The 72,089-nt window shown below is 38.1% G+C and overlaps 1 protein-coding gene across 5 annotated transcripts; it reads left to right on the top strand.

Moving 5' to 3' along the window:
- Window positions 1-15,358: 15,358 nt before the first annotated feature.
- Window positions 15,359-71,855, top strand: LOC143859580 (ABC transporter B family member 26, chloroplastic-like). Of its 5 annotated transcripts, none has more exons than XM_077370232.1 (18): window positions 15,359-16,129; window positions 17,049-17,176; window positions 18,492-18,534; window positions 18,651-18,695; window positions 18,819-18,941; window positions 19,025-19,128; window positions 22,985-23,039; window positions 23,142-23,212; window positions 29,874-29,976; window positions 41,045-41,255; window positions 47,034-47,107; window positions 62,477-62,533; window positions 62,608-62,682; window positions 69,815-69,889; window positions 69,977-70,258; window positions 70,372-70,436; window positions 70,512-70,576; window positions 71,478-71,855. In XM_077370232.1, exons 1-18 carry the CDS (start codon window positions 15,557-15,559, stop codon window positions 71,483-71,485), a joined length of 2,157 nt encoding a protein of 718 aa, XP_077226347.1. In that variant the 5' UTR covers window positions 15,359-15,556; the 3' UTR covers window positions 71,486-71,855. The 5 variants fall into 5 exon arrangements, with proteins under 5 accessions (XP_077226347.1, XP_077226348.1, XP_077226350.1 ...); XM_077370233.1 differs by having other exon boundaries at window positions 29,870-29,976; window positions 41,148-41,255; window positions 70,512-70,572; XM_077370231.1 differs by having other exon boundaries at window positions 15,360-16,129; window positions 70,512-70,572.
- Window positions 71,856-72,089: the final 234 nt, after the last annotated feature.

The raw sequence follows: 72,089 nt of genomic DNA, 5'->3' as shown, positions 1-72,089 counted from the left end.
CTATTCTTTCTTTCTACAACACCATTTTGTTGAGGGGTTCTAGGGGTTGCGAAGTTATGATATATTCCTAACTCAACACAATAATTCTCAAATTGATTATTCTCAAATTCTGTTCCAAGATCACTTCTAATTTGCTTGATATGACATCATCTATCTCTTTGTAACTTGTTACACAACTTATAAAATTCTTTGAAAGTTTCATCCTAAGAAGCAAGGAATAGAACCCAAGTGAACCTAGAGAAGTCATCAACCACTACAAAGACATATCTTTTTCCACCAAAGCTACATGTCTTCACGGGACCAAATAGATCCATGTGAAGTAGTTTCAATGGTCTAGAAGTAGTGATAATGTTCTTAGGTTTAAATGAGTCTTTTACTTGTTTTCCAAGTTGACATGCTCTACATAAATGATCTTTAAGATAATTTAGTTTAGACAAACCATCCACAATATTTTTCCTAGAAATTCTAGCAATAATTTCCATATTAGAATGCCCTAGTCTTCTGTGCCATGTCTATGTATTGTTTTCAAAAGATGCAAGACAAGTAACATTTTGAAATATAAGTTCTTCAAGCATAAGAGTGTATACATTTCTATCTCTAGTAGCAATAAATTCAGTTTTATTTTTATTTGAAGTCCTAACAATGCATTTATCATTTTTGAAAAGCACTTCATAGTTGACTTATGCTAAGCAGGTTATGTCTAAGTCCATCAACAAGCAATATATTTTTAATGGAAATACTTTTAAATTTGATTGTATCTTCACCAATGATTTTTTCTTTAGCGTTGTCTCCAAATGCTACCGTTCCTTGATCTTCCATGTTGAGAGTAGAGAATTTGGAGGGATCAAATGTCATATGCCTTGAGCATCCACTGTCGAGGTACCATTTATCCAAAGTGGAGTTGCTACTCAAGCATACCTCCTTAGGTGAGTCATCCTCTTAAATTCCCATGAGACAAATGTGAGAAACTTCATCATCGCTTTCTTCTCTTTCGGATGAGCAATTAAGCCCGTCATATGTTGCACTGAAGCTCTTCTTCTTGTCGAGCTTCTTAAGGGGAGAATCGGATCTTACATGTCTAAGCTTGTGGTACCAGAAACATCTTAATTCATCCTTGTCATCTTTCTCTTCTTCTTTTTCTTTTCTTGAACTCTCCTCTTTTTGGAAGTCTCTCTTGTTTGTTCTTGTAAACTTCTTGAACTTTCTTGTGATGAGGGAGATATCCTCTCTCATAGCCTTCAGACTCTCCTTCTTATTCTGACTTCCACTCCCTTCTTCTTGAATCTTGAAGGCAATACTCTTCTTCTTTGTATCTTCTTTTGGGGCCTCTTGCTCTTCCGTCTCCTTTTTCTTCATCTTCAACTCAAATGTAATGAGGGAGCCGATAAGTTCATCCAACTTCATGGTTTTCACTTTATTGGGTTCTTCAATGGTGGTTCTCTTGGGATCCCATGTCTTCGGGAGTGATCGACGAATCTTGTTGATCATTTCTTCGTTTGAGAAGACTTTACCTAGACTTTCAAACTCATTCATAATGTTAGTGAATCTAGTATACATTTCGGTGACAGACTCACTGGGTTTCATTTTAAAGGCCTCTAGATCACTTAAGAGTAGATTAATTTTGGTCTTTTTCACTTGCGCAGTTCCCTCATGGGTTACCTCAAGCATACCCCAAATCTCTTTTGTGGTCTTAAGGGTGGAAACCCTATTAAACTCATTCGTAGATAGAGCACAAATGAGGGAATTCATGGCCTTGTAATTCAAAGTGAATTCGGCTTTTTCAGTGTCTTTCCAAGTCTCACTATCGGTGATAGGTTCGGTATACCCCTTTTCAATAATCCCCTAAATGCCAAATTCTTGGCCGTTGAGATACATCTTCATCCGGGCCTTCCAACAACTATAGTTGGCACCTTTGAAGTATGGTGGCCTAGATGAGGATTGACTCTCATTATATTGGGTGGAGGATGAGGTTGCCACGGATCTTTTCTCTTTTAAATTTCAATAAAAATAAAAAATAAAATCTCTAGTAAGAGCCTTTAGCTCTGATACCAATTGAAATCCCAAAGGGCAACCCAAGAGGGGGTGAATTGGGTTATTTAAAACTTTCTTCTAAATAACTACAAAGAGTGTGAGATTTAAACCTAGAGTATGCTAACCCTTATTCAAGATAAAATTTTAAGTTAAGGAAAGAAATTACCAAATACTAAGGAGAGGAGGATAAAGAGAAAAGAAACCACACGGCAATTTTATAGTGGTTCGGTCATAAACGGACCTACTCCACTACCCAAGTACTTGGCCTTTTCCTTGGGATTTTTCTTCACTACAATAAGATTCCACTCGCCAAATCTTCGGGCTTTTACAAATAACTCTGTCTCCAAGGGAACAAACTGCCTCCAAAGAATCTACCATCTACGCGCACCGCCTCAAAGGGTACAACTCTTCTTTGCAAATACAAGAAAGGAAAAGAAGATTGAAATGCAAGTGTGACAACCCAAGAGTGGGGGTGAATTGGCTAATTAAAAATTCTTGGCTTAATTAGTTGGATTATTAAAATTAATTTACTAATTAAACATCATTGAGTCTAGCCCTTGTTCAAATAATCAGAATGATGAATTAGGGTTTAAACATTCCAATCATGTGCATTTACTAACCCTTGTTCAAATTATAACATAAATATAATTTAGGATTAGAGTTTACCAATCACCATAGAGAAGGAGAGAAGAGGAAACACATCACAATGAACACGCCAAGATTTATAGTGGTTCGGTCTATCAACAAGACCTACTCCACTCTTCCAAGTTTGGCACCTTGGGTACTCCACTAATGATGAACGAACGCCTTCTCCACCTCCGAGGGGACAAACCCTCTTCGCCCCGGATTCTCCTTTCTTAACGGGACGAATCTAAGACCCTCTACAATAAAGCTTCTCCTTAAGGCCGAAGCGAAAATCCTCTTCTAGATTCACCTTTCTTACCGGGCCGAATCGAAGACCCTCAATACAACTCCAAGATTCGCCTTTCTTAACGGACCGAATCGGAGACCCTCAATACATACAAGGACAGGACAATAAATGAAAAACTCTCAAAGCCAATAGGCAGATTACAACTTTGTAGCTCATAAAAACTCTCCAAAAGATAAGCAAATGAAAGCCCCATGAAAATCCTCTTGTTGAATGTAATCACAAATCAAGGCAAGAAGAGAAGAAAACTAAGAACCTTTAGATTTAAAAGTATTGGCTCAATAGATTTCAAAATGAAGCTCCAAAAGGTTGCTTAGTTGGTCTAGGATAGGGTATAAATAGCCCAACAAAAAATATGATCGTTTGGGAGCAAAACCGTAAAAAAACGGAGTTGAAGAAGTCAAACTGCGCAAGCCCCAACGGCTACTTTTCGATACGGTCGCGGTCGACCGAGGTGTCGCAGTCGCCCGCCCTATCGAGCGCTCTCTTTTTATTTTCAAATTTCAAATCGGTGCGGTCGACCAGGTCATGGCGGTCGCCCGGCGAGAGCAACCTGGACTTTTATATTTTTGTTCAGTTCTCTATCCGCGGTAGCCCGGCCCGACCATGATGGAGTGTTTCTGGATTTTCAGGAACACCTCTGGGTAGCCCGTGATGCCCCGGTCGACCGGCCCACTATGTTTTGACAGGTGCTGGATTTCCAGCCACCTTGTCGCAGTCGCCGAGGGAACCTCGGTCGACCGGCCCTGTTTGAAAATCCATTTTAACTTATAAAAATCAAGGGCTTTGGGCCATGGTCTTTGGGCTTTTGTCCAAGGTTTTCAAACATATTTTAGGGAGTGTGAATGGTTTCTAAAATATATCAAATTTGTTTTATGAAACCATTTTGAAAACCTTTGAAAGTGTAAATATACATTTAAAACAAGAGGACTCCAAATACAATCTAAAATGATAAAATCTTGAGTCTTCTTGGATTGCTTCGATCCTCCACACTTTCTTGGACATCTCCGACTTGCGAGTGAACTCTTCGACTTGCTTTGGCTCTTGTGACTTCCTCCATTCTTTGAATCATGTTGAATGGTACATGAGGATGCCACCAATGCTAGTTCATCTCCAATCTTCACTGGCACTTTGCTAGGCAACTTGTGGGATCTTTGACTCGAGCTCTTTTACTTGAACATCTTCCAAGGATGATGTCTCCAATGTAGGTGTAAGGTCTTTGGTTCCTTTGTATCTTAATCCTCAAGCCATGTGTTGTGTTGAGTTGTGTAATGGCGATATGACATGTCAAGTTCCTGTCTGAGACACAACACTCAAACACAACATATTAGTCCATAAAGACTAATCAATTTTGATTTGCTAGCATCAAAACAAGAAGGTAATGGTGAATGATTGAACCCATGGGAACCCTTGGGCTTACATTCTCCCCATTTTTTATGACGGCAAACAAAACTGATTAGGGAGGTAGGAGATATTAAAAGAATATACATAGAAGCATTTAATGATATAACAGTAGAGCATAGCTCCCCCTCACTATATGCCCAAGTATAATATAACAATATAAAGATAATATGCTTATAGCCTATGGACTGCCTAATCAATTTCCAAAATTCTCCCCTTTTTGGCAGCAGCAAAAAGGAAAGGTTTTAACAATTAAAGTGCAAGATATAGTGCCATGACTACTCCCCCAATCTACATATCATGGATATTAGATGATAAAAGTTAAATATGCATGATAAGAACACTAAAAATAGAGATGCAATGTGACAGTATGTGTAGACACCTCCATTTCGCTACACTTTAAAAAATGAATAATTTGGTTGGTCTGGATCAAATTCCAAGTCAGTATTCTGCATTAGGGTAGGCATCCTTGCAATTTGGGGTAAATTTCATTTCATTTTAGGTGTTCTGAAGTTGATTCGTGATCTTGAAGGTCTCTAGGGAATCCATTGGTCTCTGGAAGATGAGAATTCAAGTTTCCAATCAAGTAAGAAAACCTGCTATTTTTGGAATTTCTCAGGGTTTTTCCTATTTTCATCAATTTTTGCACATCGGGGGTAATTTGGTCATTTCCAATGTGTTTCATTTAATCTCTAGAGTGTCTCTAAGGAGTCATGAATTATTTCGTGAATTTTTGAAAAGCCTGCTAAATTTAGAATTTCTTAGGGGTTTCACTCGATATGAAAATTTTGTGTTGAGGGCATTTTGGGCATTTTCAGGGGATTCCAAATGATCCTATCAGATATCACCCATAAAAGAAGCAAACTTAAAAACTTTCTATTTTTTAAGTTTGACCATGAAGACTTTCTATTTTTAACTTCTCCCTATGAGGGCAATCCGATTTGAGGTCATTTTCGTCGTTTTTTGGTGTTTTGATCGAATAAGGGTATTTTGGTCTGAAAATTTATTTTTTCAAAAGAAGATGGCTCGATCATGTGCTTAGGGGTGGACCATAAAGGTTATATGGGCTAGGTTCATTTTATAAAAGATTGGATTTAATAAGGTTTTATAGAAATTTTAATGAAAAAACCCGAAAACATGCATAAAAAGCCCAACTGGATGAAGGCCCATGTGGATTCACCCATGTGGGTCCATATGGTTGGGCGCCCCACATGGGGAGGCCACATGCAAAAACGTCTAACATGGGATGAGTTGGTTGGTGGCATCATATTTGTTTTGAAAAAAATAATAAAGAGAAAAAAAGGAAGAAGTTATAATTAGAAAGGGCTAATATGATCAGATTACTAAAATTGCCATAACTTTTTAGGTATTTCTTTAAAGAATTTATAATTATACTTATATCGAACGGCTCAAAAAGATCTACAACTTTCTAGTTTAAGACTTTTCTTAATTCTACTCCTAAATAGTTCAAAAATGAGCTCTAACGTTGGGCAGTCTTTTTTGGATGGGAATCTTTCATATATATGTTATTTCTATTGTGTGAGAGCTTCTAGAAGAGTCTTAAAAGATCTACCTTATGCAAAATAGTATGCCTTGGCTAGCAAGGAATCACATTTAGAATCCAAATTAATTTGGAAACTAAGAAAAAATGAAGCTTAGTGTGTAAATAAGGAAACTAACTAAAAAATGACTCTACACAATGGAAACAACATATCCTTTGCAAACCTTAATCCTTTTCTATATAAACAACATCACCCAAACCCAAAATCCCTCTTGAAATTCGTGCAACACTCCTCTCTTTTCAAAAAAATTCGTCCCAAACTATTTGGGCTATAATTCATCGCTTTCAAGTGGGCTCTATTGAAGCATACTTGGATATCTTCTTCTCATCTTCAACATATTTCAATTTGGGGTTATAATTCTTCGATCTTCGGGTTTTCTAAGGCGTATTAAGGGCTGGTCACAGCGTATATCTTGGATTACCAGCCTAAAGACAAGAAAAAGCGATCAACGGTTAGTATTCGTCTCCCGTGAAAACCAGGAACTATAAAAAGTATGCTGGGTTAGGTTTTTAGATTTTCTTTCATAAATTATGCATATGGATGTATTTTTGGATAAAATTTTGGCATGGTCTAATATGAATCATATTATTTTTAAATCCAGATTTTTGCTAGAAAATTAATTTTCTATGATTTAAAAATAAATTTTCTTTCAAAGCACTTTCTATGTGAGTTTAAATCCGATATTCAAAGCAAGTGGTGTGAATCAATAGTTTTCTTCAAATCTGATTCTTTCTGAATTAAAACATAATTAGAAATTTCTGAAAACCTGAATTTTCAGCCAAGATTGGCTCGTTTTGATGCCGATATCGCTCTTCGAGCAATTGCCCCAAAAAGAGTGATTTTTCCATAAAAAATCAAATCTATAGAAACGCAAGTCAGAATTGACTAAACTTTTGGCTCCAGTAGTTTTTTACTATGTTCAGATCACTCAAAAAGTTTCATGATTTTTAGAATTTATTTAATATGATTTTTAATTGATTTAAGGTTTTCTTTAATTCGAATAAATATTAAATAAATTTGAAAAATCACGAAAATTTTCAGAATAATATATTATAAATATTTAAGAGTTTTTGTGAAAGAAAATTTTGAAAAATCAATTTACTATATTGTTTTAAAATCACAACTTCGTTTTGCGCATAAAGTTGCTATTTTTCCAATGAAATTTGATTTTTCGATTACATTCTGATATTCTAAAGCTAAAATTTAGAGAAAAAAAAATATGATTCATATTTGATCTTTTGTGAAGTTTTCATGATTTTAGGATTAGAATGGATATGTGTTTTTGGTTTATCTTTCAAAATTGCCAAATTTTTTCTGATTTTTAATTGGCAGTAAATCATAATAAAAATCGATGAAATTTTTATAATAGTCATATGATATTAATATGCTGTTACTGTAAAATGTTAGATTGAATTGGAATAGGATTTATATATGTTGCTTTGTAAATTTACTACCTGGTCGGATTTAGAAAAAACCTTATAAAAGATTTATATTAATTCCAAATATCATAAAAATTTCTAGAATGTCATATTTTATCATTATTGAATTTATATGAAAGTTTTAGTCAAATTGGAATAGAATTGGTCTGTGTTGCTTTGAAAAATCACAATCTGGTCTGAAATTGATACGTCCGTTAAAAATCCAATTTAAATCCAAAAGTCACAAAATTTTCAGAACATCTTAATTTCAAAATGTCATCTAATCCTTAAGGCACTTAAACAGAAACCTTAAAAGTCTACAACTTTCTTTGAAAATTTGCTTTTCTAGGTCTTTTAGGTGCATGGGTTGCACTCATAATCGTTTACCAATTGCGATCTATCTTGTACGGTTTAAGTATCTAAGTTATAATATGTTGTTGACTCTGAGGTCGTTGTCCACGGAAATCCTGAGAACATGCCAGGCAAACCAAGAGGGGGTGAATTGGCTAATTAAAATTTTTTGGCTTAATTAGTCGGATTATTAAAATTAATTTACTAATTAAACACCAATGAGTCTAGCCCTTGTTCAAATAAGCATAATTATGAAATTAGGGTTTAGACATTCCAATCATGTGCGTTTACTAACCCTTGTTCAAATTAAAACATAAAAATAAGTTAGGATTAGAGTTTTCCAATCACCATAGAGAATGAGAGAAGAGGAAACACATCACAATGAGAACACCAAGATCTATAGTGGTTCGATCTATCAACAAGACCTACTCCACTCTTCCAAGTTTGGCTCCTTGGGTACTCCACTAATGATGAACGCTTTACAAACTCCTTCTCCACCTCCGAGGGGACAAACCCTCTTTACTTCGGATTCTCCTTTCTTAAAGGCCCGAATCGAAGACCCATAATACAACTCCATGATTCGCCTTTCTTGACGGGCCGAATCGGAGACCCTCAATACATAGAAGAACAATAAATGAAAAACTCTCAAAGCCTCTTAATAAGCGGATTACAACGTTGTAGCTCACAAAAACTCTCCAAAAGATAAGCAAATGAAAGCCCTATGGAGGTCCTCTTGTTGAATGTAAATCACAAATCAAGGCACGAAGAGGAGAAAACTAAGAACCTTTAGATTTAAAAGTTTTGGCTCAATAGATTTGAAAATGAAGCTCCAAAAGGTTGCTTAGTTGGTCTAGGATAGGGTATAAATAGCCCAACAAGAAATATGACCGTTTGGGGGCAAAACCGTAAAAAACAGAGTTGAAAAGTCAAACTGCGCAAGCCCCAACAGCTACTTTTCGATACCGTCGCGGTGAACCGAGGTTTCGCAGTCGCCCGCCCTATCGAGCGCTCTCTTTTTATTTTCAAATTTCAAATCGGTGCAGTCGACCGGATCATGGCGATCGACCGGCGAGAGCAACCTGGACTTTTATATTTTTGTCCAGTTCACTATCCGCGATCACCCAGCCCTATGGCAGTCGACCGGCCCGACCATGATGGAGTGTTTACCTCAGCGGTCGCCCGGGATGCCCCGGTCGACCGATCCGCTATGTTTCAGCAGGTGATGGATTTCCAGCCACCTTGTCGCGGTCGCCCGGCCCTGTTTGAAAATCCATTTTAACTTACAAAAATCAAGGGCTTTAGGCCATGATCTTTGGGCTTTTGTCCAGGTTTTCAAACATATTTTGGGGAGTGTGAATGGTTTCTAAAATATATCAAATTTATTTTATGAAACCATTTTGAAAACCTTTGAAAGTGCAAATATACATTTAAAACAAGAGGACTCCAAGTACAATATAAAAAGATAAAACCATGAGTCTTCTTGGATTGCTTGGCTCATCCACAGTTTCTTGGACATCTCTGACTTGCGAGTGAACTCTTCAACTTGCTTTGCCTCTTATGACTTCCTCCATTCTTTGAATCATGTTGAATGGTACATGAGGATGCCACCAATGCTAGTTCATCTCCAAGCTTCACTGACACTTTGCTAGGCAACTTATGGGATCTTTGACTCAAGCTCTTTTACTTGAACATCTTCCAAGGATGATGTCTCCAATGTAGGTGCAAGGTTTTTGGTTCCTTTGAATCTTGATCCTTAAGCCATGTGTTGTGTTTGTGTAATGGCGATATGAAATGTCTAGTTCATGTCTGAGACACAACACTCAAAGACAACACATTAGTCCATAAAGACTAATCAATTTAGATTTGCTAGCATCAAAATAAGAAGGCTTTGTGAATGATTGAACCCATGGGAACCCTTGGGCTTACAAAGATGAAAGCTCACAAGCCTCTAGATAGGCAAGTACAAAATACTCAATGCTCTCAATCACTCCTAATGATTGCAAATCAATGCCCTATGGAGTGCCTCTTGACAAGAAGTAAATGCAAGAATGAATGCTTCAAGAGGAAGAATAAAAATCCTTTTGATTTCAAGAGAGAAAGCTCTTAGGTTTGCAAAATGATTGTTCAAAAGGTTTGGAAGGTCTTGAATGAGGTATAAATAGCCTAAGTATTTTTATGACCGTTTGGGGGCAATATGGTAAATATTTGGCCAAGAAAAAGTTAGTCACGTAAGCCCCAACGGCTAGTTTTCTAGACCGGAGAGGTCGACCGAGGTACGACGGTCTCCCGTCCTTATCGGGCGCTCTTTTTTATTTTCAAATTTAAAACTGTCGCAGTCGACCGGGGTTGTCACGGTCGCCCGCCGAGGGCTTCCTGTTTATTTTAAATCTTCATTCAAAACCTATCCGCGGTCGACCGAGCCAGTTACGGTTGACCGCCAAGACCTTCCTGGATTGCTCCCAAAAATTCAAGAGCATATCCGCGGTCGACCGGGGTTGCCTCGGTCAACCGGCCCGCTTTTGAAAAGTGATTGCTGGGATTCCAGCAATCCTTCCGCGGTCGCCCGAGGGACCCCGGTCGACCGGCACTGTCTTAAAAACTTACTTTTGCAATTAAAAGCTTAGGGTCTTGGGCCAAGGTCTTTGGTCTTTTGTCCTATATTTTCAAACATGTTTATAAGATTGTCAAAAAGTATTTTGAAGAGTTTTGAAAATATAAATCCATGCAAATGACTTCATGTCAAGAGGACTCTATTACACACTACATGAACCTTGAGTCTTCTTGTGTCTTCTAGGCACATGCATGAGATGTTCACTTGGAAGAGTCTTCTATCTTGCTTTTGTGCATGTGATTTTCTTGAGTCATCAATGCTTGTAGGATGACCACTAAGGCTTGACTTGCTCCAAGTTGAGCTCTTCTTCTCTTTGCTTCTAGTGATAACTTCAATGATTCATGTCTTGATCATAACACTAGAGCAACCATTAGTAATTTACCATCAATTGGGGTTTGTTGATTATCAAAATATGAATGGGTTGCACCCTTGGGCTTACACAGTGGCTAGTGGAGCAGAGGCGGAGGTGACTCACATTGGTACTGCGAACTTAGTCATTTCTTCAATTAAAATATTAACTCTGAAAAATGTTAGAGTAGTTCTTGCTATTCAAAAGAACTTAATTTCCATTAGTCTTTTAGACAATGCTGGCATGTGTTCATCTTTTTGGGTGGTAAAGTAAATTTAAGCATTAATTCTTATTGTTTTGGCTATGCATTCTTGATCAATGGTATGTATAGATTGAGTTTAGCAAATGATACAATTAGTCAAGTTAGTTAAACTGTACTTGATCCTAAGTTGTTACACAATGGATCGGGACATGTGAACTATAGAAAACTAGTCCAACTTGCTAAAACTTATAATATACCTTTAGATACATCGATTAAATTTGACAGATGTTGAGTGCCTGCACAAACCAAGATATCTAGAAAACATTTTCATTCGGTTTCTAGAAGCACAACTTCTTGAGCTAATACATTCTGACCTCTGTGATTTTAAAAGTTTTACTACTAGAGGTGGTTGGAAGTATTTAATCACTTTTATAGACGATTTTTCTAGATATTGTCATATTTATCTCATAAAATCAAAAGATGATGCTTTTGATAAATTTAAAATTTTTAAGAATCGTGTTGAAAATCAATTGAACTTGAAAATTAAGAGATTTAGCAGTGATAGAGGAGGAGAACACATTCTGACAGAGCTCAAGGAATTATGTGCCTCTCAGGGCATAATACCTGAAACTACTGCTCAATACTCTTCTCAATCTAATGGCATAGCTGAACATAAGAACGGGATGTTAACTGAAATGTTAAACTCTATGTTATTGACAGCTGGCATGCCTGCTAGCTATTGGGGAGAAGAAGTTTTAATTGCAGATCACATCCTGAATAGAGTACCAAACTCTAAGTTGACCTCTACTCCTTACGAGTTATGGCATAAACATCATTGTAGATATAGCACTCTTAAGACTTGAGGTTGTATTGCTTATGTGAGAATACAAGACCCTCGGAGACCTAAGGTAGGACCTAGAACCGACACTTGTGTTTATCTAGGTGGTGCAGAAGATAGTGTTACTGATTGGTTTTTGGATCTATCTACCAATATGGTTATAGAATCTAGAGATGCAGTATTCTTTGAGAATAAATTTCTCAGAAATCATGGTTTGACCATATCAGGCGATACTTAGATGGTTATAGAATCGCATGTAGAGTATGAACAGAATATTTTTGACACCCATCCTACTATGATTTCTAAATCAGAACCTTTAAGAGTTTCTACAATAGATAGAGTACTCAAGAATTTTGGTGAGAACTTTGTGACCTACCATTTAGAAAATGATCCATCATCCTATAAGGAAGCGATGAGATCTAGGGACTCTTTGTTATGGGCGGAAGCCATTGATGATGAAATGAGCTATCTGTTACAAAATCAAACTTGGTAGCTAGTCGATTTGCCAAATAGGGCTAAGACTGTGGGCTGTAAATGGATTTTAAAGAAGAAACTTAATCCAGACGGATCCATAGCTCGGGATAAAGCACGTTTAGTAGCTAAGAGCTATACACAAGTAAGTATGATAGACTACTTTGATGTTTACTCACTGGTCTATCATTTGTCTACGATAAGAATTCTTCTTACTATGGCATCTATTGAGCAGTATGTTGTGCATCAAATGGACGTAAAGACGGCTTTCCTTAATGGAGACCTCACAGAGGAAATCTACATGAACCAACCTGAAGGGTTTGTCATGGAAACAAATCTAGGTATGGTCTTAAACAAGCTCCTAAAATGTGGTATCAGAAATTCATCAAGGTAGTAAAGAGCTTGGATTTTCAGACCAGTTACTCAGATAAATGCCTTTACTTTCGTTCTGTGTCAAATAAGGTTGCGATTATTTGCTTGTATGCAGACGACATGTTGATTCTTGGTTCCGAACTCTCTGTAGTGAGTGACGTGAAATCAATGATGGTTAAAGAATTCGACATGAAAGATCTTGGTGTGGTAAACACCATTCTTGGTATGAAAGTAAGTTTCGATAGGCAAGGGATCACTCTTAGCCAAGCTCATTATATTGAGAAACTACTTTCTACATGGAGATACAGTGAGTGTAAACCGATTGAGACACCATTTGATTATACCTAAAAGCTGAGACCTAATGAAGGAGTTAGCATGAATCAGTTGGATTATTCTAAACTGATTGGTAGTCTCATGTATGCGATGAGTTGTACTAGACCAGACATAGCCTTTACAGTTGGCATGCTGCGTCGTTTGATTAGTAATCCTGGCCATGAGCATTGGGATGCCCTTATGAGGCTGATGAGATACCTTAAGGGTACTCAAGGTTATGCCTTATGTTATAATGGCCATCCTCCTATCCTGAAAGGATATTCTGATGCATCATGGGGCTCACAATTAGGAGATAGTAAATCTACAGTGGTTATGTATTTACACTGGGTGGAGCCGTTGTTGTATGGAAGTTAAAGAGACAGACTTATATTGCTCTGTCATCTATGGAATCAGAACTTTATGCTCTAGCTTCTGCAAGCTATGAAGCAGAGTAGATAAGGAATTTGATCATGGACATTCCATTGACCCGTTTAAAGATTAACTCTTTAAGTTTGTTATGTGATAATCAAGCTACAATTACGATTGTGAAAAACTCACTCTTTAATGATAAGAGGAGACATGTCGGGCTGAAACATGCCACGCTAAATTATCTTATAGAACAAGGTATTATCACTTTGGTTGATGTGAGATCGAAGGATAATATGGCCGATGCTTTTACAAAGGGACAAAACAAAGATCGAATACTCAAAACTGTGGGGGAGATGGGGTTAAAGACTGTAAACATGTGTTAACCTACATCTATGTTATTTTGAATTTTTTGAATCTCCCTTTCTTGGCCAAGATAAGCACTTGATATGTTTCAATGATGTTTACAGTTGTCTTTATGTCATTCCACATTTGATGACATGTCCTTCTTGGGAAGGTTGTTTCATTCCAAACTTGATGATACAACTTAACTCAATTTGGATATGATGGCTATAACATTCCAAATGGAAACATGAAATGGTTCTTTGTAAAAGAAACTATTTAGGTCTTGTTCTTGTATTGAAACTTGACAATGATGCTTATTGATATTTGTTTGCCATTATGAAATTATACTAAGTTCTTTTGGAAGAACTAGATACTTTAGTACACAAATGATTGGATTCATTTTTATGAAATTATAGAGCTTGTCTCGATTTGGTTTTTGATGAAGATGAGTTACTTGATGAGTGAATTCTTATAGAGCAGTGGGGACTATTATATTCTTTTCAGTTGAATAAATAGTTCACTTACATATAAAACTGCATTTGTTTGAGTTTAGATTATTTCTAAAACTCTTGTTTATTATTAAAAGTATTCTTGTTTTCAGTTGAATTACAGATATTTTTTGATATGGTGATATGGATGATTCAATATTTTGTTTGGACATCACATTATCTATCTATTGGATTGTGCTATATGTATGACAGAGGAGGAGACTGTTGGGTATATAATATAACACATATATGTTCTAATATAAGCCCAATAAGATAATGGACCGGTATAGTGGGCCTACATGCGCTAGAGTCCATTAACCAGTCATTAACCCTAGTATATTTCTATATATAGGGGCTGGAGGCAACAAACTTGGTATTCCAAACTAGATACCTTGGGTGTAATGCTTCAATCAACCTCTTGCTTGATCTAACATTTCTTACCCTAATTCAATGGGGGTTTTGATACCTTTTTACCCTAATTTAATGGGGTTTTTTTTTATGCTTGTGTTTCATGATCCAGTAATTTTAATGCCCTTTTTTTAGTTTGCAGATCCAAAAAACAACTTCAAAATTTTTTTAGCGGGCTTTACCAAATCCAATAAACCATTTTAATAGGGTTTTTCAATGCTTGTGTTTAATGATCATATCTGAATTGCAATCTAGAACTCTCCACTGCCACCGGTGAGGAGCAAAACCAAAAAAGGCATAGAGGTTCACTTTGGCCTGAAATTCTTCCAGAGCAAACAGTATTAAACAAATTCCTATGATGGGTGTGCACCAAATCATAAAAAAGAAAAATCCAGGAAACTAAATTCTTGAAAAAAGTTTATGAGAAAATTATACTTTCCGTAATTTTGTTTTCCAAATATCCAAACATGCCCTAAACCTAACTCCCTTTTTGTAGAAATGAAGAAATATGAAAGGACGAAATAAATGAGAGGAAACACATGATTCTTTAGCTTTGCAATGCTTCAAACTCTACATTTTTTATCCATGACGTGACTCCGTTTGATAATCATCTTACAAGGAAGAAATAAGCTTGGAAGGAAAATAGCATAAGCCTAATCTCCTGCAAAAGTCTTAAGACCAGTAAAGTGGGTATTTCTGTCCTCAAAATATTAACCCAAGTTAGTTTGAGTTATCATGTCATGTTAAAGTGATGGACCGTCATCAGATGGGGTCTACCTTGTACACATTGAAAAGTCAAGGGGTGTAGCTGATGTCTTTGGAGCTATAGGGTCATAGTTAAATGTGCCAGGAAGTTCGACGGGGCGGGGAGGGGGGAGGGTGTGGGTGTGGGTGTGGGTGTGGGTGTGTGTGTGTAACTGTATTTTTCCCTAATTCAGCTGTTCCATGTCCACCGAATCATCAACAACCAATTACGGAAGTTTGATAATGAGAGGAGTGGCAATGTCAAATGCCAATGTCAAAACAAGAAGTGCTCGGATGTCATCTTCCTTTCCCCAAACCACGAGTTCTAAAATTGTGGAGTAGCTTTGACATGGAAAGGTATGGGTGAGAAGAACAAGATAAATTTAGGTAAGGTCGAATTATTCTATACTTTGTCTGATAGCAGCACTCTCCCCTTTAATCCTCATCCATTGGGTTTTCCATCAAACCCAAATGATATGATTATGGCTTTCTTGAATCAGCAAGCTTGCCTCACCACTTTTTCCTTCCTCTCATCCCATCCACACCCTCATCCCCTCCACCATCCCAACAACCCGCCTTCAATCCGTTTCATTCGCTCGCCTTATCTCTTTCCACGCCTCACCAGATCCAACCGCTTTTCTCCTCCGAAATCAGCATCCCTTGTTGGATCCTCCGTATCCAGTGAGGGAAATGGCAGTACAAATGTTAGCACTGGTTTACTACAGAGATTACGAAATGGCTTTGTTCTCCTCGGCTCCCTTTTGCCTGGTGGAAGCTGGTGGAGACTTCCCCATCATTTTGTCAAAGAAGAAGAAGAAGGGAATACAAGGAAGGCCGTGACTGTTCCGTTTGCCCTAAGACGAATGTGGGAGCTTGTTGCTAATGATAGATGGGTTATTTTCGCCGCATTCGCTTCCCTGACTCTTGCAGCGGTATATATCTTCTTTAACCCTTGTGTCTGGTTCTTTCTCGATTGTTCTTTCTTTCCTATCTTATTCGTTACAGTTTGCAATTTTTTAGAAACTGGCATTATACAAGTTTGACATTAATCTTGATGTCGATTGAGAATTGGAGACAGATTTTGGTTCGAAGACTGTGATAGACTGTTGTAACTGTGATTGAGTTCCTGAGAGGGCATTAATTCTAATTGAAATTTTAGTGTAAATGTGTTATATGTGGTATCATTTCATCTTGGGAATAATTCAACCAAGAACCACCAAACATAGAAGAAAAAATTCACAGGCCAGCTAGTAATGCCTTGCCTTCTTCCTCATTGGAGTCCAACCTTCCAATGGGGCTCAAAAACTCCCATAAGCTCCCATAAGGATATTCTGTGTTAGACCACACCTGTGATTGTCAACAGCAAACCCAAACCCCACTTGATGTTCATTATTACCACAACTATCCAAGAGTGATGAAAATTCCAGATCTGGAGTTTTAGGGTTCTGAACTTCTGATCTATATTTGGGTCACAATCTACCCCATAAAGGGATTGTTAACCAGTTGAAAGATTCAAGACAAGTTCCTTTTATCATTGAAAAAAAAGATTCAAGATGAGGAAGATGTGAAAGAGAAGCAGACGAAATAAACTTGTACAATGATGGTCCCACTAATCCTCTTACACATCTTATGTCTACTATTTGTATGTCCTGGGATATTGCTTTGAATTGCAAGTCTTTTCATTGGAAACAATTTTGAAGATGGCTACAGACATATCTTGCATTTTATAATTTGGAAATGTGAAAATGAGAATATACATATTAAGTTTTTGCGTAGTTTGACCTTTGACTAACATTCTCAATGAGTATTTCCTTTTTCTTTGGCCTTCTAAATTGTATTCAGTTTTTGCAGCTATCGGAGATCTCTATACCACATTTTTTGGCAGCCTCTATTTTCTCTGCACAGAGTGGTGAAACCATAGTGTTTCATAGAAATACGAGGATCTTGGTTTTGCTGTGTTTTGCTTCTGGGATATGCAGGTGAAAATCTTATATGGTCAAAGTTCCTCTCTTTAGTAAGCTACAAGTGTTTCAAATACACTTTCTTCATCTCATATTTTGTAGCAATCCAAAATCAAGATATAAGTCATCATTTTCTCTACTTGTATAGAATCCGTTCCAGGTTGTATATCTCAAAAGGGCACTGGAGTCATTTTCTTTTGATCCGACATATCTTCCTACATAATAGCCTCTCATAGAATCACATACAGTTGCTATTATTGAAAATTATCCAATCTTCCACGCTTCAACATTTTCACCAAAACATCTAAGTTTCAGTCCAAGACAAAATTTTCTTTAATCTTTCCCTGGTATGTGGTAAAAGAAACCAAAATTATTTTTACTTCTGTCAGAAATTTTATAGTATTCTGTTCTTCAATATTTTTCCATTGAACTTTGTAAGAACCTGTGTCATACTGAAATTGCTATCAAATTACTGCAGGATATGTCGAAGATCTTCCAGCTTATGTTGACAATCAAATGCCATTTTTTTTCCTTCACCAAAATAATTTGCCCTTTCACTGTGAACTGAAAAAAACTAAATGGATAAATAATATTCCATTTGAAGAATCACAGAATTCTCCTCACTCATCACTCAATTCATTGGCATATGAGCTGTAAATCAAATTGCAATAAAATCTCTATCTTTTAATGGTTAAAGTGGGAAAAGATAATACGTTAACCAATTTTATACCCGCAAAATACCACATCAGTGGAGAGTAAGACAGTAAAATAAAGTAAAACAAGCCAGATATATAATAATACTCCCCCTCAAACTTGGCCGAGGGGTATACTGAATATCTAACTTCTCCCATAATGTTGCATGACAAGCCTCAGGAAGACTAGAGATATCAGCAAGCTGTCCAAATGAAAATGCTGTTTCTGAAATGATTTTAAAAAATCTCTTTAATTGAAGCCATGAACTGTAGAACCTATTGATTGACCACTGATCATTTTTGTTGAATAAGTGATTCTTGACAGTGTTCAAAAAGAAGACAATTTATTTCGCACTTTTGTTCCGATGGTCTATGAGTTTGATGGATGAGTCTTAGATCTTATCTCTTTGATATTTCTGTACATGTCCAATGGGAAAATCTTGAACTAAGTTTAAATAATAAGAATCCATTTGCTCCCATTATATTCCCTTCTTGTGCATATATCCTGTGTACTTATTAAATATAACTGCCTGCAGGATTTAGACTATCAATGTTATGTTTATTTGTTAAGCAACATCTGTTGGTACTTGAGATATCATGACAGTGGTTCTGACTGCATACCCTGTTTGTGTGCCGTTCAGTGGTTTACGGGGTTGCTGCTTTGGCATTGCAAATATGATCCTGGTGTGGCCCTCCACCCTTTTGATTTTTTTTTCCGTTACCTTTTTAATCATTCTTTGCAAGTTGTCAGCATAGAATAGACTGTGTTGCGTAATTGATATTTCTTTCAACCTTTTCAGGTTAAACGTATGAGGGAAATGTTATATTCAGCTCTTCTCTTTCAGGTTTATCCATGTATAAAAAAAAGTTATCTTTTAACTTATTTTTTAACCATTAAACTTTCGTGCAATCTATTTCTATCTTGATTTATTGTTGTGAATATATATCTTTGGTATCATCTTATGCAGGATATATCCTTCTTCGACACAGAAACTGTTGGTGACTTGACGAGTAGGCTTGGTTCAGATTGTCAGCAAGTATCTCGTGTTATTGGAAATGATCTTAACTTGATTGCACGAAATATCCTTCAGGTGGCATTTCTCTCCAAATTATTTTGTTTTTTGTCCAAAGCTTTCATCCACACGGGGCTGTAACTTTCGTCAGCCGTTTTCAGGGGACAGGTGCATTGATTTACTTGCTTACCTTATCCTGGCCTCTTGCACTGTCTACGTTGGTGATATGCTCTGCCTTGTCCACAATCATGTTCTTTTATGGCCAGTAAGATTACCTTATGCATATTTGATATGCCTACCCTTTTGCAAGTCTTAAATTTCATCCTTGTACAACATATTATCACTAATTACTATGAGGTGATCTGATTGTAGTTCGTTTTCCATTTACTTTGGACAAATTTGCGTAAAACCATTTTTATGAGTTCCTACATGACAAGTGAACTTATGAATTGTTTGCCTTAGGTTGTCATTAGTGATTTGAATTAAGCCCTTAAGCCACTTATGGAATTCTCCACTAAACATTTATGTAGATGTTTCGTCGCAATCTTATAGACCTGTCGAAATGATCTAGTTTAGATAGGCCCCATATGGTTATGGCTTTTTTTTTTTTTTTGAAACTTGTTGCAAACCTGATTCTTTACCATGGGTACCTTCCCTGTTTGATTTTCCCATAGAAAGGCATTGCATGTCAGGATATAAGTTGTTAGTAGCTTAGGTTCAATAGAGATAATTTGGAATTCTACCAATATGCATTAACTGTTCCACATGGACTTCAGGAAATTCACATAGAAACATTTTGTAACTCCCCCAAAGAAAACCTAATTCAATTTCTAAGTCAAAACAACTTTATATACTTATTACTTGTTCCTTAGATAATTAAAGAACCTCTTTTCTAGACTTAAAACTATAGAATTTCCCGGAACAAGTCTTGCTGCCGAACAACCATATTCAATATGGCAACATGGGACTTAAAAGGTTTCCCAAACACATTCCTCTGTTGTCAACTCTTGATTCCAAACTAATCTTAGCCTTTAAACTCAACTAATAAAACCTTCCCTAGATCTAATTGGACTCTTTAAACTAAAATTAGAAATTAAAATAATCGAACTGATGCTCTTTGCAACTTTTTGTTGCTGATCTAATCACTGAACTTTGAGCCACCTTTTGGGGCCCAAAATGGTTATATCTTTCAAAAGCAATGGAAATAGTAGTCTCAGGCTTCAAATATATCTTTGGCAAGGTTTTTTTTTTTTGGTTTGTTTTTTTGAATGGCATCTCTGGCAAGGTTTTAAATTTCAGTTTCGGTTTCGGTTTCGGTTTTGGTAGGCACGAATATTGAAACATTTCGGTTTCGGTGGAAATCTTGTAAAATCACGGAAATGTATGGAAGCATATGCAAATGATGAAATTTTTTAACCTTTTAAAAAACATATGCAAATGATGAAATTTTAAGATGAAAATTTGTAAAATGCTAGAATAAGCACAAATACATACTCATAAGCTATCACATAAGTAAGAAATCCATCCATAATGGCTTAATCACATCGAACACCTAGTGACATGCGTTGTCGCACATGTCTAGAACAGTAAAGTCAATAAAGAAGTACAACGTAATGAAGTATAAGAGAGTACAATGACCCGTCTCCCATCTAAGGATCCCAACTTTATGTCAGTACCACATAGAGTTACGAGGTATTATTGGTCCCATGCCGATCTGACATCCTATGCATAAATTTACTGTGCAGTTCAATGATGTTGCCTACTAAATATCATTCTGTACATTGATGAAATGAAATGCAAATAGTAACATCTTTTTATTTTTTTCGTTCCGATCATTTCAGTTGAATTTTGGAAAGTTCGGTTGAATTTTGAAAATTTTAGTCAAATTTCAGGAATTTCGGTCAAAATTTCAGGGAAATTATGATGTAAAAGGAAATCATGTAGATTTCGTTTCGGTGGGGATGGAAATGGAAATATTGTGGTCATTTTAGGGAAATTTAAAACCATGATCTTTGGAAGTAGGTTGCTTGATGGAAATTCAAGCAGAAAGTTGCCAACTCTAGAAGATCTATATATCCAGTTGCTCAACTAGGATTTTGCACTACATCAGTTCCTTCTAGTTGGAGTGAACTCAATGTCAAGTTTAATTCCTTGAATTCTTTTATCTTCGTTTTATCTAGCTTCAAAAACAATTTTTGTGAAAATCCATTCCACTAAATTAGATAGTTTGAATAGAGTTCCACTCCATTTTTCACCGATTTTCTATTAAGACCTTTAACACTTTTCGCTCATGGATCTTAATTCTTAATCAAAGGCAGGACCTCGTTCTCAATGCTCACACAATCTTCATCAAAATTCATACTCTTAAAAGATCCTTCAGATCTTCATAAAGAATTGAACTTTTCATGGAATAGAATTTTTTTCCCGTCCCATCCTATATTGGATATTTCTTGAACCAATGTGAGCTCTTTAACACTGTCAAGATGAATTTTGTGAAACTCTTCCATAATACTCTATTCATCTGAGTCAAAAGATTGGACAATTTCGCAATCAATAGTTTTCAGCTCCACATTTCGTGAATGAAAATGGCCACTTTACGATTGTTTCATGACTAGTATTACCGGGGTCACTACCTCTCTATTGACCCATGATCTGGATCACATGACCCAAAACATGATTCATTTGTGACCTGGATTGAACAAATGGTGATCGGTCGCATGGCCCCAAACATGGTTCGTTTGCAACCTGGACCACTGAAAATGACGACCTGCAAAAGAGAGAGAGATGCATGTCAACATATGTTGAGAGAGAGAGAGAGAGAGAGAGAGAGAGAGAGAGAGAGAGAGAGAGAGAGAGAGAGAGAGAGAGAGAGAGAGCATACCTTAAATGGAAGAGCTGCTTTCGCCTTTTGAGAGAGAGATCAACAGTGGCTTTCCCCTCTAATTACTCAGTTTACAATTTACATGCGGATATCATGATTCCTCTAATGTCTTATGTTCTTGAAATTTTGGCATTTTCTTTATTGTTCAAGATCACCAAACTTGTCGATTGATTATGATTTCTTATTCTTTCCTCATAAAGTTCACTTCATTTGACATTTTTTCACTATTTTCCAATCCCCATAACCTTGATGGTTTTGGATTTTGAGAATCGATTTTAATTCCAAATCACACACACACAGAGAGAGAGAGAGAGAGAGAGAAAGAGAGAGAGAGAGAGAGAGAGAGTACCAGAGCAACCCAAACTAGCACTCCAAATCAAACTGCAGCCCCAAATAGCAAACCAAGTAAGCCTACTCTCATCGTACCGGGTACCGGGCTACCATCGTATCCCGTACCTGTTCCCGTACCACATTCCAAGTAACATTGTTCATGACCACGGGCTTAAAAAACATCACCGCAATCAACAGCTTGAAAATTTCTCGCATAACACCCTCTTTTTGCGAATTATCACAAGAAGTATAGATGTGAAATGGTTTCATAGTTCTTTGGCACGATTGTTGTCATTGCACTCTAGAAACCATGCATGCTTCATCGTTCAATCTCATGCAAAAAAATAAAATAAAAACCATGCATGCTTCAATCTCATGTGATTTGCACAAATTGTAACTTGATATCCCTCATCTCTTCGTACCTACATGCTTCAGAACTTGAAATGCCCTCAGCAACTGGTCTAGGCTTGGCCTAGCCTTGTTTATGTGGGTGCTTCTTAAGGAATCAAATTTCGGTATCCACACAAGTCAACAACTGTTAGCTGAAATCGATACATGTTGATGGGAGTTTAAAACCTTGTCGATTATATAGGGGTAATGTGATTCTTTTACCCACTCGTGTAAAATATCCTTTCTATATGCAAAATGCAAATGAGAATTTACATTTCAATTCGACGTTACACTGCCATTTTGAAAGATGTGCAATCTGCAATATCTTGTTTATCTCTACAACTTTAAAAAATGATATTGGGACTGCATGGGGCAAATTTATTGAAGGATATGCAGTTTTATTTGTGTTTGCAACTACCATCTATTATAGCATTATTTACCATATCATTTTCTTGTATGTCTTTAGTCTATTGGTTGAATGCATTGAAATTTTTAACATGACCCCTGATTTATTGGATAGGTACCAGAAGAGAGCAGCAAAGTTAACCCAAGAATTCAGTGCTTCTGCCAATGAAGTAACACTGGGTTTCACATTATGTTGTAGTTTTTCATACGAAAATGGTGTCTTATGGATGAATTCTAGATTATGATGGATTTGTTCTTTCTTATAAATTCAGGTTGCTCAAGAGTCATTTTCATTGATGAAGACCATCCGAGTTTATGGAACGGAGAAGCAAGAACTTAAAAGGCAATGATTGCTACTGCTTGAACCTTTTGGTAGATAAATTACAAAAAACACATAAACAAGCAAGCATGTGTTTATATACATATATGTTTTTACTTGTGTCTCCATCTCTCCATGTACCTTCCTGTGTGTGTATATATATATATATATATATATATATATATATATATATATATATATATGAGAAAAGTGTAGCTACACACTCGTGTAGCTAACTTAGCTACACTGCCGGCTTAAAATACAGTGGGCCCCACATTGTTTGGGTGATGCAAACCATTCATTTGATGGGCCTTCACATAGATAGGGTGTGCCCAAAAAATCAGCTCCATAGGATCATCCCAATCCTACGATTTGTGGAGGCAAAAATGGACGTGTAAAAACCTTCACAAATCTGTCCATTTTTGCCTCCACAGTTTGTAGGGTTGGGATGATCCTTTGGAACTGATCTTTTGGGCACACCCTATCAATGTGAGGGCCTATCAAATGAATGGTTTGGATCACCCAAACAATGTGGGCCCACTGTATTTTAAGCCGGCGGTGTAGCTAAGTTAGCTACACGAGTGTGTAGCTTCACTTTCGTCATATATATATATATATATATATATATATATATATATATATATATATATATATATATATATATATATATATATATATATATATGCTACCTTCACTCCCTTGTTTGATAATGGCATCCTCACTTTATTAAACACTTTTTTATTTATTTTTGTTAGTACCTTTTTTAGGAATTTAAAACCATTACAGCTAGCTAGAGAAGTGTAAAGAGAGGAGTGCACTTATTAAAGGAAAAGGAATTTGGGTATCATTGCCTAGACACACACACACGGCCCTATATATAGGGATTGCCTTGGCAATTTCGTAAAAAGCCATTTGCGGCTCACTTTTGTAGGAAAGAGCAGCTACCTCAGATGATTTAAATGAATTAGACAATGTCTGCTACGAGGTAACTGTGCTCTCTTCAAAAAGTGAGCCGCGAAATGACTTTCGTGGGAAACAATCCCCCCCCCCCCCCCCCCCCCCCACACACACACACACATATATATATATATATATATATATATATTAGGAAATGGTTTGTGAGCAGCTTCTCAGATAAGCTTATCTGAGCAAGAGCTCACAAACACATGTGGCCCCACATTTTTTTTTTTTTTGGGGTGGGGGGGCAAAGCATTCATTTGGAAGCCCCTTCCATGGATAAGTGTACCAAAAATCAGATCAATAGGATCATTCTAACCCAATCAAAGGTGGGGGGGAAATGGACAGACACTGTTTCTGCCCATTTTTTCCCTCCACAAATGGCAGGGTTAGGATGATCCTATAGAGCTGATTTTTGGGACACACCTTATCCATGGAAGGGCCTTCCAAATGAATGCTTTGGATTCCCCAAAAAATGTCCCCCCCCCCACCCACACACACATGGTTCTGCTCAGATAAGCTTATCTGAGCAACTGCTCACAAACCATTTCCTCTCTCTCTCTCTCTCTCTCTACACACACACACACACACACACACAAATGGATTTCCTAGGGACCATTGCAGAAGGCATTTCACGGACCAGCTGTTGCATGCAAGAGCAGCCACATCAGATGAATTAAATGAATAAGACAAAATCTGTTGAAAAGTGAGCCTATGTGTCTGCTCTCTCATGCAACAACCGGTCAGTGAAATGCCTTCTGCGATGTTCCCTAGCAAACATTATATATATATATGAAAAGGAGCTCCCTGCACATTAGTGGCTTTTAAAGCCACCTATTGGTTCATATGGCGTGTCCACTTTGCGGGATCCACAAAAAGCGACCAATCGGTGGCTTTAAAAGCCACTAATGCGCGGGGAGCTCCCTGCGTAGGAACACTTTTCTCTCTCTCTATCTCTCTCTCTCTCTCTCTCTATATATATATATATATATATATATATATATATATATATATATATATATATATGAGGAAAAAGAGTGTGCGGTCGACCGCACCAAGCTTAGGTGCGGTCGAGGGCCCCAAACTCATGTGGGCCCACTTTGTTAGGATGATCCAAAGCTTTCATTTGAAAGGCCCTTACATAGATGGGGTATGTACAAAAAATCAGCTCCATAGGATCATCCTAACCCATCCAAAAGTGGAGGGCAAAATTGACAGACACCGTTTGCCACAAATATGCCCATTTTTGCCCTCCACTTTTGGAGGGGTTAGGATGATCCAATGGACCTGATTTTTTGTACACGCCCTATCTATGATGGGGCCTTGCAAATGAACGGTTTTGATCAGCACAAAAAATGTGGGACCCATGTGTTTGGGCCCTCGACCGCACCTAAGCTTAGGTGCGGTCGACAGCACAATCTTATTCCTTTATATATATATATATATATATGAGAAAACGGTTCCTACACACATGTGTAGATAAGTTATCTACACACTAGCTTAAAATACAGTGGGGGCCACATTATTTGGGTGATCAAAACCATTTATTTTTAAGGCCCTCACATAGATAGGGTGTCCACAAAAAATCAGATCCATAGGATCATCCTAACCATTCGAACTGTGGAGGCAAAAAATGGACTAATTTGTGAAGGTTTAAAGACATCCATTTTACCTCCACAAATCGTAGGGTTGGGATGATCCTATGGATCTGCTCTTTTGTAGACACCCTATCTATGTGAGGGTCTTTAAAATGGATGGCTTGGATCACCCAAACAATGTGGGCCCCCACTGTATTTTAAGCTAGTGTGTAGAGAACTCTCTACACATATGTGTAGGAACTGTTTTCTCTCTCTCTCTCTCTCTCTCTCTCTCTCTATATATATATATATATATATATATGAGAAAACAGTTTCTACACACTAGTGTAGATAAGTTATCTACACACTAGCTTAAAATACAATGGGGGCCCACATTGTTTGGGTGATCCAAAACATTCATTTGATGGGCCCTCACATAGATAGTGTGTGCCCAAAAAATCATCTTCATAGAATCATCCTAACCCTTTGAACCGTGGAGGCAAAAAATGGACACATTTGTGAAGGTTTATACACGTTCATTTTACCTCCACAAATCGTAGGGTTGGGATGATCCTATGGAGCTGATTTTTTGTGGACACCCTATCTATGTGAGGCGGCCAATCAAATGAATGGTTTGGATCACCCAAACAATATGCCGTCCACTGTATTTTAATCTAGTGTGTAGATAACTTATCTACACTTGTGTGTAGAAACCGTTTTCTACACACACACACACACACACACACACAAACACACACACATGGGAAAAGTGTTTCTAGTTGATTGACTAGATAACTTATCCGGTCCATCGACCAGAAACAGAGTGGGGCCTCACGTTGTTTGGGTGATGCAAACCATTCATTTAATGGGCCCTGACATAGATAAGGTGTGCCCAAAAAATCAGCTCCATAGGATCATCCTAACCCTTCGATTTGTGGAGGTTAAAATATAGCCATATATATATATATATATAGAGAGAGAGAGAGAGAGAGAGAGAGAGAGAGAGAGAGAGACTTACGGGATCTGGATACTATACTCATGAGTGTAATTAGACCCAACTCCATTATAGTACATGTGCAACCCACCACTAGATGGAGTCCACCATGGATGGTCCATGACCCAAGAATGTCAGCAATTGGTAAGATGACATGTGTCTGATGAAGGGCGTTGATATCAATGGCTTACAACTATTAGCCATTGATTGGATGCGTAGGTTCTCACTAGTCACTAATTGATGGGATGTTTAGTTTGTGACCAAGTGGTGCAAGTTAGGCACAAACATGCACCACGTGGCTGGGATAAAAATCTGACCTTATCGAACTCTGGGTGGGCTATTATATGTAGGGGATTTGCTCGGGACCATCGTAGAAGGCATTTTGCAGCCGGCTGTTGCATGAGAGAGCCGCCACATCAACTGGAAGTTCCAACTAATAAGAATCCTAGCGAACCGAAAAAAGGATACAGGCCCAACAAAATTTACTTGTTTTTCGAGACCCCATTATAAGTTCTATCCGTACACGGCTCGATAGATAATTTGATAAGCCAATGATTTTTTTTTTTCGTGTTTCAGAATACGGTTAAGATGGTTTGGACATATCCAACGTAGGCTTTGGATGCTCCAGTGAGAAGAGGTGACTCGTGCCAAGTTGATGGAGTAAAAAGAGGTAGGGGCAGACTGAAAACAACTTGGGTAGAAACAGTGAGGAAAGCCTTGATAGCTAGGAACATAACAGAGAACGTGACCTTGGATAGGATAGGATAGAATGGAAGAAAATTATCCACGCAGACGAACCCAACTAGAGTCAGGATTGGAGCAAGGTAGATTCCTTCCACCTTTGTCATGAAATTTTTCTAAAGGATTCATTTAGCCGACCCCAACTAGTTTGGGACAAAGGCTTTGTTGAGTTGAGTTGAGTTTTCAGAATACGGTTAACCAACATGTTAACTAATCGATTACGATAAATTGGATCGGATTTTGCGGTTTTTTCTTCTACAGTACCTTTTTCTTCAGAGGACGGCGAGTTTATTGAAGATGTGTATCAGTTCAGAAGCATGGTAGGGAGTCTACTGTATATAACCATCACACGACCCGACATTGCCTATGTTGTTGGAGTCGTAAGTCAATTCACGCAGAAGCCAAGAACGATACATCTAGATGCTGCATACAGAATCCTCAGATATCTTAAGGGTTCACCTGGAAAAGGTCTTCTTTTCCCATCTTCCAGTTCCCTTCAGATGACAGGAGACTCCGATGCAGATTGGGCAGGAGATGCGCTCGACAGGGAATCCATCACTGGAAATAGATTGTATTGTCATTGGAGACAGCTCTATATCGTGGAAGATCAAGCGGCAACAGCTTGAAAGTTATTGATCAAGGAAGGGCGAAATCCAGTTCTTTCGCTAAGTATAGGGCGATGCCCGCTACAGCTGGGAATCTTGTGTGGGCAAAGACTTTGTTGGAGGAAATGGAAAGTCTTGTTCGAAATTCTTAGTCATTCATTTAGTTAGTTAATGTGAGGTTCTGCGGCAGATCGAACTCCCTTTCAACCGGGGGATCTGACCATCCTTCTTTTTCAGACAGCTGGACCGACTCATTCATGGACTGACTCCGACTGATTATTGGACTGGATCAATTTTCTATTCTATTCATAACTATAAGTTGAAGGGTCAGAATTTCGTTTCTAGGAATCCAACTCGGTTATTGATAGAGTGAATAGATCTTTCATTTCTATACCAGTCACAGTACGGTGAAGATCACTACTGCTCACACTTGATTCCCCCCTGACTCGAATGGCTCCCGGAACGGCCTAAAGAGAAATGTACGAAACAAAGGGGCTCCCTTTTCAATAGATTTTGTCTTATTCATTTAATTCATATGGTGGGGCTGCTCTCTCATCCAACAGCCTGCCCGCAAAATGCCTTCTGCGATGGTCTCTAGCAAATCCCTCTCTCTCTCTCTCTCTCTATATATATATATATATATATATATATATATATATATATATATGAATTTGTAAATATTTGTCAAGGTGTGCGGAATTCGTAATATCCACAAAAAATTACTAAGGAAAAGTAGTTTTTTCGTAATTGTCATATTTCGATACCTCTTCTTTGTAGCTTTTGTCCGTAATTGTCATATACAGGTACCCATTGTCCGTAATTTCCCTCCAAAACTTTACTACGTAATGATTATTATTGCTAGCTTTTGGGTACTTATTATTGCTAGCCACCTTTCAAGAAATAGTATTTTCGTGCAGTTTTTCACCATGTCTAATAAGACAAATCTCTGAACACATACAATTGCAAAGGATGGGAGAGACGTAGCCTTTGGAGAAGGTGGCTAGCAAATCATGATTTGCTTTTTCAAATAATTCCGAAAGATTGAAATTATGTGGCTTTAATGAGGGCCTTTGTTAAAAAGCATAAAGGAGGGGGTAGGATTGAAAATATGTGGGTTGAATGGGTGCCTTTGTTAAAAAAAAGTCAAAAAAAGTGATGTGTAATTCTCATAGAATTTCGAGAATTATTTGAATTTCTCTCAAAATTCTATGAGAATTACACATCACTTTTTTTTGACTTTTTTTTAACAAAGGCACCCATTCAACCCACATATTTTCAATCCTACCCCCTCCTTTATGCTTTTTAACAAAGGCACCCATTAAAGCCACATAATTTCAATCCTACCCCCCTCTTTTATGCTTTTGTAATAAAAAAAGTGGACAAAGTCAACATAGTGATGTTTTTTCTTTGCAAAATTACGGATTAGGTACATATGTTACATAATTCGACGGATTTTGTGAAGATATTACATAATACTATGGATTCAGGACGCCTTTCAAAATATTGACGAATTCCGGGCACCTTAAGAGGAACAACATATTGTGGAAACCTTTTATAGATTGGAGGGCTAGGATCAGCCTATGGAAATGATTTTACGGGCACAACCTATTTATGTTGTGTTCCATCACATGGACGGTTTGGATCAACCTATGATGTGGTCCGTACAGTTCTTTGTCGGCCCGTGCATCGCACGGGGTTTTTTACTAGTGTGTGTGTGTATAGACACACACACACACACACACACACACACACACATAACGATTTTAACAAACTTGTATAGTTGTATGAATCTATTCTGCTATGGTAGACAGATACATACAATGGTTGAAGCGGATAGCTCATATAAGCTTACGCCAAAGCTTCGCGTATGGATTTTGGAATCTGAGCTTCAACACCCTTTATCATTCTACCCAGGTTTGTTTTTACCTTAAATTTTTTCTGTGCATATAAGGCTTACACTGTTATTTGGAGAACTTTCTTTCTCGTAATATATGTATTGATTATTTTGGTAAAATTCGTTAAAAGATTAATAGAATAGTGTAGTAAATTGACATATCATCCTTTTTTTGTGTTTAACATAAAGGGAGATTGAATTTGTGATAAGTCTTTATCCATTTCTTTTTCTTCTATAGAAATCTTTTATATCTGTCATATGAAATGCTTCAAGCATGTTTGTTTGAACTATTTTTTATTGGTCAGTTTTTACAATTATACCTTGATAATTCTCTGTAAAAGTGCATCGTCATGGTGAGTTACATGAGAAAGTGCATATGATGATGCCTCTTGGATTCAGTTTTGCAACTAGTGAAGGATAAGTATGGTTTGAGAAGTTAAAGAAAGTCCTTTATAAGTTGAAAGTCTCCACGACCTTGATTTGAAAAGTTTCATCGTGCTCTCAAGGGAGTCGGATACGTCCAAAGCCAAGCTGATGACACACTATTTATCAAGCGCAGACTTGATAAATTCATAGCATATATGTGAATGACATAGGAGTCACTTGCGATGGCATTGAAGAAGTGCAAAAATTATAAGGGTATTTGGAAAAAAATTAAGAAGGATCTGGGTGTTTTGAAGTACCTTTTTAAACTCAAGGTAGCTCAATCACCCATGTTACATGGATTCTTCTAAATGGGCGTGGAGCTCGTGTCGGACATGTCACAGATTCCACTACTTTAGGATTCTTTGAGACACTTCTAGATCTCTTTTATCTTCTTTTTTTCCTGAATACCACACTAGCACAATTTTAATATTAACACATGTTTTGAGTTTTATCCGTTCTAATAGTATGTTTCTTAAATGGAAATAAAATATTATGTCTATTTAACCTATTAAATTTTTTAATATATTACTCGTTATTATTATTTTATTATGTAAAAAATAAAACTTGAGAATTGATTAAAATATTTTGGTGAATCCACGAATCCTTCTTTCTGAGGTTTGGCGAATCCGACACTCGATACCCGTATCGGATTCCGACACCCGTATCCGTACGGATGCAACATAGTCGATCTTGAAGAGGGATCTTTATTGCTCAGATGAAGTATATCCTTGATCTATTGGGAATGACAGGCATGCTTTGATCGAAGGGGATCATTGAGGATCACCATCCTCCCATTCTTCTTCCACCTCCCTTCACACCTCAAAACCCTAACCTAACTTCCCACTCCATCACCACCCACCATCTTCTACATCCACAATCCTAGCCCTAACCTAACCAACTCCCACCACCTCCCATCACCACTCGAGACCCCCCCGCCCCCCGACAACCCGCCTGGGTTTCCCAACCCCCGTACCTCACCCAGACCCTACCTGGGTTTGTCCCACGCCCCAAACCCTGCCGTAATACCCCCCTCCACCTTCCCCGAGCCCCCAACCCTGCCGTAACACCCTCCTCCACCTTCCTCGACACCCCACCCCCACCGTAACACCCTACGCCCCCTTCCCCGACGCTCCAACCCTGCCGTAACACCCACCCTCTCCTTCCCCCTCCTTTCCAGACCCCTCGCCCCCTCTGTAACCCCATTACCCCCCTCACAGACCTCCTCTCTTTCTTTACTCTCCTTATTTTCATTTTCCCACTCCTTTTTTAGTCTCCTCTTTTCTTTTCTTTCTACTTCAAAGTCTCCTTTTTTTAGTCCCTTCTCCTTTTTCCATATTATGGTCTAAATATCCTTTTGTGCCACTCCACCTCTTTGCGGCCCCGATTTTTTCTTCTGTGACCTTCCATGTCTCAATTTCTCTCTTCTCTTATATCGGAGCCGCGCTCTCTCTCTTGGGCCCATTGAGTAGTCCTTCGTCCCTCTTGCTATCGAACCATTTGTGGGGTTCTCTATCTTTCTCTCTGTATGGATTCTCCCGGTTTGAGGATCTCTCTCTTGGACAAGACTACTAGTCCTGTTCTTCCACCCCTTATGGCTTCTTCCTCTAATTGTTCTTCCTCGGGGGATGGTTCATTCCCTCCGATGACTACTGTTACATTAGATGGGCCCAATTATGTCAATTGGAAGGTCGCTGTCGAAACCTACCTCATTGCTCGACGCCGGATCTATGTCATCCGTCGGGCTCCTCCTCCCACTGATTCCTCCTATGAGAAGTGGGAGGAAGATGATGCTCTTGTTCGCACTCTCTTATGCCAGAGCATGACCTCTCAGATTTCTGGCAATATGATGCATCTTCCGACCGCCAAGCATATTTGGGATGAGACTGCCGTTGTCTTCTCTGGGGTTGGCGATCTTGCTCGTATTTGTTCCACCTATTCCCAATGGATGCATCTCCAGCGGGGTGACGCCCCTCTTTCTGGGTACTTTAGCCAGTTTGTCTCTCACTGTCAGCAGTTGGATGTTCTCATGCCTTTCACGACAGACTTAGCTGTTACTGCCCAGCAGTGGGACCAGCTCCGTGTCGTTCACTTCCTTGAGACGCTGGGTCCTGAGTTCCTCCCTCTCCGGCAGCAGATCGTTGGCTCTGGGACTATGCCCTTCCTCCTGGAGGTCTACTTACGAGCTCAGCAATGTATCGTTGGTTCTTCTCTGCCTCCTTCTTTTGATGGTTCTGCGACGACAGCTTATAGCGCTGGTGACCGTGGTTTCCGAGGGGGTGGCACCTTTGGACGAGGTCGTGGACATGACTTTGGTCGTGGCTCTGACTGCGATTTCGCTGGTGGACGGGGTCCTAGTGGTTGTCCTCGCCCTTACTATTCTCACTGCCGTTGGGAGGGACACACTTTCGAGACATGCTATGTTCTACATCCTGAGCGTCTTTCGCCGTCTGCTCCGCATTTTGGCCGCTCAGCACATCTCTCTGCCACAAACCCATCCGAGTCAGTGCCTTCTTCATCTTCAGAGCCGAGTTATGCCGCGCCTCCTGATGGTTTCTTTCTTTCCCGGGTTGACTACGATGAGTTCCAGAGCCTCTGGCTGACCAGTCACCCTCTGAGTGCCTGCTTTGCTCAGCCAGGTAGCTCTCCTACTTCTCTTCTCACTCGTTCGAGCTCCTGGATCATTGATCGAATCATACTACACGTATCTCCTCATCCCTTCACCTTTTTCGTCCTCTATCGTCTCAGTTTATTACCCTTGTTGATGAGAGTACTACTCCCATCTCTGGTATTGGTACTACCTCTCCCTGTCCTGGTATTACCCTATCGTCTGTGCTATGTGTTCCTAAATCCCCTTTTAGTTTACTTTCAGTTAGTCAGATTACTAAATATCTCAATTGCTCTGTCTCATTTTATCCATCTTATTGTGTTTTTCAGGATCTTTCGACTGGGAAGACGATTGGCTTGGGTAGAGTGGTGGATGGACTCTATCATCTAAACTGTGGTCCTTCTCCCGCACTTTTGCACATTTCTGTCGACTCCTATCAGTGGCACTGCCGTCTTGGCCATTCTTGTCTTGACTGTTTACGACGCACTCCTATTATGTCCTCTCCTATTCAGTCTTTTACGTGCGAGGCCTGTGAACTTGGAAAACACCACCGTGTGTCATTTTCATCTAGGCTTGTTAGTAGGGCCTCGCACTTTTTGATATAGTGCACTCTGATGTATGGGGTCCCTCGAGAACTACCTCTATTTTTTGCTATAGATATTTTGTTGTCTTTATTGATGATTTTTCTCGCATGACTTGGGTTTATTTGCTTCGAGATAGATCTGAGGTTTTCTCTACCTTTCGCACCTTTCATGCCAAAATTACCAATAAGTTCAGTTGTACTCTAAAATGCTTGCGCACAGATAACGTTAATGAATATTTCTCCAAATCCAATGGTTTTCAGGATCTTTCCACTCATGGTATTGTCCATCAATTTTCCTGTGCTCACACCTCCCAACAGAATGGTGTAGCAGAAAGAAAGATGCGATCTTTACTTGATGGAGCCCGTACTCTTCTTATTCAGATGCGGGTTCCCAAATCTTATTGGGGTGATGCTATCCTCGCCAGATCTATAAGCGCCGTCCGAAGTCTGGAGCCTATCCTCCTCAGCCCGCGCCATTACTCTCTTAGCCGGAGATCATGTCATCCTCCTCTCAAGTACCTCTTCCCTCCCCTCCTACTGTTACTCCAGATTCTCTCATTGCTTCGCGTACTCACTCTCATTGTCCTGCTCATCCCATTTCCTCTGTTATTTCCTATGATACTCTCACCCCTCTGTTTCGAGGTTTTGTATCATCCTTGTCTTCTGTTTCTTTGCTGTAGTCTTTGTCAGCTGCGACTGGTTGCTAAAGGTTACACTTTTGGCGTTGACTATAATGAGACCTTCTCTCCTGTTGCCAAGATACCTTCCGTTCGGGTTCTTATCTCAATTGTCGTGAATCACGGTTGGCATCTGCATCAATTAGATGTCAAGAATGCCTTTCTACATGGTGACCTTACTAAGGAAGTGTATATGGAGCAACCCCCTGGGTATGTTGCTCAGGGGGAGATGTCGTCCCCAGTATGTCGGTTGAGGAAATCTATATATGGCCTCAAGCAGTCCCCTAGAGCTTGGTTTGGCCAATTTAGTGATGCTATCATGCGCTTTGGCATGAAGCAATGTGTTGTGGATCACTCCGTCTTCAGTTACCACTCCGTTGTAGGTTGTGTACAATTGATAGTATATGTTGATGACATTATTCTTACAGGCAGTGATTCAGTGGGGATACAAAAGCTGAAGACGACCTTGTAGAAGGAATTTCTTAGGTATTTTCTTGGTATTGAGTTTGCCTATTCCACTAGAGGCATCTCCCTCTCCCAGAGGAAATATGTTCTGGACCTTCTTGAGGAGACATCCCATCTCGGAGTGAAACCTGCTTCTGTTCCCATGGACCCAAATGGGAAACTTCTTCCAGAAGAAGGAGATTTATTAGAAGACCCTGACAGATACAGGAGGCTAGTTGGCAAGCTCATATATCTTACAGTCACTCGTCCAGATATATCATTTGTTGTTGGTGTCGTTAGCCAACAAATGAGCTCTCCTCGTACTTCACACTGGGCAACAGTGATTCACATTCTTCGCTACTTGAAAGGAGCGCCAGGTAAAGGCCTCCTATTCAAGAAACAAGGGCATATCAGGGTGGAAGGCTTCTGTGATGCAGATTAGGCAGGATCTCCTGCAGACAGGCGTTCTACCACTGGATTTTGTAAATTTGTGGGAGGCAATTTGGTGTCGTGGAAGAGTAAGAAACAAGACATAGTTTCCAAGTCCAGTGCCGAATCAGAGTACAGAGCCATGTCCCACACTAGTGGAGAGCTTCTTTGGTTGCGTTCTCTTCTATCAGATATTGGTTTTCCTTCATCCTCTCTAGCTCGGCTTTATTGTGATAATAAAGCTGCAATTTATATAGCCACCAATCCTGTCTTTCATGAGAGAACCAAGCACATAGAGGTTGACTGCACTTCATTCGCCAGAGAATACATAGAGTCGAGATTCATGTTTCCTTCACTCGATCTTTGGATCAGCTTGCAGATGTTTTCACTAAGCCCTTAAGTGATGCTAAATTGAATGACAATTGTAACAAGCTTGGAATGTATAATATATACATTCCAGCTTGAGGGGGAGTGTTAGAAGTTGGTGTATTAAGCCTTAAGGGCATAGTAGTCATTTTGTATGTTTCTCATTTCTATAAATACATTAGTGAGGGGGAGCTCCCACTCACAACTCTTTTCTCCAATCTTCTCCTTTTCTTCATCCCTCAACAAGAAGTTTAGTGCACGAGTTGAGGCTTATTGTTCTAGGATCGATGAGCTTATATTGTGATAAGGCTGCAATTTGCATTGCTCACAATCCAATTCAACACGATAGGATGTGTTGTATGTATTTGTTGGTAGACACACCACAATGCTAGACACGTTACACTCATTAAGGGTACTTTGTTCATTGTATCACACACACACACACACACACACACACACACACACATATATATATATATATATATATATATATATATATATTTCTCGTGTGGAGAGAACACTAACTCTCTCTCACGCCATTCTCCATCTCTTCTCTTCTCTATCTCATCATCATGTAAGAACTTATCATGGTATCAAAGCTTATGGTAGTGAGAGTCAATGATCCTGAAGACGCGACGAGACGAGACGCGAAACGAGACGCCCCACTCCTACCATCCGGAGATGCAATGAGACGAGACGAGACGAATCCCTTCTCCATTTTTTTAGAGCACAAGGTTCAAGAGCAAGCTTTTTCCTCCTTGAAGAAATCGCATCACAGAACCCCAACCCTATATCATCCCTCCATACTATTGTTGTCCCTCCTTCCATACCTTAACCTTAACTTTTCCTCAACCATATACCTAGTTGCAGCTTTCCCTCCCATCTTCTACCAGTGTCGCATCCCCCAAAACCTATATCTTCCTTTTTTTATCCACAGACCATTTGCTCCCCTAAAACCTCTTTTTTTAGTGGTTTCATACTTTCACAATCCTTAACCTCTATATGTGAAATTTTCATACACCCCTATCCCCGGACCAATTAATCCCTACCCATGCAACCTAGGTTTGTGTTAAAATTGTTAAAATATAAAAGATAAATAATGCTTTCTCCAACAGCTTAAGCTTTTGGAGAAGTTGGTAAGTTAACATGGTATCAAAGCCAAAGGTCTCGAGTTCAAACCTCCCGGATAGAAAAAATCCACATGCGATGGTCGGCCCAAAGTGGGACCACATGTGTCACGTGTTTGCCAAGTGGGCCACACGTGCGGGGGAGTGTTAAAATATAAAAGATAAATAATGCCTTTCTCCAACAGCTTAAGCTTTTGGAGAAGTTGGTAAGTTAACAAAAATCATATCTTCAACTCAAGATCTAGTACAAATCAGTCCCTAATCATCTCTTATTTATGATCTAAACTATTTTCTTCTTGCCCGTTTATCTTGTGATTGGTTCCAGAAATTTGATTTGTCATCCCTTCTTGTTTCTATATATGTTTGGGTGGTGTTTGTCCATTCTTCTTTGTCCCGGAACCAAGTGTTGATGTCTTCGCGCGAGTATTGTTAGAGGAGTTGGTGGTGATTATCAGTGGTGGATTTATTGAATATAAGTACATGCCAACTGTTTGATGAAATGTCTGAGACAATTTTTTGTTGGCTTTGGTAGTGATCAGTTGTGCCTCGTTACTTGTGTTGTTGGTGGTGATTGGTTTGTAGTTAGTCTTGGTGGTTCGTTGCTTCTATGCTTAGTTGGTTGGTTGCTTCAACACTTGGTTGTTAGTGGTGCTTGGTGGTTATTGTTGTTGGTGGTGGTGATTGTGGATTTGTTGGTGATTGTTGGTGGTGGTGTTGGTCGCTTGTTGTTGTTGGTTGGTGGTGATTGTTAGTTGGTGTTGAGTGGTGGTGGAGTTTTTTGGTGATTGTTGGCTGTTTGTTGACGATGACTATCTATGCCCTGTTCATGCCGTGGTTGTTGGTTAACTTGTTGAAGGTCGTTCTTTGTGCCTTGTTGTTTATGGCTTGAAGCAGTCTCTGAGGGCATGGTTCGGCCGGTTCACCGATGTAGTCTTGCCCTTTGGAATGAAGCAGTGCGCTGTTGATCATTCTGTTTTCAGCTACCAATCCACTGCTGATTATATATTCTTGGTTGTTTACATGGATGATATTGTGATCACTGGAAATGACAAAGGTAGAATAAATAGATCGAACACTTTCCTCAAGGAAGAATTCTCAACAAAAGACTTGGGCCTTCTTAGATATTTCCTTGGCATTGGGGTGGCACTCTCTCGTTATGGTCTTTCTCTGGCACAGAGGAAGCATACGTTAGATATTCTAGAGGAGACTAGTTCCATGGGGATAAAACCAGCCTCTATGCCTATGGATCCGATTGTAAAACTCTTTCCAAATGAAGGTGACTTGTTGGATGATTTAGGTCGATACAGGAGATTAGTTGTTACGCTAATTTATTTGACAGTCACTCGTCCTGATATCTCATATGTAGTAGGAGTGGTCAGTCAGTTTATGACCTCTCCTTGTACCTCTCATTGGGAAGCAGTAATTCAGATTGTCAAATACTTGAAGGGCACACCGGGAAAAGGCTTATGGTTTAGGAAACACGGTCATGAGAGGGTAGAGTGATTAACTGATGCAGATTTTGCAGGGTCTCCAGTAGACAGGAGGTCCACAACTGGTTATTGTACATTTGTTGGAGGTAATATGGTATCATGGAGAAGTAAAAAGCAGGATATTGTATCTAAATCCAGTGCAGAAGCAGAATACAGAGTTGTGTCATACACGAGTGGAGAGTTACTTTGGTTACGTTCTTTCCTATCAAATATTGGTTTTCCACCTTCAAGTACAGCACGACTATGTTTTGATAACAGATCTGCAATTCATATCGCCAACAACCCAATCTTCCTTGAGCGAGCAAAACACATTGAAGTGGACTGCCATTTCATTCATCAGAGAATCTAGAGAGGAGAAATATGCACCATGTTCACTCAATCAGCAGACCAACTTGCATATGTGTTCACTAACCATTAGGCCTTCTATGTTAAGGGATGCTTGTAACAAGCTAGGAATGTATGATATATACATTCCAGCTTGTGGGGGAGTGTTGGATGTATTCGTTGTTAGACGCACCCCACTGTTAGACACATTACACGCATTAAGGGTACTTTGGTCATTGTATCACACACACACATATATATTTCTCGTGTGGAGAGAACACTAACCCTCTCTCATCCCATTCTCCATCTCTTCTCTTCTCTATCTCATCATCATGTAAGAGCTTAACAGGATGAAAAACATTGTCGTGGATAGACGCTTCATCAAGTAGAACTTGGACTCAAGATTGATATACACACCTTATGTTGAGACAAACGAACCGATTGTTGATGTATTGACTAAGGGTGTTTGCAAAGCTCATTTGCACAGGATTTTGTCCATGTTGGGCATGGAAGATGTCTTCGCATTAGCTTGAGGGGGAGTTTAGAAGAATAAAGAGTGGGCCATAAGAGCAAACCAAGGTCCTTAGATTTCGGCTTCGGTATGCGTTATGGTCATGTCAAAGATATAAACATATAAATTTCGGATGGAAATTTTGTTGGAAATCTTATAAAATCATAGAAATGTATGGAAACATATGCAAATGACGGAACACTTACGATGAAACTCTAGGAAGTGCTAGAATAAGCACAAAAACCATCACATATGAAAAACACTACCCATAATGGTTTAACAATATCGAACACCTAGTTCCATGTATTGTCGTGCATTTTTGTTAATTCAGTACATTCCAGATTTCATATGTAATTCATAAAAATATTAATACATATACACCACATTTCACATGCAATTCATTTAAAGAAAATTATTTATTACCTACTAGTATAGCATACTAATAATACACTTACCATTTTGGTTTCGGTCTGCACTTTTGGTTTCAGTATGCATCTCGATAGGGATGGGAACAAAAACATTTTGATCGTTTCGTATCGTATTCAGTGGAAATTTAAAACTATGGAGCAAAGGGTTTTTTATTAAAGTCATTATGAAGGGAGGGGGTATTTTTGTAACTTCCATTTTTCCCTAGAACTTAAGTGTGACTTAAGTGAGTGAGCACTCCTTGGGGATATACGACTTGCTCAATTAATAACATGTTCGTGGGTTGGGGTTTTCCAACCACATGAACAACTTCTCCTTATTTCTCCTTCTCCACTTACATTTAAACCCTATTCTTTCTACTATTGTTACATAATTACCTACTGTTCCAGATGTTTCTTTAATCGAGTGATGCCTCTACCCAATATAACTGTCACAATAAATACAAACAATTTTATTGCGATGATCCAAGACCAATGTAGTCTGCCCATGTCAGATCATCTAATGATTCTAATCTATTAGGAGAAGAACCAATTGATGATTCCCTAGCAGAAGGTCCCGTACTCATTTTTAGATTTTCTACACAAGAAAAAAAATTACATGTAAAAACCACAAATATGAGACAATTAGTCACCTTCCTTCAAATTACCCCTTGGGTGAAAGCAAATGGGTTGCCCCTAAAAGTATTGTTAAAGTATAAAAGATAAATAACGCCTTTCTTCAACAGCTTAAGCTTTTGGAGAAGTTGGTAAGTTAACATGGTATCATAGCTAAAGGTCTCGAGTTCAAACCTCCCGGATAGCAAAAATCCACATGCTATGGTCGGCCCAAAGTGGGACCACATGTGCCACGTGTGGCCATGTGTTTGCCAAGTGGGCCACACGTGCGGGGGAGTGTTTAAGTATAAAAGATAAATATCGCCTTTCTTCAACAGCTTAAGCTTTTGGAGAAGTTGGTAAGTTAACAAGTATAATATTGTGGTAGAAGAGAACTTTGAGAAAACATGAAAAAATGATTAAAAACAGTCGTCTTCGACCTTCATTCAAGGTTTTGGAAAACAAGAGAAATCTTCAATGAAAACAAAAGAGGGGATTGATGGATTTTTAGCTTTTTCCATTAGATTGGGATGGATGAAATAGCTTGAAGGCCCTTCATTTCTGTGGAAAATGTAACAAAAAAAGGGAAAAATCTGGAAACTAACATTGGGGTGATAACTTCCATTGTGTCTTTTGTTGGTTTCGGATGGGATAGGGTGCAGAATTTATGGAACACGTTTCGCTAGGAATTTTTAGATTCTTTAGAGTTTCGACTGAAATTTTTCATGGAGATTTTTTTTCTACATTAAATTTTGGAACGAAATCTACGGATTCGCATTTCAGTCATTGCTTCAATAAATTCCTCATGTAATACTCTATAAATGATGTATTTGTAGGATGAGAAAATAGTTCTACTTGATATGGTTTCTTCTGAATTAAACACACTTGGTGTTATTTAATCAACCCCCTTGAAGTATTTTCGTCAATGATTTTGATGGAATAAAGTTACTTAGCTTAGTTCTACTCTATGAATATATTGGCTAAAATGAATGTGTATGTTAGTATATGTATGTTACATGAAAATTACTTCTTTTTCAACTTTTATAAAATTAGTTATTAAAATCATTTGATAAACTTAATTTTATAGGTTATGGCTGTGCTGATAGGAGGAATATTTGTTAAAGCTGGTCATATATCGGTCGAGCAACTTACAAAATTTATATTATACTCCGAATGGGTGATTTTTTCAGTATGGTTGGTTGGAGACAATTGGTCATCTTTAATGCAGTCCATCGGGGCAAGTGAAAAAGTCTTCCAATTAATGGATCTTTTGCCTAGCAAACAATTCACATTACAAGGTAAGCACATATTAAGATTTTTTTATTGTAAATGTTTAATGGATTATTTATTATGTTTTTCTTGGTGGTAACGAACCTTGATCTTGTCGTGCGATTTATTTTAAGATGTTTGAATATTGGTTGTAGCCAACATGTATCCTTTTTTTTTTTTTTTTTGCACTTTAGATTTTGGCAAATTTTCTTCCTAATTGTCTAAAAACCAAGCAATAGAAGTATGTTGTCTAACATTTTTTTTTATAAATGGAAACACATCTAACCACCACTTTCATATGATTCCTTACGATCAAGAATGAAGTCCTTGTAACTCTTCCTATGTTCTTATTTCTTAATGGTACCCTTCGTTTAATGGATAAAAAAATTAATAAAAAAGGAAAATCACTATACAAAATGGAGAAAACTATTGGAAAATACAGCACCGGGGTCTTTAAATAAATTTTTGCACCCATTTATGTCATTGTAACCAGATTTTTGAAATGAATGAATACATTTATCTTCACACGTGGTTGTCTCTGATTGTGATATTAAATAACCGCAAGTGCACGGATCGCGTGTAGATACGGGTCGAACTTAGGGAAGAGAAATCTAGTTGTCAATCCTATTCTTGTACCGATTAGAATACTAGCTATGATATAATGTTGCCTGGAATGGACTCAGGAATTCCATGGACTTGACCTCGGAGCCAACACTATATATAAGCGTATATTCTAATCAATCTAAGAATCAAATTTAACTAAGATCTTTTTTATTTAAAATTCTAATTTAGGCAAAGTGTACCAAATTTTAATGATCTCTATTAACTACTTATCTAATTTAATTAGAAAACCAAATTCTAAGGGCTTAAGTAAATTGGAAAATTGCAAAAGTAATTTGGAATAGTGTAAAAATCTTAATTCAATATAAAAGAGTACTTAGGGTTAGAATCCACCGTGGGTTGGGATTGGATCATTAATCAAACCAATGTTTTGATTGTGATATTAAATAACCGCAAGTGCACGGATCGCGTGTAGATACGGGTCGAACTCAGGGAAGAGAAATCTAGTTGTCAATCCTATTCTTGTACCGATTAGAATACTAGCTATGATATAATGTTGCCTGGAATGGACTCAGGATTTCCGTGGACTTGACCTCGGAGCCAACACTATATATAAGCGTATATTCTAATCAATCTAAGAATCAAATTTAACTAAGATCTTTTTTATTTAAAATCCTAATTTAGGCAAAGTGTACCAAATTTTAATGATCTCTATTAACTACTTATCTAATTTAATTAGAAAATCAAATTCTAAGGGCTTAAGTAAATTGGAAAATTGCAAAAGTAATTTGGAATAGTGTAAAAACCTTAATTCAATATAAAAGAGTACTTAGGGTTAGAATCCACCATGGGTTGGGATTGGATCATTAATCAAACCAATGTTTGTATTGTATAGTGTATTTGATAAATCCGGTTAATGGGGAATAAGATCAATGGATGTCATTGCCCATGAGTAATTGATCATATACACTGTTAACTTAGCAACTTCTCCAAAAGCTTAAGCTGTTGAAGAAAGGCGTTATTTATCTTTTATACTTTAACACTCCTCCGCACGTGTGGCCTACTTGGCAAACGCGTGGCACATGTGGTCCCACTTTGGGCTGACCATAGCATGTGGATTTTTGCTATCCGGGAGGTTTGAACTCGAGACCTTTGGCTCTGATACCATGTTAACTTACCAACTTCTCCAAAAGCTTAAGTTGTTGAAGAAAGGCGTTATTTATCTTTTATACTTTAACATACACTATCCAATTTCGAAAGTTATATAAGCGTTTATATTTGTTCATCAACAATTACGCCTACGAAAGGAAGGAATCCAATGGCATGAGTGATTGGGATCCAACAAATCTAAACCCTTATATATGATTGTGATTTTATATCATTGATTATAATTAATCATCTTTCTCCTTCCCCATGGTTTCATCTAAACCCTAAGTAAGTGGGTTTAGTTGTTCATGGAGAAGGGGAACGAAACAAAGAAAATAGAGAGGGGAATTGGAATTGCCATTAAATAAACAAAGAAAGCTCTACTTTAATTGAATTTGAAACAAAAATACATTGAACTAATTCTTGGAAGAAAGAACAAAAGTAAAAGAACACTTAGTCTTTTCGCAATGATTGAATCCTTGGCCGAGAGATATGACGGTGCCGAAACATAAACTTGAAGAAGAATAGTGTTGAACCAAATTTCCAAGTGGGAGAGATCTTTGTTGATGAAAATTCCAAGTATTACAAACTAGAGAACCAAAATAAGATGAAAGAGTGAGAGAGAACAAGAGAGAGAGAAAGCAATACATAAAATTAATGAGAGAAATCGTGAGTAAGAGGAGAGTCAAGAGCTACATATGTGTTGCCAACCATCAAAAGATTGCTCATCATCATCTCCAAAGAAATTGCCGATTTCCCACATATGAATAATAGAAGGATTGTAATTGCCAAGATATAAAGAATGAAGCCAAAATAGGGATAGTGACAATTGGAAACTTCCAAAACATAATCCTTCTTTCCAAAAAATATATGACCGAATCATGTTTCTTCCATCTTTGCATCAAAAACGTCCAAGATATGATCTTAGGTTAATAATAACATACCGCATGTCTAGAGCTCAACATTGCCAATTTCATCACCTTGTGAGAGCTACAAGGAAAATTCCAAATGGGTCCCACTCTCAAGTTTCAGCCGAACTCCTCTTATTTGTATAAAGATCTTCTAATTTTCAAAAAACTACACACAATGGACCCCACATTTGTTTCTATAACACTCAAGCCTTCATCCAAGCCATGCATGGCTTGCATGGCTTTCCAAAAAAAATACGTGACATCATCCCATCTATATATAAAGAAGCTGCTGTTTTGGTTTTTCTTGCTCCCACGTTTTCATAAGAAAAATAGCAAGTGGCTATTTAAATATTAGAAACAAACAATGTTGCTATTTAGTGTGTCTGTATGTCATCCATCCCATGCACATATAGCAAGTAGCTAATTAAATAGTGCCTTGGATGTTCGGTTATAACTATTGCCAATATTTCCAGGCATGCTAACATCATCACATCCATGCAAGGCAACATATAACATACATTGTATTTTGTTCCTATCAATAAGAACGCCCAAAATGGCTGAATTGGGCAACAAAGGATTAATCCAAACCACTGATTTGATGGGCTACAACATACGTTTATTATAGGCACCATGGGAAGATCCAAACCGTCCATTTGATGGCTGCAATGCTACTAAAGTATTTGCTTTATTTTCTGTGTTTCAGGATTATTTCTGGATTTTCATAGAAAATGGAGCTAATGAGATGGAATTTCATAGGATATTCAAGAATCCAGATAAAGAGGAAAGATGATCGTGGTTGATTTGGTTTTCTAAAGGGTCAAGATCATTTCAAGCTTACAAGACAGAAAGTTTAACACCGTTGGATTAAAATTGTTATTCACACGTTCACACCAATGGGTTCATTGTGGGTGTTATAATTTAATTGGCTCAGATCAACATACGAGATTGAGGATTAGAAGAGACCATCAATTTAATTTGCAGCCTCGCTTTAAACATAAAATATGCATGCTTCCTATCACTACCATTCACACATAAATGTGTTCATCAGTCTCCTTCCTCTTCCTCTCTTCCCATGATATCTTGACTGATTTTATCTTCATTCTATTGTTTCTCTTCTTTCCATTCCTCTCTTCTTTCCTTGTCTATGAAGTCCCTATTTATATCTATTTTCCCTTCTTTCAATCCCGCCTTTGAATTCAATAATTTCTTTCTAAGCCTCCATCTCCAACTCTATGAACTCCCTCTGTAGGGTTTTTGAATGAAGCATGGGTCTCGGCGGGGGAGCTTGAGGACGAAGAGTAGACATGTTAAATAAAAGGGTAAAAAATCAAGTGTTTTAGAGCAACCCCAAAACTCCAAGATATCCAAAAGATTGAAGTTGAAGAAGAATGCTTTTCTATTTGCTTCAACGAAGACCCAAAGGAAAGGAGGCAGCCCCATAGAAGCCAACATGTGAGGGTTGAAAGCTTGCCCATGCATTGCCACATCAGCCCATGGATTAGCTGTCTCTTAGCTGTTTTTTTCTTGCCACATCATCTCAAGAGTGAGCTGTCCTTTAGCTGCCACGAACTGTCATGACCGCTGGCCAGGAGATGTCATCCACTTAAGGGCTGAGATTTCAGCTATAAATATCCCGATGCTGTAAATTTTGGGGGAGTTTGGGAGTGTAAAAGTTCTGGAGGTTCTTGGAGTGGAGTGTTTCCCTCCATTGATGAGTAGTTGTAAGATCTTTTGATGCAAGTGTTCTGCAACTCCATCGTTATCTTTTCTTTTCATTTGGAATGCAATCATTCTTCCCATAATCCTATCCTGAATTTTCTATTACAATTGTGATTAATCTCTTATAATCGTAGTTACTGCAAGTCAAGTTCAAATTTAAATTTTCCTTTTACTGTCATGCAAAAAGTCAGCATAATCTTAGTTCATAGAGTTGGAGATGGAGGCTTAGAAAGATTTTAAATTTGCATTGCCTTCATTGATCTAAGTTATTCCTAATATCGGTTCAGCCCTGATCTGAACTAGCTACTGAAACTATTTCAGTACAAACATAAGACCAACAGTCATGGAGAAATCAGATCTGATAATGAATTTTGACCTGATTCTCATTCCAGATCTGAATTCACCACAAGAATTAATCAAATTCACAGGATTCAGTCAATTCCTTTGAAAATCTGTTTAAGCAAGCATCTTACTGTTCTCTTCGTAGACCGAGAAATCATTTTTCTGCTTGGTTCTGAATAAATTGACAGGACTGTAACTAACTGGATTGCTGAACTTCTGCCTATTGAAACCAGCCGAATACTGTAGTTGATCCAAGGATTGAATTCCTAGCATTGGATTCTAACCTAGATCTAAACTCAAGTTTTCCGCTGAAACTCGTTACATTTGTTCTTCATTCTAATCGAGGCCTATGACTTCTCTGGATTCCTGCAATTCTGCACTTGTTTCATTACGACTCCTGCAGATTCTGCAGTCTTTGCATTCTTTTGTTCCTCTGTTCAGGGGAGGGAGGGTTGTGCTAGTGCTAATAAAGAGGACTCAACTTTTTTCATACTCGTGTTAGCCCTCAACACTATTTGCAGGCAGTGAGGGTTCATATAAGGAAAAAAGAGGACCAGTTACCTCCTAAGAATCTATCCTGGGTTACAGGTATGATTGATCCTAGATTTCCTTGTCCGTCTTCTACCCTTGATCCTACTAATCTTGTGTATGTTGATCAAATGACAAAACAAAAGCAAAAAGCAATGTGATTGACTCAAAGTAGCTAGCAAAGGATCCACAACCACAAATGTTATTGCGATAGTGGTGAAAGCCAGCAAAACTTGCTAATGGTTCAAAACAAAGTGGTAATTGCACCAAACTCCTGTAATGAAATCTACAAAAAGCTTAAATACCCACTCAAACTCCTTTGAAACCTATGTTGATCCTATCCATTGATCAAAATCCTTTCCCTATAATCATAAACATTAGAAGTAGCAATAGATGTCCAAAACCATTCATAGTAGAAACTCCCAACCATGGTTTTGGTAATGTTAAGATAAAACAATTGCTGGAAGTGAGTGCCTCAAAGCATTAAGAAATTGCAGGGAGGTCATTTTGGATGCTTGGATATTCTCCTAACAGGTATTATTGACAATAGTTATAGATGCTAATGTAAAATATTTTTAATGGCATCTCAATATATTACAGGACTGAAAATGCAAAGGTTGATGGGGCATATTGAGTTTGTGAATGTTTCTTTTCATTACCCTTCAAGGATAACGGTATGCTCAGTATCCTAAAAAGTCATTCTATTTTATATGAAGTTAAGTGATTGACACACACACACACACAGAGAAAAGAGTTCCTACTCCCCGGAGTAGGTAACTTATCTACTCCGTGGGCTTAAAATACAATGGGGCCACATTGTTTGGGTGATCTAAAAGCATTCATTTGATGGGCCCTCACATAGATAGAGTGTGCCCAAAAACTCAGCTCCATAGGATCATCCCAACCCTTCGATTTCTTGCCTCCACAAATTGAAGGGTTGGGATGATCCTATGGAGCTGATTTTTTGGGCACACCCTATCTATGTGAGGGCCCATCAAATGAATGCTTTTGGATCACCCAAACAATGTGGCCCCCACTGTATTTTAAGCCCACCGAGTAGATAAGTTATCTACTTTGGGGAGTAGGAACTCTTTTCTCATATATATATATATATATATATATTATGATTTTCATTATTGAGTTTGTGAATATATCTTTTTATTACCCTTCAAGGGTAACGGTATTCTCAGTATCCAAAAAAAAATCATTGTCTATATGAAGTTAAGTGACTGATATATATATTATGCTTTTTACAATTTGTGTTTAGAACCTTCTCTTTTTATACATGAAATGAGGTTAGGCTTAACATTGATGGATACTGTAAGTTCCATGTTCTCGCATAAAATCTGCAATATGGAGAAAAAAATCACAATGTAAGCAAATTCATTCCATCCCCATTGTGGTCAAAATAGTGTTTCAAAACTCACACTTGAATAATAGCTTGGCCAAGATAAAAGGGAGTCAGCTCGGGTAAGTAAAAAATTGACACGACCAATTTTTATTAACTCAAGCGAGTCAGAGCAGGTTTGATTGGCTTGGGAGGGCGAAATGCTCACTCAGAGGAGAACTTGGCCAAGGTAAAAGGGAGTCAACTCCGGCAAGTCGACGATTGACTCAGGAATTTTTTAAAGTGGGTCAAAGATCAATATTATGTACAGAAGTACAATAAAAGACTGAAACTGAAATTCCTCTCTAATGCTCCCCCTAAAACTGATATGTATCCTTAAAACATAAATAATTGAATGAGATGATTATGATTATGATGCAGTCGAAGGAAGGATTCCACTCACGAAGAGACCAAGATGATGGTTGAAATAGATCCAAACAATCACATGTTTAAATAATCAAATACAAGACTATTACTATTAGAGCATGAAGCAATGCCCAGACCTACTAACAAAGAACAAATCCAGGGCAAAAAATAGAGATAAAGCATGAATAAACAGCATAAAAAGTAATTGATATTAAGCAAGAATAATTCCACACTAACAGCAACAGATAATGCCTCCCAAAAATTGGCAATAGGCAACCCAAATTACAAAGAATAGATACAAGAGAATACACAATTACCTGAAGGGAACACTTGAAACCAAGCCCAAATCTCCATTGCAAGTCTACGAATTGGAAGATGCAACCATCAAGTACATAATCCAGGTTATAAAGGTTTTCAGCTAAAGTCTGCAACCAATTGTCTTTGTAGTCTTTAGATCATGAGAAAAAAACCGGGGGTGGGCGTGGGGGTGGGGGGGATTTACTTGCAAATAACAAATTAAAGGGAAACTTTGGAAACTTATTGAAGATAGTGGAAGCGAAGAGGTAGCTCAAACAGTACTTCTACCTGACACAAAAGACAAACAACCATCAGCATGTGTAACATATGAGCAAAGGCCAAATTCATTAAACAAGGGAAATATAGACGATTCACTTGTCATTTTGTCTGAGGCTCCCGAATCAATGGTCAGAGAGATGACCTTGTTGAAACAAGAAAAGAAGGATTACTTGATTTATCTATTTGCATCCATGGATACAGAGGGATGTTCTATAGACTGTTGGGCTTCTCATATTTCTTTAAAGAAATATTGAATCATTGTTGGAACTGAGTGGCTCATTTCCGTTGGAACTACTTGGTGACATTCTTTTGTTACATGGAAACATGTGCACGTGTCAGAACCCGACATGGGTACAAAGTGTCAGATTCCTGCTAGCCCAAAAAAATAGGATTCGTGGATTCAACAATTTTGATAAATTAAATTTAAGATAAATATTTTAAAATAATAATAAACAGTATCATAGAAAAATTAGCAATAACAACTACAATTATTTACTCGTTGTAACTAGAAAACTATAAAGCAAATATGCAATTAAACAAAACTACAAAATTCATAAGCACAGTTGTAATTTACAAGACTTATAGATTTGTCGAGTAGGCATTAGTTATACTTGCATTATAAATGCCAAAAATTACTTCTACGAGACTATGAAAAAATTCTATATAGTTATATACTATAATTAAAATTGTAAGTCTATAAGTCTCAAACATGCTAAAGTACTCTTATCCATGGTTCTTCATGTTGGAAGAAATCGTCACAACTGCCGACATGTTTTGATTTCCATCCAGACCGAAACGAAATTCTTCGGTCGACATGTATTGATTTTGGTAAAGTTTCAGTTATCTCAATCAAAATGCGACCACTTTAGTATATGTAATTTACAAAACGTCAGTCGACATGTCTAAACTTCGACCAAAGTGCATAGAGAAGCTTGGTTTTTCACATGTTTTGCTTGGCAAATGTTTTTTTTATTTATTTTTTCATTCTTCCTTTGTGCTTCAAATGCATCAAACGATTTTTATATGTTGCATTTACTCATGGTTTTGTGCATAAATTTTCATTTTTCATGGATGTATAGTTTTAAAAAATGAAAAAGTATATTTTCGAATAAAAACTAATTATATATGCATGTTAACTTCTAATTTTATTATATAAGAGCTCTTGCTCGATGTATCAATTAACGTGGTAAGATTCTTTTCATTTCGATACTTGTATTTTACTTATTTGTGTTGGAAAATCCTTTACAAATAAGGAAAAATATATTTTTTAAAAATAAAAACTTATCATAGATGGATGTTAGCTTCTAATTTTTTACATGTGAGTTATTCTTGCCCAAAATATCCATACCGATTAAAAAAAATTATTTCAAAAATTAATTGTTTTATTATTTATTATGTTAGAAAATCCTTTGAATTTTCATTATTATATTGTGCTCCTTCAATATATTATACTTTATGAAATTAATAAATGGAGTTTCATTTTTTCTACGTTTAGTATTTTTTTGAAGCATATGTTTATGTGGTTAGAATAGACCATATTGTTCAGGCATGCGCAACAACACATCTCATTTGGTGTTTGTTCTTGCTAAACCATTATGGATCGATTTCTTGCTTATGTGATGGTTTCTCGTGTGTTATTCTAGCTCCTGGTGTTTCATAATAAATTTCCATCATTTGCATCAATTTCCATAAAATTTTGCGATTTTACAGGATTTTCACCTAATCTATGACCAAATCCAACATGTTGCCATTCCGGAATGGTCGATGTACATATCGAAACTGACATTTAAAATCTTGCTTTTTTTGAAAAAGGAATTATTAAAGTATTTGAATATCTTGTACTTCATTGTGAACTATCATGTTGCAAGTTTTAGAGTCTAAAAAAAATAGTTTCAATTTCCCAAAAATAAATCTCAACTTCTCAAGTCATTTTATATCCTCCAAAATGATGTGTTATTTACAAAAAGTAAATGTCATATGTTGGTGTACTCCAAGAAACAAAGGGGAACTCGAATAATGCTCAAAAGACAGAAAGGAGAGTAGGATATTGTGTACCATGGTAGAATACTGCATACCATGAAATTAGAAAAGGATGAACATCATAAAAATGAAAAGTACAACTTCTATATCTACTTCTATGGTTGTAGGTGGTTTGCGCAAATTTGCTTTTCTTCATCGAGCAATGAGGGGTCTAGATCATCCTCATCCAAGTATAAATTTACATCTTAGAGACTAATATTCCACGACTAAGCTTTCATCAAGAGCATCCCAATGACGTGAAGGACCAACTTTGCAATCATTTTGTTGTCTTGATAAAAGGAGAAGATTAGAGTGCATAGTATTGATGATGTCATCTTATTCCACTTGAGAGAATGAATATTTGCTATGATTTGTCCGACACTTCGAATTTATTGCCGACTCACGTGTCCTGCCGTGTCGGACACGACATGCGTGTCGACACTCCTTTGGACACTTTTACTTGTATTGCTAGAAGTGTTAGACTTAATTTGGGTGTGTGGACATGTTTTTGTACCGTGTCAAGTGTGACATTCTGTTTTTTTATTGAATATTGGGTTTACCTCATTTAGACAACTCGTATCCATGTCGAAACTGGACACACGAATCCATATCCACAAATCATTATTACATATACTTTCTATTTTAGCCGTGACCCCGTTTCTAAAGTTTGGGGGTTTGCCGTGTCCGACGCTCCGTGTCCGTGTCGACATGCGACACTCGTGTCCGTCTCCACAAATCATAGAATATTTGTAAACTTGATCTGATTTCATTCACAACATGATGAAGCAGTTGGGTTTGAAAGAAGCCTTGCACATGGGAGCATTTGAGTCATTCTTCGCTAGATCTAGCAAACGGGTGGGCCGGGCCGGGTTTCACCCAACCCGTACGGGTCCGGGTCACAAACGACCCGGAATCTTACGGGTCACTATTTTGTGAACCTAGACCCCCACCCATATGGGCCAGGTCCAATTTTTTTTTTTTTATTGCTGTTTTTATTCCCACACTTTAGGATGATCCAAACCGTCCATGTGGTGGGCCATAACGTAAATAGGTTGTGCCCAAAAAATCATTTCCATAGGATGATCCTAGCCCTCTGATCTATGGAGGAATTGCATATTATTATTTATGGAAACCTCTATAAATCGGAGGGCTAGGATCATCTTATGGAAATGATTTTTTGGGAATAACCTATTTACGTTGTGGTCCATCACATGGATGGTTTAGATCATCCTATGATGTGGTCCGTACAGTACTTTTTGAAAAATACGGGACCATAAGGGCTTACACCATATAAAATCTCGATCATTTGGGTTTTTACGGGTACCTGCGGGTTTACCCAGCCCGGCCCAGTTTTGACGGGTTGGGCTGGGCCGGGTCAAATTTCAACGGGTCACTAATTTAGTGACCCAGACCCGTAAATTATGGTCGGGCCGGGTGGAATAGCGGGTCCGGGCCACTTTTTGCCAGGTCTATTCTTCGCCAGCCATACCAAGCGATCCTTGGAATATCTATCTAAAAAATATCCCAACTGCCTAAATCACCAACCCAGTTACGGGTTGATGTGGGGTGCAATGCTGAGGTTTTTCGAGAGATAGTGTTTTACCAGTAATACCTCTTTTTCTTTGGTAAGTGCCTCATGGGAAAGGTTAAGGGAGGTTCGAAAAGGAAGTTCAAGGGAAAGGAACCATATAAAAGATCTAGGTGATTCATCCTGTTCGCTGGTTACGACTTTAGTTACCTGCGGATCTCGCAACACTAGTTTGTCGCTTCTCTGTTTTACACAAAAAATGCGTAATGTCAGAGTGTGGCTTTTTATTCTCTAATAACCATTGCTTTAGTACCTTAAGCTGGCTTATAAAGATAGTTCTTAGTTCTAACTTCCTTTATGTTATTGAGGGTCTTTCACATAGCTGGCTTAAACATATCCCTCGAGACATAGGGTTGGTCGTGTTTACCATTCTGTATATTGTTCTGAAGTGGACGGCCAAGTTATTAGAATCCGAGAGCATGTTTAGCCCTTGGGTTTGTATTCGTAGAGCAAGTGCCTTAGAAAGATGTACATCATTAAGGCCTGGTTTCCACCTACTCAGGAGGATTGGATATGACTTATAGCTCGAGTTCACTCAATAGAAATAGAAGCCTTTCACCAGAAAGAGATCAGGAAACTATTCTACCCCAGCATAGTAAACCTCTGTCTCAGGGAAAACTGATTTTTTGCCATCAAAAGCGCCAAAGTAAAGTGGTATAGAGAGGTCGCCAAATCCGGCGTAGGTGTTATCAATGCAAACTAAAACCAGGACTCTTGTAGCTTTGTGACAAAAGAGGGCTGTCGATCTGGTCGGCTTGTGATCTGCCGGTCTTCCCTTAATGATCGGCCTTCGGATAATATGATCTGACAAAATCCCTGCCTTGATCGTCAATCCGTATCATTTGATGATTGATCCAAGGGCCCTGAGCTGTCAGATTCCAGCTCTGAAGCTGTCGGCCCTTGATATGAACGATCCGTTCACCGATCTTGATCATCCGGCCTTCAATCGGTTTGGATGAACTGGCAACAAGTACCTCATAGTTTCTACACGTCAGAGAAATCCTCGATCTTGTTGTCTGACCAAGCAAGGTATAGGCTTCCTATATATATATATATATATATATATATAGAGAGAGAGAGAGAGAGAGAGAGAGAGAGAGAGTTCCTACTCCCCGGGGTAGACAACTTATCTACTCTGTGGGCTTAAAATACAGTGGGGGCCACATTTTTTGGGTGATCCAAAGCATTCATTTGATGGGCCCTCACATAGATAGGGTGTGCCCAAAAAATCAGCTCCATAGGATCATCCCAACCCTTTAGTTCCTTCATCAATTGGTGGGTTGTTTGGGACATGAAATCCTTTTGAGAATCAGCAAACAACTAGCTCCCTCTCCATCTATCTCTCGCATTCAAGACTTTTAGGTTTGGAATGAAATGGAAGAGATTTCCAACAGTGGATTGAAAGAGTGGGAACAAGTGACATTCCCTTACTCATCATCCTCTTCCTCATCAACCCAATTCAAATCTCAACCCCCATCTCACTCCCATGGGAAAGATTGGGAAATAGTTTCAACCCCAAAAAATGGGCAAAAATGTCCATTTTTTGCCTCCACAAATCGAAGGGTTAGGATGATCCTATGGAACTGAATTTTTGGGCGCACCCTATGTGAGGACCCATCAAATGAATGCTTTGGTTGAACCAAACAATGTGGCCCCGACTATTTTTTAAGCCCACGGTAGATAAGTTATCTACTTTATCTACTCCGGGGAGTAGGAACTCTTTTCTCATATATATTTTTTAAAATTGACATATTTTCATTGATACGATGAAAATTACATTGGGGACCAGGAGTCCCAACTAACATTACACAATATCGAATAAAGCTAGCCAGGGCATACCCTGAGCCAGACAAACTGAACAAAAACAACAAAAATCTGAGTCTTTTCTTCCTACACCATGCCATGGTAGTATACTTTGTGTTACGACCTTGAACACCCAAAAAATTTCCTAACCTTCACACTTACGCTTATGTCCCCCAAAATGACCTAAACTTCTAGTAATTTCCAGAAATCTATGGGATCCTCCCTTCTTTCAAAGGCCTCCGGCAACAACTCGCCTTCAAACGGCTCACCTATGCCGAGCACTTTTCCAACTCCTCCATGATGTGTTGGATTTGGAAATCCGGCATGTCAACGAGAAGATGCTCCGGAATCCGATCCAAAAAAACCAGGATTTTTTCTGTTGGCGATCCATTCTTCCACCAGCCGGATACCTACCACCTTGTTAGCTTCCCAATTCAGCCTCCTCGCGGCCCTTTCTTCGCTCAACATTAATTTGAAGAAAATGGGTGTTTCTACAGCGGCGAGTGGGTTTCTTTGACTGTGTTCGTCCCGCAGAGACTGTACAAAGTGAAGGGGCGATCTTGAGTCTCTAGTTTAATTAATTTCCACTGCTTCCGGAGGAGATCTCGTGACATCTCTTTATGGGTTGGGTCGTTGATGGAAGCCCTCTTCATTGTAGGTCATCGTCCTCATCCTCTTGAGGATATTTTCCAAAACCAGAATCTCCATAAATAACCGTTTGTTCCGACCTCCAGAGCAAGAAGACGAATCATTATCCATACCTACTTGATTGAGGGTGAAAATAGGATGCCCAGTATACCAAGTAACTCCAAAGAGCTCTCCTTTGTGCTTCTTCGCTTCAAGTTAGTACACCAATGATGCCCTATAAGTCCAATCCCAAGACCTTACAACTTCCTGCTCCTATATAATAAAGATAAGTAAAGAGTAGTGCGCATAGGACGCGGGGACACGTCGAGAAGGGTAGCGAAATCCTAACAGAGCTTCTTTTAGGACTAAAAGTTAAGTAAATAAAAATTATGACCCACTCCCCAACCACAAAAAAAGAATAGATTTAGGGGAACTTCTGCAGTACGTTTTAACCTTTATAGCCTCGCATCTGCTGAAAATACTAGAAGGTGGGTCCCTCGTTCTCAAAAAAGCCAAAATCTACTAGTGACTGGGGGAGCTTCTAGTGACTTAGCCGTAAGCAAAACCTACCCTGGGTGAATGGGAAATTAATTTAAGAGGTTTTGGAAACCGGCTACTGCTTTTCTCCCTTATTGCTCCTGAAGACTTCTCCAAAATGTTTGTAAAAAGTTTTTCTTTTGATCTTGCCACCCTGGCCTTGAGTTTTAAACCAAGATGGCTCTCGCCAGAAGACGTGTTCCTTACTCTTGAGTGACGTCCAACTTTTTTACTCATCTTGGTGGACAGATCTAGCCACGCAACTTTCCGTCTAGGGGTAGCAGGGTCATTTGATTTGGACCCCACCAGAGAAAGGCAAGATTGACTAAATTCTTGCTTCTAGGTCCCATCAGATCCAGTCTTGGGGAGCGCGCCTAGGTCCGGTTTGAAATTTGAATTTTGCAAGGGGTCCGAGGGTTCACCGGAAAGCAAGCCCCGAGTTTTCGAAGGGCCTTCAATTGGTGACGATGTCGAATTGCTCAAACCAGCAGGACCCGAAGTGGATTCAATCAAAGAAAGCGATCGCCGAACCGGGGAGCAGGAGTGTTAAAAAATGGTTGAACACTTACCTGATTTTTTTGGGATTTCAATCCCGATGGTGTAGACATGATCTATGATCCTAATTTTAACGAAGGAACCTGAAAAATTCCATCGGGGGGCTAGGATTTTGACCGAGACAAAGCTCATATAGTGCTGGTTACTGCCTTCCATCTGTGTTTCCAGGACCTTACCGAAAAGACTCCCTATAGCCTCCACCGTTGATATGGCCCAAGTATGTAACGATATACCATAGAAATTTACCCATAGAGCTTCCTCTCCTTGAATAAACTCCCTACTCCACGGTGAGAGAGAGAGAGAGCAATTGATTCCCCAAAGCCTCAGGTCCCTTGGTGAGGTTCTGTGAAGCCTGCAGTTCTGATTCAAACATGAAAAGGAACTCGTCCTCCGCCAAGATACAGGGGCATTGTAGAGATGGAATATCTCAAGACTTTTGTGCCCAGAGCCAAAGGTCCTCTAAGGATCCTTTATGGTCCCTCTTTTTCCCTATCAGGCAGGCTTTTAGGGTATCCATTAGGACTTCCACTTCCCTACCCGAGATGGACAAGATCGAGTTCCCTCCAACCTCATGTAATCCATTTGACTAGTTTTAGGCCACCGATCGCCCTCACCATAGTCAACCTCCAGACGAGGTAATGGGCTAACACGTGTTACCCATTTAGAAGGGTTTCTAATCCGTCGACACCAACGACATTTATCCCTCCACTTGAAGTTAAGGTACATACAGGGGGAACATAACCAGTCCTCACGGGTAATACCTACCCTGATTTTGCTCTCCCTTTGAGGTCACCTCCCCCCACAAGTAGCGAAACCGATTTCATTTTAGCTTGCTTGCAGATTCTGCATCTTTTCCGCCAACTGAAATTATGGTAGTGGCAATAGGGGCATTGCCAATCCTCCGGCCATCTACTTGACATTTCTTTTTTGCCTGTTTTGGATTTTTTTAACAAGAGCCAGAGCTCTAATACCAAACTGATGTGATCCAAGGAGGGGGAAATAGAAGATAGAGTAGAAAAGAGAACAAGGGGGAAGATAAGAAAAATGAGAGAAGAAGAAGAAGAAGAGGGGGAAGAAGGGAAAGAAGAAGAGATATAGGGAAGAATCTGTACTCTCAATTCACTAATTCACTCAAAAATTGTAACTCTTTTCTCATATATATATATATATATATATATATATATATATATATATATATATATATAGAGAGAGAGAGAGAGAGAGAGAGAGAGAGAGAGAGAGTAAAGGGTTTCTGCGCTCGAGCGTAGATAAGCTTATCTGCTCTCTAGCACAAAAACAAGGGTGGGCCCACATTGTTGGGGGGATCCAAAGCATTCATTTGGAAGGGCCTTTCATGGATAGAGTGTCCACCAAAAATCAGCTCCATTGAATCATCTTAGGGTGTCCATTTGTGGGGTGAAAAAATGGGCAGATTAGTGGACAAACGATATCTGTCCATTTTCACCCCTACAAATGGACACCCTATGATGATCCAATGAAGCTGATTTGATTAGTACACACCCCATCCATGATAGGGCCTTTCAAATGGATGCTTAGGATCCCCCAACAATGTGGCCCCACCCTTGTTTCCTTCACTCGAGCGCAGATAAGCTATATGCACTTGAGCGCAAGAACCTTTTTCTCATATATATATATATATATAGGGAAACTATTTCTGAATTCGAGCTCAGATAGCTTATCTGAGCTCGAGCTCCAAAACAGTGTGGGCGCACATTTTTTGGGTGATCCAAAGCATTCATTTGAAAGGCCCTTACATAGATAGGGTGTGTACAAAAAATCAGGTCCATAGGATCATCCTAAACCAACCAAAAGTGGAGGGCAACATGGTTCTTTTTACCTTCAGAACATGGTATCAAAGCACTGACATGGATTTTCTTCTCCATCCTTCTTTCCTTTTATATATATATATATATATATATATATATATGTGTGTGTGTGTGTGTGTGTGTGTGTGTGAGAAAAGTGTACCTACACATACGTGTAGCTAACTTAGATACACCGACGGCTTAAAATACAGTGGGCCACACATTGTTTGGGTGATGCAAACCATTCATTTGATGGGCCCTCACATAGATAGGGTGTGCCCAAAAAATCAGCTACATAGGATCATCCCAACCCAACGATTTGTGGAGGCAAAAATGGACGTGTAAAAACTTTCACAAATCTGTCCATTTTCGCCTCCACAGTTTGAAGGTTGGGATCATCCAATGGAGCTGATTTTTTTGGCATACCCTATCAATGTGAGGGCCTATCAAATGAATGGTTTGGATCACACAAACAATGTGGGCCCACTGTATTTTAAGCCGTCGGTGTAGCTAAGTTAGCTACACGTATGTGTAGCTTCTCTCTCTCTCTCTCTCTCTCTCTCTCTCTCTTTATATATATATATAGGGAAAGTGAGTATGAGCGGCCCCTCATATAAGCTTATATGAGGTGAAAGCTAGAAACACAATGGGCCCACATTTTTGGGGTGATCCAAACCATTCATTTGATAGGCCCTGACATAGATAGAGTGTGCCCAAAAAATCAGCTCCATAGGATCATCCCAACCCTTTGAACTGTGGAGGTGAAAATTGAAAATTTTGGGCAAATTTATAACTGCCCATTTTCACGTCCCCAGTTCGAAGGACTAGGATGATCCTATGGAGCTGATTTTATGGGCACACCCTATCTACGTCAGGGCCTATCAAATGAATGGTTTGGATCACCCCAGAAATGTGGGCCCACCGTGTTTCTAGCCGTCACCTCATATAAGCTTATATGAGGGGCCACTCATACTCACTTTCCCCTATATATATATATATATATATATATATATATATATATATATATGGAAAATTGTTTCTGAGCTCAGAGCGTTGAAGACTCATGTGGGCCCACATTTTTGGGTGATCCAAAGAATTCATTTGAAAGGCCCTTACATATATAAGGTGTCCACAAAAATATCAAGTGATTAGGATCATCCTAACCCTTCCATTTGTGGAGGGAAAAATGGTCATATTTGTGGAGAAAGAATATCTGTCCATGTTGCCCTCCACTTTTGGATGGTTTAGGTCCTTTAGGATGATCCTAACCACTTGATTTTTTTGTGGACACCTTATCTATGTAAGGGCATTGCAAATGAATGCTTTGGATCACCCAAAAATGTGGGTCCACATGAGTCTTGGACGCTCTGAACTCAGAAACAGTTTTTCATATATATATATATATATATATATATATATATAAGAAAAGGAAAGAAGGATGGGGAAGAAAATCCATGTCAGTGCTTTGATACCATGTTCTGAAGGTAAAAAGGATAAGAAGTGAGTTGGAGATGTGAAAAGAATAGAGAACAAAAGAGAGGAGAGAAAGCTAGGGTTTGGGATGAAGAGGGAAAAGTTGTTCGGTTGGAAAGAGTGTGCGTACTCACTCCCGTGACTTTTTTCCTTTGTATTTATTTAACATCAATTTAAGAATGCAAGAGTACCACTCATAAGTAAAATGTAAAGAAAAAGACTAATCTACCCTTAAACTAACAACCATGCTAAACATAATGAAAATTAACTTCAACATTTCCAATCTGGAAAATCTCCCTAAAAGCACTACAATCTTAATTACAGGAAAAAAACTAGAAGACTTAAAATTAGAAAAACTATTTATTGAATCACATAAATCTCTTATCAAATGACTCCAAAATTTTTAGAAAAAGTCAGCAAAAACCTCTAAAAGTCAAGATCTTATCAAAAGAAATTTACGTTCACATGAAGTGGAGGTCTTTCACATAGCACCAATAGAAGCTCCCTTTCTAGAAGATGGCCCCTAACCTAATTAGTATAATGTAGATCCGATGCTTGATTGGGAGGATTTGTCTCAGAAAACCCCTGATCTAAGGTGCGGTAGATAAGAATAAGAAGGAACTTGTGTGTGTAACCTATTTGTTCAACAAATAATAGTTTATTAATGTATCTCTTAAGTAAATACTACACAAACTGCCCTACTCTCCTGCATAATAAAAACGAAGAAGAAATTTTAGCAGTTATCTACTTTCTCAATATTAACAATAGATAAAATTTAACTATGACCCAACTCCATTAATTTGCATTTGCTGATTGTGTTTTGCCAGCTATATTTGTATGGGTAACCAGCCCCTTAACCACAACTGCATGACTTATGTGCACATCACACAGGGCAGGGGAAATTCTAAACCATAAATATCACTTTACTGATCTGTAAATAAACTTCCATTAATTGAACAAATAGCAGAGAAGTAAAACATCTCTGCAAGAACAAATTTTCTTACACTGCTTTTTTGTAATGAAATTACACATTGAAATGTAAAATTGAAATATTACTGCCAATATGAGACTGCAAAGAACTAAAAGTAAAAACTGATGAGGACGAAAATGAGCAGTTACTTATCTAAGGACCCACTTTGAACACATCCTGCGCAGATCTCTGAGGTCTAAAAACTGCCGACCACAACAGTGTCTAGCACTCTGTACAGAACCGTAGCAATCTTTAGTAAATTTAATATGGAAGTTAGATTGATAAGAGAAAAATGTACCATTTGATTGGGTTAATATACCTGACCATCCACAAAGCAAGAGTTTAGGTTACAGCTGTGTTGCATGGATTAAGATTCGCATGTCGGGATCCGACACGGATTCGAGGTGTCAGATTCGGCATACCCCAAAAAGTAGGATTTTTGGATTTGGTAATTTTTAATAAATAAAATAAAATTTTAAAAATTAAAATGTAAAACTTTAAGTGTGTGTGTGTGTGTGTGTCTATATATGCATGAAAATTTTGAGGGTAAAGGGTCAAGGCATTGGATTTTTACTAAGAGAGTCGAAGAAGAAGGGGGAAGGGGGGTTGATGTTCGATGGTGGAGGGTCGAGGCGTTAAGGTTTTTTTTAGGAGAGGATGTATTGTGTTTTTTTTTTTTTTTTAAAGTTAAAAAGAAGACGCTTTAAAGAGAAAATTTACACGATTCGCATTTTAAAATCGACAACGATGTGTCGGATTCGTCCAAAAAAATAGGATTCATGCAGTACACGACTACAACAAGAATATGGATTTGTCCCACACAAATCCATGTCTGAGACACTTGTCGAAACATGTCAACGCGGATTCGGCCTAGGGAGAAAAGAATCCATGCAACACAGGGTTACAGAAACCACAACCCTTGCAAAGTGTACAGAATGTTAATGAAATATATGCACATAACTCAAGGTCTTCAACTCTAAGTTTGAATTACATTTTAACATTCCCACAAGGAAGCAAAAATTTGTTCCAACTATTGCACCCATCTAAATTAGGTTAGATCAGCTATTCAATTACCACTAATCTTCTACAATAATATTTTAGATCGTACTTTTCAGATTTTTTCATTTCTCCTTGCGAATAACATAATAATTGGATAGTTGCTTATGAAGTACATGTTCATGTGGCCATTTAACAATGGAATGCCAAATTTCATCCTTAGTGTACTGAAACGAAATGCTTTTATTTCATTTCATGATGAATGCATGTTCATTTATATTTTAAGATTCGACACTCATGCCTCTCTCATAAAGTTCTTGTCATTTTTTTTTGAATGATCGCCAATTATATTGCTAAAAAAAGACCGAGATGGTCAAGTTACAAAGGAAGGGGAGCAACAAGACAAAGAAAACAATAAAGATTTACAAAACAATTTCACGGGGGGAGAGAATCTAATAATGCCAATGCGTCTTTCGACACTCCTCTTGCAAGTCTATCGGCCACCTCCTTAGCCGACCGGCGAACATGCTTAAACTGAATAGATAAAGGCTTCATCCAATCAAACATTTCATCAAAAAATCTGTCAAATCTCCACGGGCGATTTTGTGAACCATCAAGCCACTTAATAACATTCAGGGAGTCCCAATCTGCAATCACATTGTCTACACAATTCACAGCCAAGAGTTTTAAGCCCTGGCGAGCTGCGCGAACCTCGGCCTCCGAAGAATCCGCCTCCAGAATTCTTGTCATGTTTAATGAAAAAGCGAGACAACAAAAGATCTTTAATAAATTCTCAAATTTTAATATTCTTGAATGATGGCAGGATGGAGAATTCATCATTCATTTATCAGAAGCGTTTAAAACCTCATAGAAGGACATGAACTTGCCCACGGAAAAACTGAGTCAAAATGGGAAAGTCAACGATTGATGTCACAAGTTTTTTATTGACTGGTGAGTCAAAGGAATTTATTATGATTGACTCACTAGGGTCAGACACGAGTTAACTCAGACCAGTTAATGAAAGCAGCTAAGAGATGCTATGCAATGTAGAGTTTTGTATACAAAACGTTTGGGATATGGTACACCATAAGGTCCAATTGGTAGACAGAATCACTGTTGCTTTGGTTTTGAGCTCTATGTCTCAGACATGATTCCTCTCTTATGTAGCTTTTGTTTTATGACTACTGTATGTTTGCAACAATGGTTACGTGAACTTGATATAATCACCATCTTGACTCTTTTGGATGGATACCACGAAATACATCAGATGTTCAAATTTACTTATTCATACCACCACTAATGGTAATGACATTTGAACAGGTACCTGCTCTACAACATGTAAACATTTCGATACATCCAAATGAAGTAGTTGCAATTGTAAGAAAACTTGTATCCTCTCTTTTATTCAACTACTATGGTTGAGGAATGAATGCTCATTTTAATGTGCTAAGGTTGGACTAAGTGGAAGTGGAAAAAGCACACTAGTCAATCTTCTTCTTCGTCTGTATGAGCCAACAGCTGGTCAGGTGAGATTCACATATCCTTGTGATTATTTGGCATCACAATGTAAATGAAATAATATACATTAGACAAAATATAAAATAGGAGTTCGTTCCATCTCAAAATATACTAGACAAAAACCAGAAGCAAATAAAATCAATATGAAGTGGAAGATGCATCATTTTAGCCTGCTGCTAATTTATCGTGGTACATCGTCTCTTAATTATTTAAGAATGCATGTTGGAATATTTTCTGATTCTAGAAATCACTTCAGCGACAGAAACTTATGATGACTCGATGGGTTCAGGATCAAGAGCCTCAATTTTCTACAATGGTTCTTCCCACGCTCATAGATAATGCATTGCAGTGTTCTGCAATGTGCCCATTAGGACTTTTTAGGAATTTATTTTCTTGTTAGTTAGTTTTAAGATTTTTATTTCCTTAGTATTTAGTTTTAGAGATTTAATTTTCCATGTTATTTAGAGTTTGTTTATTTCCATGGAATTTTATTCCATTGCCTATATATAGGCCTTATGTTGTAGAGATGAAAGGACTTTTGATGAATGCATGAATTGAGAATATTTTTCTCCCCCATTTCTCTTCTCCCTTCCCTCTCTCCTTACCCTCTATTCTTTCTCTTCCCTTTTTCTCTTAGTCTCGTACTTTTATCCTCCTATTTCTCCCCTCTAATTTCTTGTCTTTCTCTTCTTTCTTCTATTATATTCTCCTTCTCAACTTCTACTCTTCTTCTCTTCCCCTTCTTCTCTTTTCCCCCATTTTCTCCTATTTATCCTCTCTTGGGCCACAACATCTCGATAGAAAGTGAATGAATCTAAATGCTCAAGAATGTTGGTGTCACCAAAGTCGGGTAGTAATGTAATAGAAGTCTTGTGAAACCAATTTGATAATGTCCAACTCATTTTTCTTATAGCTTAGTAGTGTCTCATTCTTGGACTTCGAAATTTTATAAAAGGGGATAATAGTAAAATCCCTTAGTAAAATAAGGAGAGAGAAAAGAGGTAGTTGCGCATCATGTTATTCCCTAATGTAAAAAGGATAAACATAAAGTTAAAGTACTTTAATAAAAAAGAAAACAAAAAAGGGAGCCTACGACTAAGGGAAAAGAAATCCCTAAATTTTAAGGAACAAAATAACTCTCGCGAAGGAAGAAATGAGGCATCCACTTTTCAAAAATAGGAAGTTACGTAACTCCCCACAAAAGGGGAAATATGCCTTTCCATTAAAAATAGGAAGTTACGTAACTCCCATGCATTCTAAAAACTATAACATTGGGTCTTCTTGATCTTCAATCTTGTTGGGCACTTACATGATCTTCTCCTTGTCTTGAGATATTCTTCGAACATGTTCTTGCACTTGTGGTTCATTTGATTCTTCAATACACCATACGGCTTGAAGGGAGACTACCAAGACTTGACTTCAAGACTAGCCCTTGTTTTTCTTGCTCCAAGTGTTGACATGAATGAACCTTGTCTTAATCACAGCACTATAGCAACCATTAGCAAACTACCATCAATTTGGGTTTGTTGATCATCAAAATAAGAGAGGGATGTACCCTTGGGCTTACATTCTCCCCCTTTTTTATGATGACAAACCTAAATTGATTATGGGGTTGGAGGCTCCCCTTTAATAAAACATTTATGTACATTTTGCCTCCCCCTCAATATATGCTTATCATACATATGAAAATTAAAAGATTTATGACACAATTTAGAATAAATGACAATGAGTCCACGATAAGCATAGGTAGAGCAACATGGTGACTAGGGAAATCATATGCATGGAACACAAAAGTGTGAGAGCAAACAAGTGAGAGCACACATGCATACATAAGCAATTTACCATTCTTCTCCCCCTTTCGTCACATAAAAAAGAATGGGGAAGGATAAAACAAGTGAAAATCCCTCCTTTTTTTGGGTTTTTTTTGTTTTTTGTAAAAAAAACCGTTTTCTCCCCCTTTTTTTGTTTTTTTGTAGAATACATGCCTAGATACATATAGTACTTAGAGAGCAAATAGACATGATCATGGTCTTGATGAGGCATGAAGCCTAATGATTATATGTCTTAAGTAGAATGTGAGTGTACACTCTCCATCTTACAGGTAAGAGGACTAAGAGTACAAATTGAGTAGCTTTTAAGTTTAAGTTGGCATCATGACCATGCTTTCCATAACACACAAGCATTCAAATATATAGAATATATGTATATACATGCCAGTTCAAAATTCTTTTACCTGTTGAAGTGACCACATATTCAAACCACTCCTAAGATCACACAATCTCTCTTCACTTAGGGGTTTGGTGAATATGTCATCAACTTGAGCATCAGTGTGAATGTATTCAATTGATATGTCACCTTTCTGTGAATGATCTCTAAAAAATGATGTCTTATCTCTATATGCTTTGTCCTTGAGTGTTGAATAGGGTTCTTGGTTAGATTGATAGCACTAGTGTTATCACAATGGATTGAAACACACTTAAAATTGAGACAATAGTCTTCCAAGGTGTTCTTCATCCAAAGGACTTGTGCACAACAAGCTCCTGTAGCAATATATTCGGCCTCTGTAGTGGATAAGGTGATCGAATTTTGTTTCTTACTAAACCAAGAAACAAGGGATCTACCTAAGAACTAACAAGTGCCGCTTGTACTTTTTCGATCCACTCTACATCCGGCAAAGTCAGCATCTGAATACCTTACTAGGTTAAAATTATTGGAATTTTCATACCATAAACCTAGGCTAGGAGTCTCCTTGAGATATTTGAATATTCTCTTGACACCTCGCAAATGGGATTCCTTAGGGTCTGACTGAAATCTAGCACATAAACAAACGCTAAACATGATGTCCGGTCGGCTAGCAGTCAAATATAGTAGACTACCGATCATACCCCTGTATTTCTTTTGATCAATAGATGGGTCAAGATCATCTTTGCTTAGTTTGGTGGAAGTACTCATAGGAGTAGGCTTTGTTGGAGAGCTATCCATCCCAAACTTTTTAAGCAATTCTCTTGTATATTTTTCTTGATTAATGAATATGCCATTTTTTAATTGATGAATTTGTAGACCTAGGAAATATTTGAGTTCTCCCATCATGCTCATTTCAAATTCATCTTGCATGCATTAAGCAAACTCTTTCCACATTCTCTCATTTGTTGATCCAAAGATGGTATCATCAACATATACTTGTACAATGAGTATGTCACTTTCTTGACGTTTGATGAAAAAGGTTTTATCCACCTTACCCATATCAAAACCCTTGTCTAGTAAGAATGAACTAAGCCTATCATACCAAGCTCTAGGAGCTTGCTTTAATCCAACAAGGCTTTGTCCAATTTATAGACATGGTTAGGGAATTTGAAATCTTCAAATCCGGGAGGTTGTTCAACATAAACTTCCTCCATTATGTATCCATTTAGGAATGCACTCTTGACATCCATTTGATATAGCTTGAATCATTTATGGCAAGCAAATGCAAGAAGCATCCTAATGGCCTCTAACCGGGCTACGGGTGCAAAGATTTCATCATAGTCGATTCCTTCTTCTTGATTGTAACCTTGGGCTACCAATCGAGCTTTGTTCCTTTGAATCTCCCCTTGTTCATCCAACTTATTTATATAGACGCATCTAGTGCCAATCACATGATGGTCTCTAGGTCTAGGAACTAATTTTCAAACTTTATTTCTTTCGAATTGATTTAGCTCCTCTTGCATGGCCATAATCCAAAAATTATCTTTCTCCGCCTCATCTATACTCTTAGGCTTTATATGTGACAAGAATGCAGCAAATGCACACACATTTCTATACTGAGACCTTGTTTTGACTCCTTAAGAGGTATCACCGATGATTTGGGTACTTAGGTGACCGGATAGAATCTGTTTCCCTTTCCTTTGATCATCAACCTCTTTAGGAGGACTTTCTAGCTCTAGTGTCTCTAAGGTTTCGCTAATATTATCAACAGGCACTTCATTTTTAATTTCGTTTTGGTTTGTGTTTCGGGGGTAACCTCATAATCTTCATCATCATGTAATCTTTTTATTTCTTCACTAAGTTCATCAAATTTCACATGGATGACTTCTTCAACACATAGTGTTCTTCTATTGAATACTCAATATGATTTACTTTTAGTGGGGTATCCAAGGAAAATACCTTCATCGGATTTGGCATCAAATTTGTGAAGGTTATCTTTTATATTCAAGATATAACACTTACATCCAAACACCTTAAAATATTTAATATTAGGCTTTCTATCATTCCAAAGCTCATAAGGTGTTTTGTGAGTGTGAAGCCTAATCATGACTCTATTAATTACATAGCAAGCCGTGTTAACGGCTTCCACCCAAAAGATTCTAGGCACATTTTTTTCATGAAACATAGACCTAGCCATTTCCTGAAGAATCCTATTTTTCCTCTCCACTACACCATTTTGTTGCGGGGTTCTAGGTGTTGAAAAATTGTGATCAATTCCATGTTCTTTGCAATATGAACTAAAGTGAATGGGCATCTTCAGGTTCTTCGGCATGACATGGGTCCTCCCCAATAATATCTCGGAACTCATTCTCTGTTGGAGTGGAGCTTTTTTGGATGTCTTGGAAATTCTATGTGGCAATCCATTCGTATGCGATTATTTGGTTTATTTGGGGCGGGGGGGGGGTGGCAGAATAACCGTATATTTTCAGGGAAATCGAAATCCTGGCATTACATTTTACTCGACATGAAATTGACTATTATCAAATGGTCAAAGTCCAAGGAGGGAATTTCATACACTATTTTGGATATACTCAGGAATAGTTACTCGATTATCTCGGAAAGGAGGCCATCTCGGACAATTTCACCTCGATGGACTACTCCGCCTGATGGATGGTTCAAACTTAACTTTGACGAATCGTTCTTTGGGAACCTGGGATCGGCTGGGAATGGGATTGGTGGGGTACTTCATGACTCTACACGAACGGTTATTATGTCTTATCCAAGGCATGCGGGGGTTTGTGATGCCAATGAGGCTGAAGCAAGAGCCCTTCTTTTCGGATTGCGGTTGATTCACTCTCATGGAATTGGGCCTATTATAATTGAAGGTGATTCTGCAAATGTAATAGCATGGGCTAAGAATCAACGCCCTGGCCCATGGAGATAGTGCATATGTTAGATGAGTGAAGAGATCTTATTCGACTCATTCGCCCAACCTTGGTGCATGTGTGTTGGTCGGCTAATGAAATGGTGGATGGTTTGGCGAAAGAGGGGGTCCCTCGGATGGATACCCTTGTGGTCTATGATGAGGATTTGATATGGATCCCGGGTTCATGATTTTCACATCCGGTATTTTCCTCTGTTTTTGTTTTTATGGGACATCTTGTCCCCCTTATGATGTACTTCTCTTTTCTTTGTTAATAAACAGTTATCTTTCCAAAAAAAATGACTATCTTACTTAAAAAACTCACTGACCAAGTTATCAACAGAATGCAAGAACCCAAGATTCTAAGACGGACCATAACCACTCAATAGTACCTTTCACATTCCTCCTAAATTGGGACTCCTACCCCAAGTTATCAACAAAATGCAAGAAACCAGGAATTCTAAAACGGACCATAACCACTCAATAGTACCTTTCTCATTCCTCCTAAATTGGAACTCTTATCCTATATTGCATCCCAATCTAACACACATTCAGCACCCCTAGTTTGACAATAATCACCTTTGTTAAAAAAATATTTTTGATTCTCAAATATGCCTTTTTGATCTGTTAAAGTATAAAAGATTAAATAACACCTTCTCCGACAGCTTAAGCTTTTGGAGTAATTGGTAGTTTCACATGGTATCAGAGCAAAACGTCCCGAGTTCAAACCTCCTTGATATTAAAAAGCCACATGTAATGGGGCAAGTCAAAAGGATGTGCCACATGTGCCATGTGGGCAACTCACATGATCAAGTTGTTATCAATGGATTATGATCATCTGATTATGATTTGTCCAGAGGCAATGGGCTGGATTATGGTGGATCCGCTTGATCAACCGAGCCAATCACCCAAAAAATTTATAAATTAATTGGTCATTACTAGCATAAGTCTTTATATTATTTTTTCAAATTGTATATTTGAAGAACAACCAAATATGCACAAGAATTAACTTTTTGTATTTATTTTTTGCAATTTAACTGTGTTGTGAAATAACTGAATAACACAGTTTTGTAAAATTGCAATTTTTATGGATATTCAAGAGGGATTTTTTTCATTTTTTAATATTTGCATGTTCATATAATTTTACATTACAATGCAGACTAAAAGAAGCAATACAACATGGGCATATAGGTAATAGACATTTAGGTCTTTTGAACCTAATTCTGCTTTGTCACACCAGCATCAATATGGCTTGCTGAGAATCTGATTAATCTTCAATAACAAGAGTTGTATGTGCAATTTTGAATTGAAATCTCCCAACGATGAGCCATCAAGATTATAGAATTTATTTATCACAAATACCCGCCTAATGTAACATCACCAACCACTATATCAATCCAAAGGGTATATGAAAGTAAGAGAACCCACCATATCTATCTCAATGATGATGTGAATTACAACTTTGAGGGGGGCATGTACTGTACTCCTATGCCTTGTAATTTATTTTCAACATTTTTAGTAAATAGGAGATAGTATTGTTTTTATAGTATAGCAATGCATTACTTGCTGTGGAATGTTTACGCATAGCTACACATCCATTAGTTTAGTGTATTTGTATAAAAATTTCTGGGAAACTAGTATTTAGGCAATACCGACACATCCATTAGTTTAGTGTATTTGTGTAAAAATTTCTGGGAAACTATTTAGGAAAGATAAATGTGATAAATTGTAAAATGCACAGTATTCTTTTTTTCCACAGAATCCTTTCAGCTGGGACTATATTCCAACTCAGATGGACGTCTTTTTTTAATCTGTGACTATGGGTTAATAATCTCTCTCAATGTTGGGGTTAGAAGACTTAAAGTTCATCTTAAACTTGTTTACCCCTTCTTCATTTATTTAGAAATAATGTTGCATATAAGTTCAGAATATTTAACCTAAATGCTCAAATTTTTCTTCTATCTGAAGCGATAACATTTCAGGCTTTATGAGTCTGCATTTGATGACCTTGTTCCATGCATGTTTTATTGTAGATCTTTGTAGATGGATTCCCTATTAAAGAGTTGGACATTAAGTGGCTGAGAGAAAGAATTGGATTCGTGGAACAGGTTACTTCATATAGAATACACACTGACTATAAATTAACTTTAATATTTATTGTGGACTGGTTTCAATGTAATTCAATTTTTGAGCAGGAACCACATCTTTTCCGAATGAATGTCAGTTCAAATATAAGTTATGGTTGCACCAGAGAAATCACTCACAAAGATGTGGAATGGGCTGCTAAGCAGGCATTTGCGCATGAGTTTATTTTATCTCTTCCCAATGGTTATGAAACTTTAGTTGACGATGATCTGCTTAGCGGGGGACAGAAACAGAGGATTGCCATTGCCAGAGCTATTGTTAGGGATCCTACTATTTTGATTCTTGATGAAGCTACTAGTGCATTAGATGCAGAGAGTGAGCATTATGTGAAGGTAATTTCACCAATAAACCAAAACCAACCCTCGAAAATTTTCTTTTAAAGATGAGTGATGGTTAGTCCAAAGTCCAAACCCATTCCCACTGTTGCATTATTCCCTCTTTTCAGGGAGTTCTTCATGCAGTTAGTACTGAATACAAGGAAAAGAGAACTGTTATAGTTATTGCACATAGGTAATCTCCTACGCCTCAATCTCTTGTGTTTTGCCTATTTTTATTTTATTCTCATTGTGTGATCCAATTTTGCAGGCTATCTACAATAGAAGCTGCTGACAGAATTGTGGTAATGGACAGTGGTAGAATTGTTGAGGTAGGTAAGATGTTGCATGGACAATATTATGCTGCTCCTCATTTATGCACGCCCGCAAGTCATATCATTTAGTCCTGTCGATAAACATCCCTTGGCCTCAGTGATTTCCACATAAATAGTGACAAATATGCCAACTCAAATTCAAATATCTCAACTTTGCATGTCAATCCATTTATGTGAATTGAGATCTTTCGGAAAATGGTAGTTTGGACCTCATCTATCATTCTCTCCCATCATATTTGGAGATAATGTTGAGAAAGAAATAAGAACCAATAATTTAGCGACTCTAGATCCTTGAAGGAGATCTGATGATGACTGCAGTACATACATTCAGATTGAAACAATGTTTCAAACTCGTACCTGGTCAAGAACTCAGCCCTAGGCAAAACTTGGTCAACTTGGGTCAGTCAGTGATTTACCCAATGAGTTTTATTGACCTGGGAGTCTTGAAAGGATTTTTATTGGCCTAATAGGTACTTAATCAAGGTCAATAGTTAACACTCCAAGATCTTATATTGACTCGTGAGAGTTGAATTAAATTTCTGTTTGAGTTGGCAGGGGCAAGACTGGGTTTATTCGGGCTAGTATATAGCTGACCCGGCGAGATCTTAAGCATAGCTGCAAACCACATGCATCTATGCATCATATTCAGAAAAAAATGATTGAACCCCATGGAATTCAACATGACCCAGTTCCCAAAGACTTGTTAAACCAAACTATAAGCATGACTAGTTAATAAGATTTTTTGTCATTTATTAGGGGACTTGCTGGACATTCATGCATAAACAGTACATTTCTTGATTGATACTTCTATAGACAGAAAATTAAAATGGGTTGATAAGAGTCCAGTGATCAGATTTTTAGCCTCTGTCCAATAATGATCTTTGCTTTGTTGTACAATATAGGTGGGTGAACATAAGGAGCTTCTTCGCAAGGATGGCCTGTATGCACAGTTAATCAAGAGACAGGTAGATGGATTGACGGACCGGCTGATGGGTTTTTGAAATTCAGGAGCTAAATAAGGCGGATTATATTATGAGTTATGTATTAGAGTTGGCTGATTATATGTAATTCTCCTTCTAGAAGGAGAGGAGACAGCAGTCTTTTGTTTAGGCCATTGATATTGCCACTGCCATGCTTTAATAATTGTACAGATTCAACTTGTCTTTTCTTTTTTGATCTGCTTCTGAGAGTTTTGGGAACTGTAATAACTTTTATCCCTCAAGAGGGGAAAATATCATTTCCCTTGTTTAAATAATAAAAGACAAGATGAGTTAGTGCAATTATCAAAACATGGTAGTGCAAATATCAGTAGCCTTGTTTTTTTAGATACAAATATTGATACTATATTTAAAACGAAGCCCCCTCCCACTTTACAGGGAGATATATAAAAAGAATTGAAAAATAATAATAGGGTGCTGATATTCCCCCTCCCCGACGGCTGGCTAACGTTTCCCACGATTTGACCGGTCTCTCTCTCTCCACACACACAACAGGAACAGTTGGTGGGCCCAACA

Source organism: Tasmannia lanceolata, unplaced genomic scaffold, assembly GCF_043159265.1.
Source record: "Tasmannia lanceolata isolate RefF3 unplaced genomic scaffold, GAP_Taslan_0.1 ptg000034l, whole genome shotgun sequence".
Classification (NCBI taxonomy): domain Eukaryota; kingdom Viridiplantae; phylum Streptophyta; class Magnoliopsida; order Canellales; family Winteraceae; genus Tasmannia; species Tasmannia lanceolata.
Note: the sequence above shows the minus strand (reverse complement) of the source record. Positions and strands in the feature narration are given on the sequence as shown.

Coding starts and splice junctions, on each gene's coding strand:
- LOC143859580 (XM_077370231.1), top strand. CDS start 15,557: ATGGGTGAGAAGAACAAGATAAATTTAGGTAAGGTCGAATTATTCTAT. Junction 23,040..23,141: donor TCAGTGCTTCTGCCAATGAA/GTAACACTGGGT, acceptor TTATAAATTCAG/GTTGCTCAAGAGTCATTTTC. Junction 62,534..62,607: donor CAAATGAAGTAGTTGCAATT/GTAAGAAAACTT, acceptor TAATGTGCTAAG/GTTGGACTAAGTGGAAGTGG.